General features: G+C 45.1%; 2 protein-coding genes and 1 pseudogene across 2 annotated transcripts; 1 reads left to right on the forward strand and 2 right to left on the reverse strand.

Moving 5' to 3' along the window:
• Positions 1-1,547: 1,547 nt before the first annotated feature.
• Positions 1,548-38,991, reverse strand: LRRC2 (leucine rich repeat containing 2). Its single transcript, XM_041763029.1, has 9 exons — positions 38,856-38,991; positions 26,693-26,836; positions 18,091-18,298; positions 15,806-15,962; positions 14,312-14,448; positions 10,304-10,449; positions 8,606-8,761; positions 6,139-6,275; positions 1,548-3,563 (listed from the first exon to the last, which is right to left on the reverse strand). Exons 2-9 carry the CDS (start codon positions 26,815-26,817, stop codon positions 3,514-3,516), a joined length of 1,116 nt encoding a protein of 371 aa, XP_041618963.1. The 5' UTR covers positions 26,818-26,836; positions 38,856-38,991; the 3' UTR covers positions 1,548-3,513.
• LOC121496403 lies at positions 23,738-23,834 on the reverse strand (annotated as a pseudogene).
• A 14,513-nt stretch (positions 38,992-53,504) lies between the features above and the next one.
• Positions 53,505-57,037, forward strand: TDGF1 (teratocarcinoma-derived growth factor 1). The gene is made up of 6 exons (XM_041762399.1): positions 53,505-53,524; positions 54,386-54,438; positions 54,525-54,650; positions 55,446-55,560; positions 55,642-55,751; positions 56,922-57,037. Exons 1-6 carry the CDS (start codon positions 53,505-53,507, stop codon positions 57,035-57,037), a joined length of 540 nt encoding a protein of 179 aa, XP_041618333.1.
• Positions 57,038-71,804: the final 14,767 nt, after the last annotated feature.

Consider the following 71,804-nt stretch of genomic DNA (forward strand, 5'->3'; position numbering starts at 1 on the left):
ATTTAGATCATTGGGACATTAAGGCAAGTGAAAGTTGAATGATTTGTGAGCTCCCTGAAGACTAACCTCAAGAACGTTAATTTTAGGAGCCTGGGTAGCTCAGTGGTTGAGCATATGCCTTCAGCTCAGGTCGTGATCCCTGAGTCCTGGGATCCAGTCCTGCACCGGGCTCTCCACAGGGTGCCTACTTCTCCCTCTACCTATGTCTCTGCCTCTCTCTCTCTGAGTCTCTCATGAATAAATACATAAAATCTTTAAAAAAAATAATTTTTTATAGATTTATTTATTCATGAGAGAGAGAGACAGAGACACAGGCAGAGGGAGAAGCAGGCTCCATGCAGGGAGCTCAATGTGGGACTTGATCCCAGGTCTCCAGGATCACACTCTGGGCCAAAGGCGGTGCTAAACCGCTGAGCCACCCGGGCTGCCCAAGAAATTTAATTTCAAGAAAGAATTGGAAAGTCCTTTAAGATGCCAAGAAATGTTATTACATTATTAAAGTTTCTCTGATAGCACATACTGCTACAGACAAGCTAGGCAAAGTGTTGTCGCTGTGAATCAGGAACAGACCAGCTCTAGGACAAAGGAAATGAGAATCACGTAAACTTACACCCACCACAACACAACACCTCAAAGTACACTTCTTTCCCACTCAGGAGTAGTGAGAGACTCAAGAGACATGTTGAGGAGGAAAGAAAGGGACACAGAGAAGGAAAGGCAGTAATTGATTTCTGGAGTTTATCGTTTGCCATCATCATTAAGTGACCCTAACCTGGTATTTGGCAAGCATGCCTAATGGTCATTCTAGAAAACTTGAGTCAAGAAATGTGTGTGGTCCTTGGTGGTAATTAAAATGCACTACTCGATGATTTTACCTAAGTGTCTTTGCCCCTTAATGTCCAACGTCTGAAAAATGGGTATAATAATAAGTTTTTGGAACCAGAACATTTTTATTCTTGGAATTACATTTTATTCTTTTATTCATATTGCTTTAATGCCCAATCATATATCTCTTTTTAAAAAAATTTTATTGGAGTTCAATTCGCCAACATATAGCATAACACCCAGTGCTCATCCACCAAGTGCCCCCCTCAGTGCCCATCACCCAGTCACCCCAACCCCCCACCCACCTCCCCTTCCACTACCCCTTGTTCATTTCCCAGAGTTAGGTGTCTCTCATGTTTTGTCACCCTCAGTGATATTTTCATTCATTTTCTCTCCTTTCCCTTTATTACCTTTCACTATTTTTTATATTCCCCAAATGAATGAGACCATATAACCAAACATATATCTCATTATGAAAATTCCTTTTCCAAATTATGAATCAGTTCATATGCAGCACATAAAATTTTCAAATCTCCATATTTCCACTAAGATGCACATTCTACATTATAATCTTGCTCCATTTTTACATTTATTTGAATGAACTAAATAGTATCTCTACAAACATCACATTCAAACACTATAATTGGTACGGAATATTATGTAACATGAGATAATTATGGTGCAATACTTTTCCTTTGTTTATATGTAACACCAACACAAGGTTTTTGCACAAAAGACTGGTTTTATTGAAACAAATTTTACATAAGTTATGGACAATTTGTGTGAAAGCCCCTACTTGCCCCCTTTTAAGATTTACTTCCAATTTGGCTGTATATAATATAGACATAGCATGAAATAAAAGGTCAAAATCATTCAAGTAGTACAACCAATAAATTTCAGTTCTATTTTTGAAGAGTTAAAAGAATACAATTGTTTGAGGTTCTAATGAAGTGATTTCTCGTTTTCCTACTCTTTTCATCTCTTAACCTACTTCTCTATTTTTAACTTGAGGCAATCCTCCGCTAAAGTATTACCATATGGTTTTAGAATGCTCTGCCTGTTTTGCATCTGTTGAGGATAAAACACTTGAAATTATGATTAAATCTATCAAGACAAAATATAGAGGGTGTCAATAGTGGCAGTTCTGGGGACAGACTATTCCTCAGATAAGAGAAGATAAAAATCACCCTTCATTTCTTTCCAAAAACCCAACTGGCTAGAATTGTGTGTCCAATATGGCAGCCACCTGTGGCAATCTAAATTAACTTTTTAAGATTTTATTTATTTATTCATGAGAGACACAAAGAGAGAGAGAGGCAGAGACACAGGCAGAGGGAGAAGCAGGCTCCATGCAGGGACCCCGTTGTGGGACTCAATCCTGGAACTCCAGACGCCCTGGGCCGAAGGCAGATGCTAAACTGCTGAGCCACCCAGGGATCCCCACTAAATTTAAATTTAATTAAAAATCCTTAATTAATTGAGAGTTCTTCAGTAACACCATTGTTCAGTAGTCAAAAAGCACATGTGTCTGGTGGTCACTACATTTGAACAGCACAGATACAGAACATTTCCATCACCACAGAAAATTCTATCGGAGGGTACTGAACTAGACCATGTAGGAGCCAATGCATATATGAATATATGCACTTTTTCCTTCTTAGTCACAAAAGCTACTTGTTAAAGCTTATCTTCAACTCATAATCCTGGTTTTTTTTTAGCCCAAAATAATGGTATAAAAATAGATATTTGTACAATTTCCCCAAATCATATGATGTAGTGTAAGTGTTAAAAGCCCTATCATGAATCCCAACTTTGCCAGTATAAAACAGTCTCATGACTCCCCCGTGGACCATAGCATTATGGCCATGGGCAGAGTTCTGTGGTACCTGCCAGGAAGCTTTGCTAGGGGTTCCTCATTAGTATGGACTAGTCATCCCTGCTACCCTGTATGGCCAAGGAGTCCCTGAGGGTACTGCCTCTGCTCCCTACTCTAAGGTGGGTCCCACGACCCCCAAGATGCCCACTCAGGACAGGAGGACCACCCATGCAGGCCACATAAGGCTTCCCAGGACCAGTCAGGCCCATGCTACCTCTGCAAGGGCTACCAGTGCACCACCTGCGTGTCCTGTGCCCAATGCATGGGCAGACAATCAGCATTTCTTTCTACCTTCAATACCCAAATTATACCTGAAGTCTCTCCCAAGACCCTACACTTACAAAATATAATTTAAACATATGAAAATAGCAGTTTGTATTAACCCAAGGACAGCTTTTCTCAGTAAAAGAAATATCTCATTAAAACTCTTTCAAAATAAAATCTCATTTGACTAGTCCAATATAAATGCTCTTTTTATAACCCCTTTATCCCTGGATTCCTAAAAACAGTGCAATCAGCTTCAGATTTTGGTCTTTGAGTTATAATTTTTTTAGAAAAACACATTTTCTAAAATATTAAATGTGCATTATTTAGATACAAGTGTTTGCAAATGAGCCTTTATATATAAACCAGCTTATCAATTCTCCAGTCAACAGAGGGAAGAATTCACAAATGTGAAATTTGAAAGTCATTTTTCCTAACTATGACTGTGGTTTCTAGACTTTGTCCTTAAGCACAAACCATTATTTCACGATACCAAGATTTACAGCTCCACAGCACAGGGAGATTATGTAGTCTTCTGATGGATGGTATCAAAGCTGAAGGCTAAAAGATACTTTGGTGGTATAACTGGGAACAGATTCTGTAACAAAAGAAACAAATATACTCAACCATTCCCCTTATTACAAAGTGTAGCTACATGTCATGGTTCGGGTTAACACACAAATCACTACCACTTCCTATGTTAAGTATGGAAATAAATGGATTTACCTATCCCCATTAAGTCAGCTTTCACAAACGTTTAGTCATGCTTTAGAAATATTTAGATCTAAGGTAGAATTATTAACTGTCATTCTTTTGCACTCTTTCTAACAAACTGACATGGGTACATCAGAATCTGGGAAACAGTATGATCCTAAAATAATAAAAATTGACAAAACAGAAATAGACGGCCAAAGACCTGAGACACCAGGTCAGATACCAAGAAGGGAAGATGGTTTATAAGCAAAGTTTGGACTATTCTTAAACCCAGCAAGATCTTAGGAAGTACCCCTTTACTCAGTCTTTCTCTTCCCACTGGTTACTGCCCATTCTCCCTACACAGACAAATTTTGTCAAAGGATGGTGTCTATACTAATGACTCTTTCTCAAGGTGAGGCACCTGGGAACTTGTTAGAACCGCACATTCTAGGCCCTACCCCAGAGCTGGTGAGGCAAAATCTCTGAGGGTAGGGCCTGCAGATAATTCTCAAGGTCACTAACACTTGAGGACCAGCAAAGGGTTTCACTTGCTCATTGTTCTTGAATCACATGAGGCTGGAAGTCCACATGACTCACTAATGCTACCTTTTTTTTTCCCCTACAGCTATGGACTTTGGTCAAAACCAACTGAATATTGGCGATATCATATGAACAATACAAATATATGAAGGATAGAATTATTATAATTATTTAGAAATAAGTGAACGAATTCAAAAGCTATCATCACTAAAGTTAACCTTACAAAGCAAATTATTCTATCCCTGACCAACAGATCCAAAGCTAAATACCTATTTTCTCTAATTCTTTCTTGCATTTTTAAATAGCTCTAAAATTGTAATTATGAATAAACTATAAAATACAACAATAAAGGTTTCACAAGAGGAAAACTATAAAACCCAAAGATAAACTTTGACAAAATAAGCAGTTCTGCCAATCGTTTCATGTTTCACATAAATTTCTCATTTATTTCATACTATTTAAGCATTCAAGATTGGGGATGGCCTAATGGATTGGGGGTAATTGTATAAAGATTTGCTTAACTCAGTTGAAAAAAAAAAAAGTTTTAATTTGCCCAATAAATAGTATTTTTCATTCATGTCATGAAATCCCCAAATATCTGAATGTGACCAATCATTCTTAGTCTGTGAGTGGGGAAGGATCAACCTTACAGGCATATTTTCTGAGGGTGACTGAGGTACTCATTTGCAAAGTCCTGGGGGCCAGGGCTACCTCTTCCCTAAATCTTCCTGCATGACATCTTTCTACAGGTCCATACCTCACTTACAAAAACAAAAAGAAAAAGAAACAAACAAACAAACAAAAGAACTGGAAAAGAAAAAACTCAGGCATCCATACCCAGGAAGGAGGTGGTAATTAGAACAAAAGGTGACTTAGGCCTTCCTCCAGTGTTTGTGTGCTTGTAGCAGAAGAAAGGACTACTAATCTTCTGGAACACTTTGGAAAGATCCCCTGGGGAAACTGCTTCCCACCCTTTCCAGGATCCTGTGACCTCTCCACGTTCCTCTGAATTATCACTACCCTGTGGGAAACCAAAGCTAAAGGGATCTAGGTACTAGACTGCCACCTTGTGTTTTCCCTTTTGCGGCTTTTATATAAGCGGCCCTTGATTTATGTAAGAAACAAATTTTTCTAAAGTTGAATTTAAATGGATTTTGTTTTTTGTTTTTTGTTTTTAAGATTTTATTTATTTATTCAGAGAGAGACACACAGAAAGAGAGAGGCAGAGACACAGGCAGAGGGGGAAGCAGGCTCCATGCAGGGAGCCCAATGCGGGACCTGATCCCGGGACTCCAGGATCACGCTAAACCACTGAGCCACTCAGGGATGCCTTAAACGGATTTTGAAATGGAATTTTATTTTCCCATTAACTGGGATACTCTTGTCAAGGTCATTTTGTTAAAAATTCACGTACAATTAGTAAGGCAACGTCTTAAGTGTGTTTCCTGGCCTCTCTGTCAAATAGTTGATAATGTATCAAGATTCAAGTACACTAGAAAAGTTGGATATTTTAAAGAAACTATATGTGTGTGTGTGTGTATAGATATACATATATGTATACATATATAATTTGATATTTTAAAGAAACTATATTAACTATGTATATATGGTACATGGAAAAATAACCAATTAACCTTTTGTCATTGTGACTTATGTCAATAAAAGTGTTGCATGAGTACATGGAATTCCTTATATCTATTTAAAAGAATTTTAATTTTTTTAAAAGATTTTTAAAATTTATTTATTTGAGAGAAAGAGAGAACAGGAAGAGGGACAAGCAGAAAGGGATAAGCAGACCCTGTGCTGAGCACAGAGCCCAAACACAGGGCTTAACTTTGGACCCTGAGATCATGACCTGAGCCAAAATCAAGAGTTGGACGCTAACCAACTGAGCCACCCAGGCGCCCCCAAAATAACTTTAAATATGATTAACGTACCTCTTTCTTTAAGATCTTCAAGATAGGCTTTCAAAACTTCTTTATCAAAGCATTGACGATCTCTTTCACTTTCCATCACTTCGACATCATCTTGACACTGGGTGTTATCAAGAGGATTGTCCATGAGGCTTACGAATCTATTCAAGAAAATACAAACAATATCACATTTTCGCCTGTGTATTTTTAACCACAGAATTCCTCTCATAAGAAGTCAACCTCCGTGGTACTGAATCCCAAGTTCTTACTTTTCCTTGCAGGTCACAGCAGACCACATAATATTACTAACATGAGCAGAACTGCCCTGTGGAATAATCCAAGAGGATTATGGCATCAGTCCTGCTCACTGCCCTGAGGGAATGAGAGCTTCTTAGCCATAGATGGACGACAGCGGGCAGGTGGCCATGAAGTGGACACTGACACTCACTCTCCATCAGACCCTTCCACGTTGGATCATGCCTACTATGTTTGGTATTACTCCCAATGAATGATATCAAACTCTAAGATGAAGTGGGGTTCAGTTACAAAGGATTCAGTCAGACAAAATCTCTGCACCTGAGAAAATGGAGACTCCTACCAAAAAAAAAAAAAAAAAAAAAGAAGCTCAAGAAGAAAAACTGAAATGACATTTGATCTCCTGTCTTCACAGTTTTGAAAGACATGTTGACAGGAAAGGCAGTGTAATTATTTCAATTCAAAATTGGAAATCCCTTGAATCTCTGGCTGCAAGTGTGGGTCCTGCTGGCTTGAGTGGTATCATTCTCATTGGTTTGTGGAAGCTCTCTATAAACACGGAAGATAAAGCCTACTTGTCTTATTTTAGTACGTATGTTTCCCAGTTCATTTTCTTTGTAGTTTTAATTAATGTATAAGTGCAAGGAAATCTACAATACATCTTTCTTAATATTCAAGACCTCTTTGATAGCCTTTGGGAACACGTTTTCATTTTCTTCACATAAGAGAGGTATTTTAGTAGCATTTTTCTAGATTTATTTTTTAGGTTTTTATATTTTTAGGTTTTTATATTTTTGGTTAATACAATTACTTGCATCATTCTTTCCATTATTCTTCTATAGACTATTTCAAAGAAACTGTTAAGACATAGAGGTCTTAATGTAAATGTATATCTAGTGTTTTCATTAAACTTTTATTAATTCGAAGAGCTTCCATCTGATTCTTCTAGATTTGCAAGTCCTACAGTTGTATCATTTGAGATGACTTTAGTTACCCGCACACAAGTCAGTTCTCCCCTAACCAGAAGTTCCCTTCCTGTCCTTGGTTGTGAACCTGCCACTCCTGCTGCTGAATGTGGAAGGGGTTGGGGGGGCGGGGCGGTATCCTGCTATCCCTCCCACCAGGGGGCCTTTTCTTATCTGGAAGACATTCCTGAGACAGCCATAGGGGGAAAACCCATTCTAATGGAAGGAGTGTGGTGGGTTAGTGGGAAGAAGATGTTATATCCCTGCTCATCTTGTGCTTACACAGGAATGAATTTAATCTCTCCTTTTGTAAGTTATTTTCTCTATATCTGTCTGCTATACATCTTATTGCCAGGAACAGAAGACAAGAAAGATATATGTCAATAGTGAGCATTTACCACTGAAAGAACTGGATATCCCAAGGAAATCACCCCTTGGGTGGTGGTTTTAGCAAACACCCGGTATTCAAGATGGGTCTCTGGACACAGGGATGAAGTGGCTCTCACTAGAACAGCTTCATGTAAGGATTTCTGGGGAGGCTTCATGCTGCTGGCTGTGGGTCAAAGTGGTCTCAGGGTAGAGGTAATGGGAGGATCCCAAAGCCTCAAATTCTGGCAGGACATGCTAGCAGGGAGCCAAGGGGACATGCCCTGGAGTCAGCTTCAGGGGAGTGTGAAGCTGGGGCTTTTCAAGTCCACTTCCAAGATAAGAAAGACTGTTGGATGTCTCATGCCAGATTAGAATCTGTATCACAGGGGCACCTGGGTGGCTCAGCAGTTGAGCATCTGCCTTTGGCTCAGGTCATGATCCCAGAGTCCTGGAATCGAGTCCCGCATCAGGCTCCGTTCAAGGAGCCTGCTTCTCCCTCTGCCTATGCCTCTGCCTCTCTCTGTGTCTCCCATGAATAAATAAATAAAATCTTTAAAAAAAGAAAAGAATCTATATTGTATTTGCATGGATGGTTTTTCTTAGTTTGGGGTGTTTTACAGGTTCCTTAATGGAAATCAAAGAAGGATAAGACAATGAGGGAGACATGGGCATGCATTTTGTTGCACTTCAAATAGCAGCAGCATTTGTCCAGAAACCCTCCAAGTTCTACCTCCCCATGTCAAAAATTTCAATATCCTGTAAGAAAGCATCAGAACTTCCATGAACAGGGATCAGATCCTCCAAGTACCAAAACCACATAATCCAGTTCCTGAGACGGCGGGTGCCCAGGCTGCAGGTGCTCTTTACCTTGCGTCTGAATGTCTCTACTGGGATCTACTCACTTTAAAGGTGTGGAAGAGTCACACAGTGCCGTTGGGAGCTCCACTAAATGGTCCCCACTGACGACTAATAAGGTGAGCTTCTTTAAGTTAAGCAAGGCATAAGGAAGATAGGTCAGCTTGTTCTTATACAAGAGAAAGGTCTGCAGTTCTTCTAGCCTAAAAAGAAGTCAAAGGGATCAGACCATAAGGATTAACTTCATAAAAAAGTGAATGGCAAATAAATTTAGGTATGAAATCCCTACATAGTTTATATATGCAACCCTTATGAGAATAAACTGACTTTAAAGTTTAAATAAAACCATGCCAGGTGACCTGATTTGGGGTTTTTTAAGTTTTCATGGACTTAATCACCAATGGAGGACAAATACAGCAGCAGGATAAGCAGATTGCACAAGAGACACTAGTCTGGGAGCGGCCGGACAACCAGTACACCTCTCCAAGCATCTGTCACATTCCTTGGGGGGCAGCAGGGCATGGGAAGGGAACTCTACTGGAGTTGGGCCTAGAATGAACAGATTTGAGCAACAGATTTCCTGGTGTATATCTTGAAAGCACAGTATTCTTCTCCCGTCTGATATTCTAACTTTAAAATGGAAAGAAACCTGCAGAATGAAAAGGAAATGAGCAAAATGAGCTCCAGATAGGTTTTACTTATTTTCCATTTTATTCTAACTCGATGAGCCTCCCCTAGTTTTTCCTTGCATTCATTTGCAAAATCTTGACGGATCTCACAAATATTTCACAAAGTCCCCCTTGTGTTTCAAACTAAAACAATTCCCACTTAGTCTCACAAAGCTGGAAAACACACACATCATAGGTACCAGGAGTAGAAAAAGGTCATATGAAGGACCAGCAGAACTAAGCCAGTTTTGGCTTATGTGTCACGACAGCTTACTTATCATGCTGTATCTTTATAAAGTCTGTAGATTCCAGGAGGCCAGATATTTTGTTTCATTCACCATTTTAAATTCCTGGCTTCTCATACAGGAGCCTGATATCATTGGTGGAATGAATGAATGAATAAATGAGTGAATGAATGGATCTTAACATGATTCAGTATAATTTTTTTTTTTTTTAAGTAAGCTCTATGCTCAACATGGGCTTCAAGTCACTACCCCACGATCAGGAGTTGCATGCTCTACCAATTGAGCCAACCAGGCGGCTCAGTATAATTATTTTTTAAACACAAAATACAAGGATACAATTGGAAAAACCTGACTACTCATATCAGTTTTGTTTGAAAGGTGATGTGTGATAAATCAATAAATGAAACCAGTAAAAATTATTCTCACTGATATTCTAAACATGGAGCAAAACATTCCTCTTCCATCTTTAACACATAGGTAGAAACATGGAGTGGTAGGTTTCTCTTCCAAATATAATACTATACTTTGTTATTTCTGTGGGGTAAAGGAAAGTTAATGATGTCATTCTGTTGAGGACTCAAGTAAATTAACAGTCACCAAGATAATGGAGATGTGTTCAAACGCACATACACACACGTATAACATGTAGGACGAAGACTGGAAACTATCTTATTATATAAAGAACAAAGCACATTTCCCAGAAACAATAAGCTCTTGGAAAATCCATTGATTTCAAAGACCATTCGCACGTTATGCATGTTAAAAATGTTAACGGTGTTTAAGGCGTTAGTAACTGATGCATACACCTCACCTTCAGGATGCGAGTAGCTACCTGTCTATATCTTGGGGCAGGTCATTCAGGCTATTATTGCTCATATCCAACCACTGCAAATTACACATCCTCAGGACACAGATTGGGACACTGGCAAACTTGTTTGCTGAGATATCTACGAACGTAACTTGCTTCAAGTTACTTAACTAGAAAGGAATAACAACATATTCTAATTACTTTTGTAAGACCGGGAATCTTCAACTAATAATTTTCAGGGAATATTTCATCCCACAGGCACTTCTAAGAATATATGCAACACAGATCAGTAGAGTATGTATTTTGGGAGCGCTGACGATGTGCTCCATGCTGGGGATGCTACAGTCAACAGCACACAACAGATGCCCTCCAGGAGTTCACACTTTTGAAAATAAGCAACACAATTCTATGTAGCAAGAACTAATGTGAAGAAGTTTTCAACCAGCAGTGCTTGGTAACACAGACCTAAGGGGCTAATGTGCCAATGTCACAGTAGGATAAGGGCCAGGGGTCAGAAAAGATTTCACAGAGAGTGGGGTTTTTGCACTGGGTCCTGCAGTTCCTGGACAGGTAGAAAGATAGGGAAGTGAATTCCAGATGGGGAACAGCATGTACAAAGTCACAGAAGACAAAAAGCGCAAGCCTTAAAAAAATAGAATGACTTAAAGACAGCCACAAGGAGTTCTGGCAAATCTTAAAAAGACTCACATTTGAACTCATAAAAGGACATGGCAAGTAATCAGAAATCTCTACTCTTTATGTCTACATGGTAACTGGATGTGAAGGGAAATACATGTTTTTTATTTTGAGCTCAAATCTATGACAACTGAATAAAGTAGGAAGAGTGTCCCATGTTTGGATTTGTTTTTGTAAGTCAGGTCGTGGTTATGACATACAGAAGGAGCTACCTTTTACTGACTTATTTTCAGAGTCCACAAATAGAATTTGGCCTGCCTCTCAGAATATATTTTCAAGACTGTTATGTAATATGCAATATGGAGCCAGTTGGACCAACAGAAGGAATGACTGAAATATAGAAAAGAAAGAAGCAATAAGCTTATGTCTCTTTTTACCTTAATATAATACCTCGTTCCATACTGCTGCATTTGCTTTAGTGGCACACAGGTCAAACTCACCCCCTTGAATGGGCACATTCTAATTTTACTCTTGTTTTGAATTTATAAAAATAAATGTGAAGACAGTAATGTGACAGCAAATAAGTCATCAAAAAAGATGTTTGGGGTGCCCATAACTCAGTCCAAAGTCTCTGACTGTGTTGCTGGGGTTCTCAGATCAGCTGAAAAATCAAGACTGAATTACCTAGTGTCTCTTATATTTCTTCTTTTTACAATAAATGTAGAAGGTACATTTTTCAGACTGTAAAAGAAAAAGTTCTTTACTTTTTTTAAAAAAAGATTTATTAGAGGAAGAGAGAGAGAGAGAGAGAGAGATCACAAGCAGAGGGAGCGGCGGGCAGAGGGAAAAGCAGGGAGCCTGACATGGGGGTTTGATCATGTCCAGGGATCATGACCTGAGCTAAAGGCAGACTCTTAACTGACTGAGCCACCCAAGCACCCCAACTTCTTTCCTTTAAATATCCTCAATATGTTAAGACTTTTGTGAAAATTAAAATAAGGAAAATCATAGTGGCATTAAACTAGCAAGGAGAGCAAGTGCCTAGATATAGTCACTCCTCACTAGCTACTTTCATCAAGGGCAAAATGAAATAAACTCTTTTGAAATGTAGTTATATTTGCTTGAAAATTCCAGTGCTGTCCAAATAAAAATCTGACATTCTGTCAGAGTAAATACAATACTCATTTACACAGAAGTTTCCTTATCTTTACCTTTGTCTCAAAATTCCTGGTAGTTCCCTCCATGAGCCATTCAGTCTACTTGCAGTCTGTTTGAATTTGATTTCTGAATTGCATCAATTGTTTGTGTGAGAAACATCCTCATAAAGACAGGAGCAACGATGTGAGTACATTGAACCCTACTGAACCATACAGTTAAAAATAGTCACAATGGTAAATGTAATATTATGTTTCTAACCATAAAAAAAAAATTTAGGGGCAGCTGGTTGGCTCAGTCAGGTGGCTCAGTGGTTAAGTGTCTGGTTTGGTTCAGGTCATGATCTCGGGGTCCTGGGATTGGGCCCCACATCGGGCTCCTTGCTCAGCAGAAAGTCTGCTTATCCCTCTTCCTCCTCCCTACTGCTCATGTTCTGTCTCTTTCTCTCTCTCAAACAAATAAATAAAATCTTTTAAAAAAATGTTTTTTTAATGCCAGCATTTGGATATGGCATCCAGGAAAACAGTGCTTTCCTGAGTCTGTAGAGACCAGAACCTGCAGTGCTATGTGCTTCCTTTGGATAAATACAAGGTTAAGATATGACCATGCAGCCCGAGACATGACCATGAAGCCCTTCTTCAGGCTGAGACGTGACCCGGCAGCCTGTCTTCAGCTACATAGTTTGTATGTATCTTGAATAAACCATAATTTGCACAGGTGGCTGAATTTGTGGCCACTGAGAACCATTCAGGCTTGAATTGGTGAAGATAGTAAAGAGTCAGTGAGCTATTAGAACAGAGCCAACTGGGGAAGTATAACAAGTACAGAGCATTTACAGAATCCCATTCAGAGCAAAGAGCCTAAAAATCTATATCCACAGTACACTTGTTCCCACAGATGTCAATATAGGTTAAGTGAATCAGCAGCACGTGGCCGTTTGCCAGGAAAAAAGAAAACAAATTGTGGCTGCTGAGTGCTGCTTTATATGCCATCTCATGTGGACTAACTGCAAACAGGCAAGACTGAATTTTGAGCAATGATAGAATTATCCTAAATTTGAATTATGGTGAATTGTACACTTATAATGGTTGGATTTGGGAGTATACAAGTTATATCTCAATAAAGGTAGGAGGAGAGAAAGGACAGAGAGGAAAGCCTAGGAGGCTGTTGTTCCAGGCCAGATGATGGACAGCACGGGCTTGGACTAGGGTGTTAGTGGCAAGATGCTGGGTGGTAGTCAGATACAGAACCTATTCTCAAGGGCATTTTCAACAGGACTTACTTACAGAGTGGATACAGGGCATGGGAACAAGAGAGGTCATGATGACTTGGCTTGCTTCCAGCCTGGATGACCGAGAAAAGACTGAGCCAGTTTCTAAACTGGGGAGGCCTGGAGAATGAGCGGTCTCATGCAGGGAGTCACGGCCCTGGGGGACACCCCTCACCTGGACCACTGTTGGGCATTTCCTGGGGCAACAGCAGAAGCAGCCACTTCCTCCCACCCAGGAATTTCCAGGCAAGGAGAGTAACACCCAATCTAGGGCTATAATCAGCAGCCAGGGCCTTGTCAGCACCACACTAGCAATACTGTCTCCAGTCTGTTCGTGACCAGCAGGATTAGGAGATGGCTATCTTCCTTCAGCATAAGAAGCCTGTTGAGTTTTATTTGCCAACAAACACTCTTCCCTCTCAGCTGCTCCATTTTATCAGAATGTGATTTGAATCATTTCTCCAATGAATACAGATTAAAAGTCACCAATGAATATTGTTTAAATTAATGGGCTTTCAAAAAATCCTATCTGTAAGATTACTTTGTTTACCTGCCAGTTTTTATGAATATATCAACTTTTAAAAAAAAAAAAAACTTTACCTATTTCCAATTGTTTCCAATTTATTGTGCCACTATGGATAAATAAGTCTGGATCTGCATTACAGACAAGAGGCATCATACACTGAATAGGAATTAAATAAAAATATCTCGTATGAAAACAGGATGTTTTGCCTAGTTTTGTTTGTTTTTGATAGCTTTTCTGAACTGAACTTACACTCAGCTCCTGGCCTAGTGTAAGAACATTATAAAAGATCTTCTAATTGCTGGTATAGGGCGATTAAAGTGTCAAGAAAATATAACATAATAAAGATGGATTTCACCTTGTAAAATATCTCCCCTGCATTATGGATCATCCCATGTCATAAACCAAATAGAAGTAAATCATAGTGCAAATATAATTGCTTTCTTACTTCAAAGGGGAGCTCGGTTAATTCTAGGTTTCCAGAACAGTCCAATCTCTCTAGATTTTCACAGTCCCCCAGTTCTGGAGGAATGCTCCTCAGATGGTTGAAACTCACATTGAGCTCTTTCAGGTTCTTCAAACAACCTGTCATCAGAACAAATGAACATCCGTGGGGGAAGATCCCTTAAGGTTTTTTAACAACAAACATGAAACAAAGATATAAAACATTTTTATAAATGATGATGGGGAAGGCATGAAACATAATTTTGTATTTGTTTTTTAAGCACCTTATTAAATGTCAACTTGTCTTTTAGCCTGAGCATGTCAGTCTTTGATCAGAGAATTTTTTGCTTACTCTCTGGTAAGCAAAATCCTTCATGGAACTACTGGCAACCCCCAGACCTTCGCCCCTAACACTCCAAGAGAAAGAGAAGCAGCAATGGTCATTGTAGTCTTCATTTTAAGGTACTGCAGCTGAACAGAAAAATGATGGAGAATTATGAAATGTTGATCAAAAGGACATAATAGGCAAAACTTATACAGGAATAAGTGGTTGTATTTTATGTTAACAGTGAACATGTCATTGCATGCTTAACTTCTAAAACTAAAAGAAAATATGGGTGCAAGCTGGTGTAGCCCCTCTGGAAAACAGTGTGGAGGTTTCTCAAGAAGTTAAAAATAGAGCTACCCTACAACCCAGCAATTGCACTACTGGGTATTTACTCCATGACACAGAGGTAGTGAAATAACGGACATCTGCACCCCCATGTTCATAGCAGCAACGTCCACAGTAGCTAAACCGTGGAAGGGGCCACAATGTCCTTCGACAGATGAGTGGATAAAGGAGATGTGGCATATATATGCAATGGGATATTACTCAGCCATCAGAAAGGGGAATACCTACCATTTACATTTGTGGATGGAACTGGAGGGTATTATGCTGAGTGAAATAAGTTAATCGGAGAAAGACAATCATCATATGGTTTCACTCATGTGAGGAATATAAGAAATAGTGAAAGGGGCTGTAAGGGAAGGGAGGGGAAACTGGGGAAAAATTAGAGAGGAAGACAAACCATGAGAGACTCCTAATTCTGGGAAACAAACAAAGGGTTGCAGAAGGGGTGGTGGGTGGAGGGATGGGGTAACTGGGTGACTGGCGCTAAGGAAGGCACGTGATGGAATGAGAACTGGGTGTTACACTATATGTTGGCAAATTGAAGTTAAATTTTTTAAAACAGAAAAGAAAAAGTTCTGGAACACGGCATTGCTCACTCATGGGACTTCTAGCTTCTGAGCCATTGGCAAATGTCTGTGCTGAGTTCTGCAGGTGGGATGGTGACATCACCGCCCTGAGCAAGGTGCAGCTCTGGGACCACAGGAAACACCCCGGCCCAGCAGCGACCTGGGCCAGGAGGGGAAGGAAGCGCCAGGCCACCACCTGTCCACCACCTGCCGGCTTGCCAGACGAGAGAACACGGGAGGCTCCCACCAGGGAACATACCAATTTCAGCTGGAAGTCGGGAGATTTGGTTTTTTGGCAGATCCAGAATTCTCATCGCTTGAAACAGCTCAATATAGGTAGGAATGTTTTGAATCAGGGTATTACTGATGTGCCATTCTTTCAGGTGTGTCTGCTCCTTCAAGGAATCGGGGAGCTCCTACAATAGAATGAATTACATCAGCCACAGCTGGTTCCCCAAGGTGTCGGAGCCCTAGCTGAGTGGTGGTGTGCACAAAGCCAAGTACAACTGGGCATTAACATAAAAGACAGGAGGCGAGAGGGCACAGGTAAGAGCAATAGACCTTACCTTAGCCAGCTCTACAGTCACTCCACGAAGCCACTTTCAGATTCTGCGATTGCCCTTGATTTCACAATAGCAGATTAGCCCAATTTCAAAACAGCTGTGAATTCACGATATTAAGATCAAATGCCCCAGTGCACACAACCAGGCTCACACCCACAGCCACGACATATATTTACAACGCACTATTTTTTTTTTTTACAACGCACTACTTTAACACTTTCTGAAAACAAAATCTGTCCATGCACTAGGTTTTAAAATCTGTGCTACATGTCCCTTCCCAGGTAGCTGCTTGATAGAGATCTAATATTTGCCGTGCCAAATTTCTCAATGTTTTTATGAGTCAGTCATATGAAAGCACCAGAAAGACAGCGAAGAGACCGGAATTCTGGGCCAGGCTCTGCCTTTTTCCAGGTACACCACCACCCTGCACCTTCATTTGTGAAGTGACAGAGGAACTGGGCGGAACCAAGGCCTCTCCCAGCTCGAGGGCTCTGGGATACAATTGTAAAGGTGCTGAGAAGTGCTTCTCAATGTAGGTTCTCCAGGTGGGCTGGGTAGCCCCTATGGGGTAAGTGCTTAGGGCAGGACCATGTTTGACGATGGCAGATGAGAATGACTTACCAGCAGTACTTAATTAGAAATCCAGAAGAGTACCCACTGATCTCAATGATAGGGATGCAGGAGAAATATGACTAGAGGTTGTACAGTAATCGTCTCTCCCTGTTTCAGAGGGCCGTGTGGCTAACAAGTCAGGGTCATAGAATATCGGCTCATTCAGAACCCACAACAGCCCACAGAGGGAGCCAAGGCAGGCATTAGCACCATTTTACTGGGGAGGAGATAAAATATATGAAAGTGAAGTAAACTACCCCCAGATCACATGGTCAATAAAGGTCTGCCCCACAATCACCCCTCAAAAATTCAGACTCCCAGCCCAGAGTCACTTCAGCCATAAGTTGAAGGGATAAAGAGATGGAGGGCAGGTTGCAGAGAACCCTGTCCCCCAGAAAGGGACCAGAGTCCCCATTTGCTTGCTCATGACATGCTCAGGTGCTGCTTCCACCACCAGAAAATGTCAGACGCTTCTCCAAGCAAAGCAGCGGGCCAGGGGCAGTAGGAGCAGGAGCCACCTGTAAACACCTGAGGCAAGAAATGGGGACATCTTTGTCCTGGCCTCAGAATCTCAGGAGGAAAAGTAGCTAAAGGGTTTGTCACCACCCACTGGGGGATGTTAGGTGAAAGGCTCGGTTCATTTTAAAAAGGGTGGGGGGAGCAGCCTGGCTGGCCTGGCGGTTTAGCGCCACCTTCACCACCTGATCCTGGAGAGCCAGGACGTTGGGCTCCCTGCATGGAGCCTGCTTCTCCCTCTGCCTGTGTCTCTGCCTCTCTTTCTCTGTCTCTCATGAATAAATAAATAAAATCTTTAAAAAAAAAAAAAAAGGTAAAGGATGATTTTAAACGTCTGGGGGAGAGACTGCAGAAATACCCATTTTAAAGGCTGTGCCAGGGATCCATGGGTGGCGCAGTGGTTTAGCGCCTGCCTTTGGCCCAGGGCGTGATCCTGAAGACCCAGGATCGAATCCCACATCAGGCTCCTGGTGCACGAAGCCTGCTTCTCCCTCTGCCTCTATGTCTCTGCCTCTCTCTCACTCTCTCTGTGACTATCATAAATAAATAAAAATTTAAAAAAATGTTAAAAAAATAAAATAAAATAAATAAAGGCTGTGCCATCCTGAGCTGTCCCAGCCCCTGCCTGCCAGCCTCGGAGGGATCCGAGGGGATCCCACTGCCCTTCTCAGGACACAGAGCCCAGCCCTGCTCTGCCAGGAACAAGGGGGACAAGAACCCGGTTCAGAGCAGGCAATTGGCTCCTCCCCATCCAAGGGAAAGCTCTCTAAAGGCAGCAGCACTCTTTGGGGCAAAGCCAAGGCCTAACAATGCCTTGAGCTCAGCACATCGGGCATCTCCTTGCCACACTCACCGTCCACTGCTCCCCCGAAAGTTCAAACACAAATGGACTGCTCTGTTTGTCTCTCTCCTTGGAAAGCGAGCTCTGCCTGGTGAGGGAGTTCCTTTCGATCTTTTCCAGAAGCCTCACGCTGGTGTCTACGAAGCCATTCTTGCAGTAGGCCGCCTGGGGTATGCCTTTCCTCCTGCACTCGGCCACGAAGTTCCACTCCTCCTTTATCCTAAAGGGGCAGCAGAAGCTGAAGTCACTCTCCTGGGGAACCGCCCTCACCTGCCAAGAGAAGCCGGCAGGCCACCTGGGCGCAGGCAGGCAGGTGTGATCCTGCCCCAAGCAGCTGATCTCAAGCACCACCCTCTCCCCCAACCCCAAACCTCAGCCCTCCTGGGAACGTAGGGGGCATCTTAAACCCTCAGAGTTGTGGGTTATCAGCAACGTTGACTAAAAAAGTAGAGAAGGTGAGTGGGATGGAATCCCTGCCTAAAATTTCTACCAGAGTTACCTATGCATTTAATTAATTACAATTCCCTTTGATATTATGTGCTTGCTAGCCCAGGTTGTTTTTTTTGTTTTGTTTTTTTAATGAAGGGCCACAGGAATATGCTACTCCTTCAAGGGCATCTGGTATGAAATATATAGGCAGCCCTAGTTTATAAAACACCTGACAGATCTTTACATCTCCACACAGATGAAAGTGAACTCCTAGGGGCACCCCGGTGGCTCAGCGGTTTAGCACCTGCCTTCAGCCCAGGGCGTGATCCCGGAAGCCCCGGATCGAGTCCCACGTCAGTCTCCCTGCATGGAGCCTGCTTCTCCCTCTGCCTGTGTCTCTGCCTCTCTCTTTCTCTCTCTCTCCCTCTCTCTCTCTCTCTGTCATGAGTAAATAAATAAAATCTTTAAAAAAAAAAAAAAGTGAACTCGTAGAAATCTTGTAGCAACACAAATCATTCCTGACCGCAGACACACAAATTCTGTCCTGTCCAGTGGAGGGACAATCTCCCCCACCTCTGAAGACAGTGTGTTCCGTTTGCAAGTTCATCAATTTTCCTGGTATCCAGATGTATCTGTCCTTGTGATTCTCCTTTGAGCTGGCCGTAACACCTCACTGCTTGTCCTCTTGATCATAATGAGAAAAACGGGATTTTTAATGCACATTTCTTTTATATCTGCAGCGGAGTCATAACTGCACTTTTTTTGAAAGCTAACCTTTAACACAAGTTGGGCGCCCTGTGAGAAGTTGGGCAGGGGTGCAGTGAGGTGGGGAGATAAAGCCCAGACCTCTTTCCCTCATCCCATGTTGGATTGGGACCATCAGGGCTCAGAGAATCGTGATCACCTTCTCCTTTATATAGCTTCAACTGCTTCCAGTCCTGCCTGGTTTTCGTGTCACCCCTGGGCACTCCGCATTAGTTCTCCACTTGATAAGATCATAATTGCCTGCTCCTCAGTAAATCTGATGTGCAAATCCTAAAGAATGAGTAAGCAGGGAAACCAGAGAGGCAAAGCTGCCCAGACAGTGTGCAGAAGACCTGACATCAGCAAGACACCCCTGATTCAGAGACAGGACCACACGTGTTGGAACATTCTAGTAGGTGCTTATAGACGGTCTTCCCACCAGTCAAAAGTTAGGAGTGTTAGCAAAGCTTGGTGGCAGGACTAGTGTGTGGTCAATGTCAGTAATTGCTCAGGAATGTGGGGGTGGGTGGCTGGGGACACAGCCTGACCCTGCCAGTCACCAATCCTCTAGATCCCAATGGATTTCAGAAAGATCACATGTGTACTGTATGATCCAGACATTCTACTCCTAGGTATTTCTATAAGAGAGAGGAAAGCATATATCCCAAAAAGTGGGCATATGTTCATATAAGCTTTATAGCCCAAAACTGAAAACAACCCAAATGCATCTTGGCATGTGAATGGATGAACACACTGTGGCTTATCCACACCACTACAACGAAATGAACTCTTGATACACATATGAATGGATCTCAGTGCCATTCGGCTGAATGAAAGAATCCAGAATAACGGGATCCCTGGGTGGCTTAGCAGTTAAGCTCCTGCCTTCAGCCCAGGGCATGGTTCTGGAGTCCTGGGATCAAGTCCCACATCGGGCTCCCTGCATGGAGCCTGCTTCTCCCTCTGCCATGTGTCTCTCATGAATAAATAAAATCTTAAAAAAAAAGAAAAGAAAGAATCCAGAATAACAAAAAGAAAAGATTCCATTTATATAAAATAATTAACAAACTCTAAACAATCTCTAATAAAAGCAAAATAATCTACAGCGACAGGAAGGAATGACTGCCTGGGCACCAGGGACAGGAGATGAAAGAAGAGAACCACCAAGAGTGAGGAAGACGCTTGTAAGGGGACAAATATAATCCTATCTTGATTGTGGAGATGATTTTATGGATGTATACGTGTATCAGACTTTTCAAATTGTATGCTTTAAATATGTGTATTTTCTTGGGTATCGGTTACTTTCCTCAGTAAAGCTTTTATAAGATGCATTTCATAATCCTTTTTTTTTTTTTTTGAGAGAGAGAGAGAGAGAAAGAGAGAGAGAGAGGCAGAGACACAGGCAGAGGGAGAAGCAGGCTCCATGCAGGGAGCCCGACGCCGGACTCCATCCTGGGTCTCCAGGATCAGGCCCTGGGCTAAAGGCAGCGCTAAACCACTGAGCCACCTGGGCTGCCCTCATAATCCTCATCTTAATCACATCCTGCATTCCTTCTCAGCCCCCTTGCCCCCCTCTCTTGCTCTTTCACGTGCACCTGGACAGACCTCAACTTAGCTGGCATCCACTTCTCCCCAGCTCTGCTGCACCTGCACCCACCCAGGACCTGAGCATGGAGGAAAACTCACCACCTTGCAAACTGACCTGGCTTTGAGTGGTGACCCCTGACCTCAGGGGCCCCTCACTGCTGCCCAGCAGCCCTACCACACTCCCAAGCTCATCCCTTTGCCCCAGGCCCTAGGTGACTCTTGCACATTTTCTCCCTTTCAGTCATACCTCCATCACCGGCTACCCCATCTGCCTCTGTCTCAGAGCTCCTAGCTCATGGAGGGAAGAAATGAAAGAGAACTGAACCCCTGGAACTCCTAGCGCCCCATCCACACCACCTGCTCACATGTGTTCCTGTTGACTCTGCCTACACTTTGGCTGGTCTGGAAGAACTGTCCCAGATCCTCCCAGTGGCCAGCCCTTACCCCCTCTAACGTTAAACCCAGCCTCTCACCCACTCAAGGATTTCCTGCCCGGTTCTCTCCTTCTCCCTGGAGGATATCCCTCTGGTGGATCGCTCCCATCAGCACATGTGCAGGATTATTTTTCCCAACTTAAAGAGCAACTCTGCCACTCACCCACACCTCCACCTCAACCCCCTCCTACTGCACCCCCACCCCCTGCAACCTCATGTCTTCCATCAAACCCACTTCTCTGCTTCACTTTAAGCCAACCCCATGAAAGAGCTGTGCTGGCTCACATCTACAATTCTCTGTTCCCACCCCCTTGTTCTCTGTTGACTCCCCTTCATTCAGCATTCCCCTTCTTTGGAAACTGGTCTCAAGGTCATCATGACCTCTGCTTTGCCAGATCCAGTGGTCAAATCCAGTCCTCACCTTCTCTGACCCATCTGCAGCATTTGGCAAAGCCCTTCCTCCCCCGTGAAGCCTGATTGCTATTTGGCTCCCTCTCTCTGCCCATTCCACTCCTACCACTCTAGTTGCTGGGCCGTCTCCCACTCAATTTCCCAACCTCCAATCTCCAAGGGCCCAACCCCCAGCCCTTGGGTCTCTGCCCGTCTCTATCTACACTCACTCTTCTGATATCTCCCAGTGCCGTGGCTTTAAATACATCTCTATGCTGGTGATGCCCAATTATAGTTCTCTAGCCAGGCCTGCCTCACTGAATCCAGCTTCCTCACCTCCCCCCTATCTCCACCTGAATATCTAAAAGGTGTTCCTAAATTAACATGTTCCAGGGGCACCTAGGTCAGTCAGTGGTTGAGTGTCTGCCTTTGGCTCAGGTTGTGATCCCAGGGTCCTGGAATCGAGTCCCACATTGGGCTCCCTGCAGGGAGCCTGCTTTTCTCCCTCTGCCTATGTCTCTGCCTCCCTCTGTGTCTCTCATGAATAAATAAATAAAATCTTTTTTAAAAAATTAACTTACTGCAGCCCAAACTCCTGATCTTCACCCCAAAACTTGCTTCTTCCCCATCTCTGTAAAAGGCTTCCAGATGCTCTGGCTAAAAACTCAGGCTCATTGTTGGCTCTAAGCTTTTTTCCTATCTCATATCAAATCCATCAGGAGATATGGTCAGTTCTGCAAGAATCTGGCCACTCTTCATTATCTTCCCTGCTTCCATTCTTGTCCAACTCACCATCCTCTGCTTGTGCCACTCTTGCCTCCTGATGGTCTAAACTCACCCAATAGTTAGAGTAGGCCAGTCACAATGGCAGTCACACCCTGTTCTTGGCTCCTCATTTCATACAGTAAAGCAATGTCCCACTGTGGCTATAAGGCCCTACAGGTCTGTGCTTTCTCCTGCCTGGCTGGCCACATCCACTAGTGCACTGTCACTTGCTTTTTCTGATACACTGACTGGCCTCCTTGCTCTCCCTTGAACACCCAGGCCAACCCCTGCCTCAGTATTTGCATTGCTCTTGTGTCTGCCTGGAACATTCATTCCTGAATTTCTGCAGGGCTGGCTCCCCAGGTCTGTATGCACACTTTTTGTTCTTCCAAAACTTGGGGTATCATTGGAGTTTCAAGCTTGCTATTAAGCTAGGAGAAAGAGGAGCATTTGAGAAAAGTATTTTGCTGCTGGCCCTGGCTAGTCCAGCTACCACCCTATCCAGGTCCTGCTCACAGTGAGCTGAGCTGGTGTCAGCACTAAGCAAGTAGGTAGGGCTTCAGGATCTGCATATGAAGTCTACATGTAATGTAGTAAAAGTGAGAAATTTAAAATACCAGCACATGGAGAGAGATGAATTTAATACTGGGAGAAAATGGCAGAATTGGCTTGGGATTGTTACTTTTCATTATTAGCTCTTCTGTATAATTTAAATACTTTAATAAGATGTGATTAAAAATAAATGTAAATAATTAGGGGCACCTGGGTGGCTCAGGTAGTTAAACATCCAACTCTTGATTTCAGTTCAGGTCATGATCTCAGGGTCCTGAGGTAAAGCCCTGCATTGGGCTCTGCACTTGGCGTGGAACCTGCTTAAGATTCTCCCACTCTTTCCTCTCCCTCTGCCCCTCCCTCTGCTCTCTTAAATAAATAAATAAATAAATAAATCTTTTAAAATAAATAAATATAGAAATGTACATTACTGCCTACAGATCTAGATCTGATTATAGCAGGGATGTGGGGTAGACCCTGGGTATAAGACATGCAGATTGAATCAGCAGAAGAAATTCCCCTCAAAATGTCAACAACCAACAGCATAGTCACTGCCAGGTCTTGTGTTCACCAACTACTTTTCAGGTTAGCATCTCTCCTACCCTCATTTCTTAGACCAAATCTGAAGGGATATCCTGCCGATGTAATGAAACGATGCCCATTAAGCCCTACAGAATATATCCTTCCTACATCACAAATTACGAGCTAATAGAAATGGCTCAAATATTTTGGTACAGCCAACATAAAATGGAGGAATAAAAGGATATTAAATATATCTCATTAAAAATTATAATATACTAAATCGTTTCAGGATTTCTTTTACACTTGATCTTAGCCAAAAGGCCAAGAAGCGATTTTGGATTTCTTTTTAAATGTTTTATGTCCCATTCCCTCCAAAACCTCATGAGAATATAAATGGTTTTTTGGTGAAAGCCAAGATGAGACTATACACTCTTTTTTAAATTCCATTCTCGTCCTGAGCGTAATTAAAATAAGTAAACTGTCTAGCATAATGTATAGAGTTGTCAAATCCCTATGTTGTACACCTGGAACTAATATAACATAGTATGTCAGCTGTACTTCAAAAAAGAAAGGGAAAAAAATATCAAGTCAGATAAACTGTCTTTGTCTTTATACTTTATCACCCATATAACTGAATAATCTTCCCCTTGAATCAATTTTAGTAGAACTTTAAATACAAGACACACATGTAAAACGATGCCATTAGCATTCCTCTAATTAAATCAGTAAATGCGCAAATAAAATACTCTTTCCTTAAGAAAGGAACCCACAGTCCTGGCCTGCATGGCAAAGAGCCTCACTGGATGAGAAATTCCTCACCCAGAGCATTACAGCGGCCGTTCTATTGCTCCCTCTCAGTGACTGAGTTTCATTCAGACAGAGTGCTATTCTGTATTGTACCTCTGCTTACAACTTTTTTTTTAAGATTTTATATATTTATTTGAGAGAGAGAGATCGAACGTGAGCAGGACAAAGGGGGGACGTGCAAAGGCAGAGGGAGAAGCAGACTCCCCCTACTGAGCAGGGACTCTGATGTGGGCTGGATCCCAGGACCCGGGGATCATGACCTGAGCCAAAGGCTAACTCAACTGACTGAGCCACCCATGTGCCCATCTGCTTACAACTTTTCAGTTTTGATGCATGCTTCATGGAACAACTGCAGTCTTACAAAATGAAGTACCATGAAGTGAGGTCACAGAGCAAGATAGAGGGTTTTGCCTATTTTTGTAAAATTGAATTAACTAGATAATTGCTTTTTCTGATAAGGCATTCATTAGTTTTTCAATATACCAATTTCCCCACAGGAAACAGATCTTGAGAAACTTAAGGTTAAACTTCAAATAGTATTAGTAATCACAGGGTAAATCATAGTATGGAAACTCAGAAACACCTGCAAAAAAGGTAAATTTACTACATTCATTTTTTGCAGGTCCTGGGAAGCTAATCAGCTTGCTCCTTGAATACCCACGTTCTTGCCTCCACCATCCCCACTTTCTCCTCACCTGCCCTGCCAATTTGATGGCTGTTTTTCTTATCTTGAGCTAGAAAAGCCTAACAAATCCCTAAGAAGTTGTCTGTCTTAGGGCAAGATATGACAGGGTGCAAGCCCAATGGCATGAAGCCCAATTCAGGTCTGACCCGGTATACAGGAGACGTGTGAAGCTGTCCACGAAGCCATTTAGCACCACGATGAAAGATAAACAGCCCAAGCCACAAAAACCACTCCACAGCATCTGAGAGAACAGTTTGTGGACTCCGGGTCTCTGCAGATGCCACCTCCTCCAGGAACCCTCTGGGGGTCACATCAGCTACAGACACTTTCCTAAAAACCCTCAGGGCTCGGGTCCCCATTCAGCAAGTTGCCTCACCCTAGAGTAACCCCAGATGCTAGGAGTGGGGAGAAAGTTGGAGCAGAGCTGAGAGCCACTTTGAGCTCACAGAGCCCAGGGACCTTGTGTAATTTGTGCTACCATAGATCATTCAGACCCATCACGGCAGATGTTGCCCAGTCCAAGGTTCCAATTCTTAAATTCAAGATTCACATCATGTTGGATGACCTCAGATTAGTGCAAGTGAAAAGAACGTCCCAACCATCTGTGATTACAGCATTGTGCAGGGGGAAAGAGCTTGGCCAAATTCTCCACTTACCAGCTGTGTCAACTCGGGCAAGTCACTTAGATCCCAACTTCCTTGTGTTCAATTTGGGAATAATGATAACCACCTGGAACAGCTGTGATGCTTTTACAGTAACAGCCTAATTATCAAGCATGATCAGAATAGGTATTGGTTGGATCCAAATAGTTCATTAAAATAGAGAACCAAGAATAGAGAGACACTCATACCTTACACATTTTGTTTTTAACTTAAAGCATAGAAAAATATCAACATTTGCCAACTTGGGATAGGGTCACGGACCTCCTCCAAGAATGGGTCTGCCAATCACAATCCCATTCTGCCTTTCTTTTATAAACTACGTTCTTTGCACATCACCCAAGAGCTCCAGCTTTGGTTCCTTCATAGAGAATAAAAAGTACAGACACACAAAGCCGCCGGAAAGCGCAACCTCTCCAGCTTGTCATACTTTTTCGGACTTATGCGGTGCTGAGCCAATTGGGTGGCTCATGGTTATCCTAAAGGTAGTTTTTCCCAAGCACTCAACTTCATGTCATATACAGGTAGCTCTCTTTTACTCATATCTCATGAGTTTACACAAGAGTAGTCAACATACATCATCTCAATCCAAGTCAAAATGGTATCAGTACAGTGAGTCTTAGCCAGCATTCAGCCCAATAGGTGAGGGTGGAAATGCATGACACAAAGTGGCCTTCAGCTGCCCCGGGGCAGTCGTCACATGACCTGCCCAGGTGTGGAGACCATCAGACAGCCTAGGGAGGCCAGCTGAGCAGCCCCCCACAAAGTGTACTGTAGAGGGTTTACTGTGCCATCGCTGTCTCTCCTGTGCCTAGTACCATGCCTGGAATGTATGTGGGCCCATACGACCCACATACATTGGGGGGTTATTGTTATAGGAATCAAACATTTGCTCTGGGCAACAGTGTGATGGCTCTGCAGTCCAGTGAGCAAGTGTCACCAAGAAATCCCAGAAGAAAGGCATCCCCCTCACAACATGACTGCAGCCTGCCTGGTCCTGATTCGCTAAAGAAGCCACAGGAAGTACAGAAAACACATACTTTTCCAATGCGCTTTTCTCGAGCCTTTCTTTCTCCTTCTTCTGCCAAGCTTTGTGCTTCTTGACACGCGTTTCCCACAAGGCTCTGACGACAGAAATGTCAAACACGACCACTTTGTGTCCCATTTTGGGAGCATGAAATTACCTATTCAAGAAACGTACATATGTCAGCTTTACACACAAACAGAAGAAAATCATTTTCAGCATGAACTTTATTATTTATAAGGTTTTATTTATTTATTTTAGAGAAGAAGAGTGAGCCAGCAGCGGTGGGGTGGAGAGCAGAAGGGGAGGGAGAGGGACAAGCTCCCCACTGATCGTGGAGCCCCACACGGGACTAGATCCCACAACTCTGAGATCACGACCTGGGATCATGACCTGAGCTAAAACCAAGAGTCAGACATCCTACCAACTGAGCCACCCAGGCACCCCGGTATTAGCATAAACTTTAAGATGACACATGAATGGGGGCACCTGGGTGACTCAGTGGTTGAGCATCTGCCTTGGGTTCACGTTGTGATCCTGGGGTCCTGGGATCAAGTCCCACATCAGGCTCCCTTCAGAGAGCCTCCTTCTCCCTCTGTCCATGTCTCTGCCTCACTCTGTGTCTCTCATGAATAAATAAATAAAATCTTAAAAAAAAAAAAAGAAAGAAAACATGAATGAACCTATTGTCTTAAGTAATGATACAATGCCCTGTTACTTCCAGGATGCCAGTTTGCTAACATTCTTAAAGCCTGATAGTACTCTGGGTAAGTCAAGTCCAACACCCACCCTGTGGCTCTCCTCTAGAAAGTCACACTTGTGTCGCTGCCTCTCTGCCAAATTGTGGGTTCCCAAAGCCCCCTGGGCCCTCCCCAAGCCTCATGGTTCCACATTCTATTGAATTCTCTGGCATCTAATCTTCCCAATAGGCTGTAACATACTCAAGGGTAAGATTGTGAGTCAACCAGAACATACACACACACACACACACACACACACACATACACATTCTCCTGGTGACCTCAGGCTACACACCAGCCACCATTACGTGACAAAACCAATCCTTGCACCTCGCCGTGAGCATTTCCCACTGGGGACTGACCATATAACACAGCATGGGGATGGGTCCTGTGAGGTTCCCCTCCAACATGAAACCTCACAAGCTGCTGATCTCTGCTTATGGGGACTTCCAAGTGCAAGGAAAGTCAAAGTCAGGTACATCTTGGCCCTTCACGGGAGTGAGACTCAGCACAGTGCCTGGCACACAGAGGGTCCTCCATAAATATTTGTGGAAAGAATATATGAAAACTGAGTAAAAGGTTTGCATCCTGATTATTCCACTCTCAGACTGCTCAATGAGCTCTCTCTCTCTCTCTCTCTCTCTCTCTCTCGTTTTTATGTTCCCATTTTGTTTTTACTATTTGCTCTAAGTGATTCATTTGCTCACTGCAAAAAAAAAAAATTATCAGGACTTAAAAGTACATTTTAATGTCCATTCCACTAACCTACACTGATCTCCCTTATCTAAAAATAACTTCCTAGTTATCATTTTAAATTTCCCCTACTTAACAGCATTGAAATCTGGCTCCATCCATTTCCTGATTCATGTGCACACGCACGCACACACATACACACACAGCATGTCAGTTGGCAAATAGTAGGGTTGTTGAATATTCTCTTCTCTGGTTCCAGACGTTTCTAAATGGCAGCCAGTGGGGATACAAAACCAAATATTTAATCTTCTGATTCAGCTGTGCACTCTCCATGAATGGCTTGCCAGTCTGAGCGGAAGAGCCAGCTTATGTTTGTGCAGGGGAATGCTGGAGAGCCACAATTTTCATCTAAAGAGCTGAAAATGCTGGTCCCAATTTACTTCTGTCTTTCCTTTAACTTCTGACATGTGAGACTGTCTTTTGTCTCTCTTAAAATTCTTTTACCTAAAGGAGATTTCTAACAAAGGTGAAAGTGGTGCACCTTTTCTGTGGACCTGTGTTTTCATTCTCTAGAGTAAATACACTGGAGGATCCTATGATAACTCTGTGTCTAACCTTTTCAGGAACTGCTGGACTGTTCCCCCAAAGCAGCCGCATCATTTTACTGCCCCAGCAGCCATGCATGAGGGTCTCCGTTGTGTCTACATCCTCTCCACACTCGTTCTTCCATCATGGCCATCCGGCTAGTTGAGCAGTGGTCTCTAGTGGTTTTCATTTGCATTTCCCTGACAACTAATGATGTCGATTGAACATATTTTTATGTGCTTATTGACCAATTTAATGCCTTCTTGGTAGAAATGTCTATTCAGATCCTTTGCCAAATTTTAAACTGGGCCATTTGTCTTTTTATTGTTGACTTGTAACAGTCTTTATATATTCTAAACACAGGTCTTTCATCAGATACAGTATTTGAAAAATTTTCTCGATTCCACCCTTTTACCTTTATTCTAAGTATATGGCTATATTTGATGTGAGATTTTGTAGACAGACCCCCCCATTTTTTAGTAGACTCCACACCCAGTACAGGGCTTGAACTTACAACCCTGAGATCAATAGTCACATGCTCCACTGACTGATCGAGCCAGGCCCCCCTGAAGACAGAATCTTGTTGGATTATCTATTCCCCACATTCCAACAGTGTCTTTTAATTGTTGTGTTTGAGTAACTTACATTTAGTATAATTATTGATTCTTTGCCTTTAGGTCTGAATTCATTTATTACCCATTTTCTGCTTGACCCTTGCTTTTTTTTTCCCCCTCTTTACACTTTCCAGCCTTCCTTTGTGTTTATCCGAACATTTCTTTTAGTATCCCATTTATTTTCTCTATTGTGTTTTGGACTATGTTTCTCTGTGTAATCTTTTCTTCTTCATGGTGGCCCTAGGGAGGATAAGCTCCCAGCTTCACTTCTCACAGTCCATCAGAGACACTATTTTACCACTTGAAGAGAGGCATGGAAATCTTATTACCACCGAGGTCTCCCACTGGGCTCTCATCTTGGTGCTGCCGTACTCTCCCATGCACTGAATCTGTCACTGTTCTATCTTTGGCTTCCAATCATGAAATTTATTTTAAAGAACTCACGAGGAGGGCACTAGCCCATCACGTCTGCCCTGATATGTACCACATCTGTGGCTCCTCCCTCATTCCTGGTGGCTACCTCTGGTAGCACCTCTCTTCTGCCTAAACAACTTCCCTTAACTGTCCCCTGGGACAGAGGACATCTACTGCCAGATGTTCTGTTCTCCTTCATCTGAATATCTTCTTTTCACCTTCACTCCCGAAGAGTACTTTCGCAGGATAGAGAATCCCGAGATAATTCTTTTCACTCAGCACTTTTCACTCAACACCATGCCTGTTTCCCATAAGAAGTGTGCAGTTGTTGCAACCATAAGTCTTGTCGAGGTGACACATCATGGTTCACTCACGACTTTTCGAGACTTTTTCCTCGTCTTTGGTTTTCTTCAGTTTAATCATGATGAATCTGGGCATGGATTTCTTGGGATTTATCCCCTGTGGGATTTGCCTGGCTCCTCTGGTCAGAAGGTTTTATCTTTTGTCAAATTTGGGGATTTTCAGCCATTCTTTCTCTAGCTATTTCTTCTGCACTGCCCTCTTCCTCCCCTCCTTCTGGGAATCGGACAAGACAAATATTAGCCCTTTCAATAACGTTTCATAGATTCTTGAGGCTGTTTGGTTTTTTTAGAAGTCTCTTTTCCTCTCTGTTTTCAGATTGATAATATCCAGCAAACCATCTTCAAATGTCCCACCTGGATGACTCAGTGGTTGAGCATCTGCCTTTGGCTTAGGTCATGATCCCAGGGTCTTGGGATCAAGTCCTGCATTGGGCTCCTTGCAGGGAGCCTGCTTCTCCCTCTGCCTGTGTCTCTGCCTCTCTCTGTGTGTGTCTCATGAATAAATTTTTTTAAATATATTTTTAAAAAGTCCCATATCTCCCCTATATTAATTCTATTATGTGTATGTGTCTATCCAGGGAGTGTTTTATTTCAATGATCGTCTATTTTACTTCTAAAATTTCCATTTGCTTCTTTATATCTTCCATTTCTTTGCTGATATTTTCCATCTTTCCATTCATGCCCACAGCAGAAGGAGAGTACCCCAGAAAGGAAAAACTTGGAAGGACTTCAGACCTTGTTTTAGAAGTTGTGCTTCTGCCCAGCAGATAGCAGGGAAGTCCTCTGGTTTGGGCAAGCTGGTCTGGCTGGGGTGGAAGACAACCTAACCAGCCCCCAGTGGTGTGGACATGCAGTGGGGGATCCAGAGCACAGGGGCTCCAAGATGTCTGTTTTCTAGATGGAGAGAACTGCAGAAAGGTTCTTGCTAGCCAGGGCAGTCAGGGTGCAAGGGACCACGTTCTGGGCCTGGGGCTGGGGCAGGCTCCAGGAGATGTGCCCCCAGCTGGCCCCCTCCTGCCCACACTGGAAAAGGCAGGAAACCTCCTCCTACCACAGCATCCCTCCAGGGCCTTCCCCTGAGAAAGTCTAACATGGTGTTCACTTTAAAGGACAAATACTTAAAGGAACGATGCTGTGTGTCACACAGTACATACGCCCGCCCGAAGTCTACTTCCAGAACCAAGCTGAGAGGCAATACACTGATGACTGACACAGTAGGTGATGAATGTGGATCAGTTCAGACTCACATTCCCTCCCTCCCACCTTCTGGGGCTGGAATTTCCTTCCTCCTCTGAGGGTTCCTTGCAGTTCAGCTGCCCAAGTGCGCCCCCCAGTGGCCATCTTGGATGGAGGCCATGGTCCACCCTGGCCTTCAGTTCTAACAGCAGAAGGCATGCTGATTAGGGTGGGCTGCACAGCTGCAGCTCAGGAAGGAGCCCAGGAGCTCTAAACAACCTTATGGTTGTTCTCTGAGCTCTTTCCTCTTCTTGTTTGCCTCGATTCTTCTAGATTCCTGGGGCTCCCTTTTACAGTCCTCTGGCCAGAGACCTATGGTTTCAGTCCATCTGCTTTGCTGTGCACCTGCTTTGGGGCGCCAAGTAGCAGGTGCTCCTGGAGAGGGAAAAAGCAATGAGAGTTTTCTCCACCTTCTGGGGCCTGCAATTCCTGTGATCCAAAAGGAAAGACTTCTTTCTCAAAATATTGGGGGCTGAGGCCCTCCACTATCAACCTCACTCCAGGCCCCGGCCCCTTCCTACTATCACAGAATCCTTTGTGGGCTGAGGCGTGACAGAATGAAGAAAAGAAAAACAAGGATTTGAATCCATTCTCTGAGCATTAGGGGGGGGGGGTCCCCTTTTCCACTCCTGCAGCAACATTAGGTACCCTTGTGCCCAATTCTGACTTCCAGGCTGCCTTGAGTCCAGGCTGCATAACACTGGAGGGGAAAATGGGAAACATACCACAGGCTCTCTGTACTCGGAATTCTGATATTTTTCCCCTCCTCTCTTGCAACCAGTTACTTTTCTGAGTCTTGATATTCCTGCTCTGTGTATTCCTTTTGGGTTTGAGAACTGCATTTAATAGGAGAGACATGGTGGAGGATGCCTAACGCTGTCTCACTCAGAACCAGAAACCACTGCATTTAATTTGTCTTTTACCACTTTCCTTACTCTGTCATTTTGAGTTCAGGAGCACCTAAGCTGCAAAGGTCTTAAGGTTTTGGCTTTTGACAAAAAATAAATTAAATTAAATAAGATAAAATAAAATAAAATTGCATCAAAGCATGCCAAGCACAGCCTGAAAACAAGAGAGTACAGTCCCCAGCCTGTAATGGAGAAAAATGAGAAAGAGAGAATCAGGCAAACTTAAACGCTTTGAGGCGATCTCTCCACATAATCCAAGTCTACACATAGAAGCAAAGCAAAAAGCCAAAGTAAAGTGAGCTTTCCCAGCAGCGTGGACAGCCCAGCCAGCCAAGGGTACTTAAAACTGGAAGGATTGCTCTATGTTCATGGTGTGTGTGCTCTAGATCAACCAGCATGGCTCAGCCTTTGTTGAGTGACTGAGCAACAAATGCTTGTGGAGTAGTCAGATCCGTCCATTAACTGTGCATTAAGCAAACACACACAGACCATTGCTCATTAGTTTCTGTGCATTCATTTGGAAATATAATTCAAGTTTGCATCTTAGAGGAATGGTCTCTTCTGGATGTTTTGGGTTTTATTTTTAAATACCTGCAAATCAATATTAGTGTCAGTGTTTTGGTGGGAAAGAGCATATCCTATCTGCCATCTAACCATGTTCCCCGTTTCCCCTGCATCTTGCAAAGCAGAGAAGGAAGTTCTTTTCTTCAATTAAAAGCATTTTAAAAAAGAGAGAAGGGGTTTTGAATGGGCTGGAATTTAAATCAAGATCTTGCCCATGAGATGTTCGGTTTGCAAATGTATATAACAAAACGTAGAGGCTTTAAGAACAGTGAGAGATGACCACGTTTGCTAGAGATCTGCATACACTGTCCAGAAATCCTGGGAAGCTAAGAAATAACCAATCCTGGGATCCCTGGATGGCTCAGTAATTTAGTGCTTGCCTTTGGCCCAGGGCATGGTCCTGGAGTCCCCAGATCGAGTCCCACATCAGGCTCCCTGCATGGACCTACTTCTCCCTCTGCCTGTGTCTCTGCCTCTCTCTCTCTCTCTCTCTCTCCCCCCTTCTCTAGCATGAATAAATAAATAAAATCCTTTTTAAAAAAAATAATTAATAAATAAATAAATAACCAGTCCGTGAATGCCAGGTCCAGCTCAGCCCCTGGTGTCCTGTACAGGACAGTGCTGAATCTAGGCCTCCAGAGACAACTGGGCAGGTTCAGCATCAACCCTGGAGACAGTAGCTCTATGGGTGGGTGTCAGATCAGAGAAGTGGTTTTATAATAGGAGCCAATGAGTCATTCTAGAGCAGCAGGAGACTCTCCATCCAGAAGCAGAGAGGAGGGAGACGTCTGGGATGCAGAGAGGAGGGAAGCAGGGAGAAAGGAAATGTCAGAGACACATGCAAGTGCCAGTCACTCAGCAGGTTGGGGGAAGAGAGATGGTCCCCTGACAAATTTACAAAGCTAATCTCTTCTTTGTAGCATGAGCTCCAGCCAACACAACCTTTCAGGCAAATACTAAAATGTAATTTCCTAAGCATTAGGTTTCTCCAGAACTATAGAAATAGCACCATGATATACTATACCAAAGCAGCAAAGAGAAAAAAATTCACCTCTACAGGATGCAGTGTGAGAGAACATCAATTCAAATGAAGCAATAACCTCCGAGAGAAAACACAACATCCAAGTAGACTCTCCTGAGGCACCATAAAAAATGCAGAGCGTCAGCCTGAGCCCTCAATGGACTTTACAGCAAAGGTTCATGGATCCAAGGGGACATCAGATTCCAATTCCCTGCTGGAGATCTGGCTTTATGGTTACAGCAGAATCACAAGAACACAGATCCCTACATTTGGGCTGCATGGTCTCAGCCACAGAGCATCTTCCAGAGAAGAAGACACAAGGGACTAGAGGAGAGGACAGGATGACAATGACATCACTTATGGCAATAGAGAGGACATTGGGGCAGAGTGCCATCGGCTCATTTTTCTCCAGCGCTTGGTGTTCTGGGTCCTGAGTGAACACATCACAATCAGAGACTCTCAAAAGTTGGATTCATAGTGGAAAAGAAAATTTCTCCCGGAAAAAACTTCTGCTTTACTGCAGGGGTCAGCAAACATTTTCAGTAAAAGAGCAAGATAGTAAATATTGTAGGCTTCACAGGCCAACTGACAAAATGGAAGATATTACGTAGGTACTTACATAACAAAAGAGAAAGCTCTTGGCCTGCTCCTCCCTGCTGGCTTGCCCTGGGCCTGCCAAAGCCATGAGCATGCTCCCATGCTTCGTGCTCAGTTGCCACTTGCTAGAGACATTCTCAGGACAAGAGCGACTGGCTCAAGAGGGAAAGGCCTGGCAGGCCAGCACACAGAGGGACTGGGAATGGGGACCTGCTGTAGTCAGTTTCACTCTCTATCCCAGTAACACCCAGATGCTGGTGGTTCCTTCTGTCCTCCTGTCAGCTCAAGGTGGGTAGCTGGCTAGTGGCTATGTGGACTTGCTAAATCACCAACTCCTCAGCAGAGATTCCACTGCTTGGTGCCTGGCCACTGTCAACAGCAGAGTCTCCAACATGTAGAGAGCAACTAGCATGGGCCTTGGGCAGCAGCAAGATACAGCTGGCCAAGTAGATAGGCACTGAGAGTGGAGGGGAATAAAGGGAGAGGGGGTACTCCAGCTTGGGCTCCATGGCTCAGAGTGCAAGCCCCCTCCAGTGGTGCCCATGTGCCATACAAAAACATGTGCCAGTCTTGTTTGTGCATCTCAGCTTTAGTGAACAATAAAATAGATTTTGTTTTGTGGATATGATGGCTTTAACTTGTACCCACAAGTTCCTTGACATTCTTTCCTGTAAAAGGCTAGAGCTTAATTCCTCCCCCCTTGAGCATGGATTGGATTCAGTGACTCACTTGTAATGAATAAAATGTGGTAAAAGTGATGGCGTGCAACTTCTGAGATGAAGTCCCACCAGGCACTCCTCTATCTATTTCTTGGGTCATGCACTCCAGGGGAAGTCAGCCACTGTGTCATGAGGATGCTCAAGTGGCCCTATAGAGAAGCTTCATATGGAGAGAAACAGAGGTCTCCTGTCAGTAGCCATGTAAGTGGAAGCTGTCTAAAGGCAAATCCTCCAGCCCCAGTTGAGCCTTCAGATGGTAGCAGCCCCAGAAGACATCTCAGATGCAACTTCACAACAGGCCCTGAGCCTGGACTACTCAGCTAAGGCATTCTCAAACCTCAGACACTGTGACATAATATGTTTGTTGTGTTAAGCTGTAAGTAAGTGTTGGAGTGGTTTGTTATGCGACAATAAATCATTAATACAGTGGACAGTAAAATAAGAGCCACTTAAAAGAATCAGTCTCAATTTATAGAGAAATCTGGTATCTATATCCTGCTGCCTCCTTGATATATCCACTTGGATGTCCCATGCATAGCTCAAAGAAACACAATTCCTTCCAAAGTCCCTCACTTAGAATCTAACCATTCCTGGCTGCCTTAATTCCTCATCTTGACTCCATCATTACCTGGAGGTCACTCTTTTATGCCTTCTGCTTCCTCAGCCCTAGCTGCCATATGGTCACAAACACATACACGAGCACACACATTCATTCACACATCCAATGTATCACCCAGGTCTTAGAAGGCTTGCATTCCTCACTACCAGTTAGTGTCACAGCCGGCCTCGTCATGCAGAAGCCTCACAGCTGATGTCCCAACTTCCCACTCACCTGCGTCCAATCCATTTGTTACACAACAGTGAGCATCATTTCCCGACAAGAATGAGATCATGCTGCTGCCTGGCTGAAGTGCTCCAGAGACTTCCCTTTGGGATGAGGGGAAGATTCCAGCTTCTCACAGGGCCCAGTGAGATTCTGGCATGATCCACCATCAAACCCTTTCCTCCTCAGTGTGTCACTCATCCCACATTTCTTCCTACTTCAGGTCCTGAACACACTGCCTAGACCCTCTTCCCCCATCTGCCTGGCTTCCTCACACCCCATGCCCCCTGAACTCAGCTTCAGTGTTCTCTCTTCAGCATGGACTTCGTGGCCTCTTTATCTAGGGTAGATCCTCCGGTTATTTTCTCTCTCAAACTGTTGCTCGTTTGCTTTACAGCACACAATACAAGTTGAACTATTTGCTCCTTGGTTTAATTAAACTTTGACGGTGGGTTGCACTGAGAAGGGCCATGGTTTACCGACAGCAGCAGCCACCCGAGAAGCCCCAGACATGGACTCAGAGTCAGCCACTGACCCTGAGCAGTCACCAGTGACAGACGGTGACAGACGATAGCCCTGGAGGGGATGTGGCCAGGCTCCTGCTTCTGGACCTCAACACAGAAACCCTGCATATTGAGCCAGTTTATGTGGTGTGTATCTCTGTTCTTTGATTCCTGGGAACCCCAAATAACTGACATTATGGACACTCATCAAATGTAGAAGGATGAATGTCCCTGCCCCTGAGCTCTCCATCTGGAGAGGAGAACAGAAGCTCACAGAGATATATTTCAGTGCTGCGTGCAGATTTGATAATGGGAGCTGAACAAACATTGTACTGTCAGAAGAGGAACTCCCTCAAGTATGTGTGGGGAGTGGGGCTCGGGGCCATCCCACAGGGATCCTGAGGAAGGGGAGAGGGAGTCTCGGTGCAAATTTGCTTGAATAATTGTTCACCCGCCCTCCACAACCCAGGTACATTAGAATCACTTTACAGAGCCATCCACTGTCTGAGCCAGAGGGCATGACTAGAAAAACATGTCCCCTGGCACCAGAACACTCGTTCCCACTCAGAAGACGTATGCCAGGGTTCCAAGAGGGAGGGGACATTCTACTCACCTAGTCCTCTCCCTTCTGGTCAAACAGCAGACTGGGCAGAGAGAGGTCAAGAGGTTGGGAACAGGCCTCACATCTCTGAAAGTCTAAGGTACAGAGGATCTGAGGGAGGAGACCCAACAAAGCCCACAATACAGGTGCCCAGCCATCTGGGCGCTCCCTCCGCCAGGGAGGCAGAGGGACAGAGGCAAGGGGGGAGCTGTCTAGGCAGGGGACACAAGTGTATGCACAGTGTGAGGGACAGAGCTGAGGTTGGGGGGAGTGGTCACCTGAACATCCATGGGGAGACTGGCCTAGGCCTGTTGCCCCCACCAGCTCTTCAGAGCCCCCAGGGCCACTCTTTCCTCTGGGCAGACCAGCTCCAGAACCTCCACAGCATTCTTCCCCACATATCCGCCACTTGAATAAGACATCTATTGTCGGCCTTGCTGGAACTAAGGGGGTGACTATGACCATAGGGATTCCTGGGGACACCAATGCTCGAAGGGGACAAGAACATAGCCAACAAGGGGCTTTTGTGACAAACAAATCCCATTCGATCCTCACATAAGGCCACTGCTTGGACCCCAGAGTTGGAACCCAGAGTGAGTGTTCTGATAGAAACAGCAGGGTTGCTGAAGGCTAAATACTCAAGGGAGGTCAGTAGAGTCACGATATTTCAGCCCAATTCTGAATTAAATTACATTTTCTGTCACAAGGTCAGAGTTTCCCTGCGAATATCCATTATTTTCACAGTAAATATGTTAAACCAGAAAATCCAGGCAGGGAGGTGGAATCTCCGGACAGGATTAAAAGGAAGGACCCTGTCAGAACCAACCTGCTGGAGGCTAGAGTCCTGCCTCCTCCACTTAGAGCTGCACGTCCCTGAGATGGTCACCTAACCTCTCTGCACCCCAGTGTACTTATCCGAACACGGGTGTGACAGCAGTACCCTGCTCATAGGACTGGGGACAGGATCAGGTGTGATCATTTGTGTCAAGTGCTTAAGACAGTACCTGGCACCTGGTAAAACTCCAAAAATGTCAGTTATTAAAAAGAAAGAAGAAAAGAAATGAAGACAGACATGGTCACCAATGAAATGCAAGATAAGAACAAGAGGTTCATGAACACCCGAGGATTCTTCTGCACCTGGAATGGTTAGGAGAAGTTCTCTGCGAGATCGCCGCAGTCCCTGAGTAACTGGAGAGAATTTGGTAGTCACCAGCACAGCTAAGCTACTTACAAATCCAGATGATTCTCCCCTGGGTTTCCGATCACTTTCCCACCCTCAGCCTCTCCCCAAGAGGATAAGACAGTCTCAGGAGGAAAGACTCCCCCCCCCCCCCCCCCCGATATCAATCATCCCTTTCAGGGCACCCAAGACACAAACAAAGTTGATTTATCTCCCCTAGACAACACTTTGGACCAGAAAGCTCTGAGCTCAGCCTTGGGCACCAGGGCAGTTTACTGGGAAAAATCCACTAAGCAGGAGCAGGAACCTTGGACACCCCCTGCCACAGCAGCAGCCTCTCGGGCTGCTGTGCCCCTGCCACATTTTCTCCTTCTCCACTCAATTCCAGTTCTTGCCCTAAAATGCAGATAAATGCATAATCTGTGTTCCACTGGGAATGTTTACCCCTGTCCTGCCAGGCACGGTGGGACAGATGTAAACAAGGAGGTACTGCCCCCCTCACCCTCCCCAGCAGGTGCCACAAGCCCCCTTGCTCCCATTCCTTTCACAATCCCCCCGATCTCCAGAGCAGGTGCTCACTTGCCCCTGCCACGTCCCCACCCCCACGACGGCCACCTACCCGTGACTGCGTGACCGTGCTGCCGCCCCAGCCCCTGCCCGCTGCCTGCCTAGTGGAATCCGGGCTGCAGAGCCTGTTGACGCCGCGGCCGCCACACACTGGAGCCTCCTGGCCTGTGCACTAACGGGCTATATTTGTCAGTGGATAATATGATCTGTAGGACATGTGCTGATAAACGGTCTATCTATTCAATGTGACTCAGCCCGGCATGAGACAAAACGCATTTCAAAGGGGAGGGCTTGGCACAGGGCAAATGACAGGCTGGCCAATGTGAGCCCTATAACCCGGGATTACAGATGGCACAGCCTTTTCCACGGGCCGTCCTGAAGTGTGTTGAGTAAAACAGGCCAGAAAGGGGAAAGGGCTTGTGCTCTTCGCACTGTGAGCTAAGAACCAAACAAAAAGCAGGATCAGAAGGCCATACGACCCAGCGAATGTCAAAGTGTTTTCAGTGTTTGAAGCAATGGTTATCACAGGTCTGGGTTTCACCTTGTTTTTCTTTTAAATTTCCTAAAACATGTGAATTTAGGTTCTCTTTAATGATTTTATTAATTGTGCAAAGATGCTTTGTTGAAATCCAAAACTGTGACAATTTGATAATTAATCAGGAATGGCTCCTACCTCACTGCATCTCCCAGCCCCACTTCCCTCACCCCTGCCTGTTCCAAGAGGTCCTTACAACCACCCCCACTTCTGGGCAACAGACTCCTCATAACCCTTCATCCTAAACAGAAGACCCCCTTTGTCTACTATAGACATAATAACTCTAATTACAAAATAGTTGGATTTTGAAGGGACTATTTTCTATTTGTTGACATTTATAATTAAGTTATCATTTTATTAATGCAATCCCTGTTAAAATACCAACAGCATTTTTCACACAGCTAGAACAAACAATCCTAAAATTTACAGGGAACCAAAAGACCACAAACGGCCAAAACAATTTTGAAAAAGAAAAACAAAGTTGGAGGTATCATAATTCCAGACTTCAAGCTGTATTACGAAACTGTAATCATCAAAATATTATGGCACTGGCACAAAACCAGACACATAGATCAATAGAACAGAATAGAGAACCCAGAAATAAACCCATAATTGTATAGTAAACCTTCAACAAAGCAGGAAAGAATATGCAATGGAAAAAAGACAGTCTCTTCAACAAATGGTGTTGGGAAAACTGGACAGCTTCATGCAAAAGAATGAAACTGGACCGCTTTCTCACACCATACACAAAAATAAACTCAAAATGGATTAAAGACCTAAATGTGAGACCTGAAACCATAAAGATCCCAGAAGAGAACACAGGCAGTAATATCTCTGGCATCAGCCATAGCAATGTTTTTCTAGATGTCTCCTGAGGCAAGGGAAACAAAAGCAAAAACAAACTACTGAGGTCACATCAAAATAAAAAGCTTCTACACAGTGAAGGAAATGATCAAAAGACTAAAAGGCAACCCATAGAATTGGAGAAGATATTTACAAATGACATATCTGATAAAGGGTTAGTATCCAAAATATATAAAGAACTGACACAATTTAACATCCAAAAAACAACCCAATTAAAAACAGGCAGAAGATATGAACAGACATTTTTCCAAAGAAGACATCCAGATTGGCCAACAGACATATGAAAAGATGCCTGACGCCACTTATCATCGGGAAAATGTAAATCAAAGTACAATTAGACATCACCTCACACCTGTCAGAATGGTTAAAATCGGGATCCCTGGGTGGCTCAGCGGTTTAGCGCCTGCCTTCGGCCCAGGGCGTGATCCTGGAGTCCCTGGATCGAATCCCACGATGGGCTCCCTGCATGGAGCCTGCTTCTCCCTCTGCCTGTCTCTCTCTCTCTCTTTCTCTCTGTGTCTCTCATGAATAAATAAATAAAATATTTTAAAAAAAAAAGAATGGCTAAAATCAAAAACACAAAGAAATAACAACCACTGGCGAGAATGAGAAGAAAAAGAAACCCTTGTGCACTGTTGATGGGAGTGCAAAATGGTGCAGCCACTCTGGAAAACAGTATGGAGTTTCCTCAGAAAGTTAAAAATAGGACTACCCTACAGTCCAGTAATCACACTACTGGGTATTTACCAAAAAAGACAAAACCACCGATTTGAAGGGTAATGTGCATCCCTATGTTCATAGCAGCATTATTTACAATAGCCAAGATGTGGAAGCGGGCCAAGGGTCCATTTTATCCAGCCATAAAAAAAGGCTGAAATCTTGTCATTTGCAATGACATGGTTGGAGCTAAGCAAAATAAGTCAGCCAAATACTATATGATTTCACTCATATGTGGAATTTAAGAAATAAGACAAACAAGCAAAGGAAAAAAGAGAGAGACAAACCAAGACTCTTACCTACAGAGAATAAACTGCTGGTTATCAAGGGAAAATGGGGAAGGGGTGAAATAATTGATGGGGATTAAGGAGCACACTTGCCCGGGATGAGCCCTGGGTAATGTGTAGAAGTGCTGAATCACTGTATCGTACACCTGAAACTAACATAACATCGCATGTTACCTATATTAGAGTTAAAATTTTGTTAATAAAGTTTTTTATTTTAATAGGTAAAAAAATTTTTTTTAATTACTGTTTTACTTTTTTTAAAAAGGTTTATTTATTTATATGACAGAGAGAGAGCACAAGCAAGGGGAGTGGCAGGCAGATGGAGAGGGAGAAGCAGGCCCCTCACAGCGCAGGGGGCAGATGTGGGGCTCCATGCGGCGCTCCATCAAGGACCCCGGGATCATGACCTGAGCTGAAGGCAGGCGCTTAATGGACTGAGCCACCCAGGCGCCACAATAAATTATCATTTTAAATTACACACCAGATTGATGGAACTAAAATAAAGCTCTGGAACAATATTAAATCAGACCTTTAAAGTGTTAGATGTGTTTTTTATTACTTAGAACTTGAATAGTATTTTTCTCTTTTGATAAATGTAACTTTCCTAGTCAGTAATTGTCGCATTTGGTTTTTGTTTTGTTTTGTTTATGGTGTTCTGAACCAAAGAATATAAATTGAAAAGGTAGTTTCAGGTCAAATGCTGCTTAAATACTTTTTCAATTTATAAGAGGGCTAGCTATTCAAAAGCTCAATCGTATTAAAGTTGAAAAATATTTTCCCCCACAAATACATTCAAATACCATGGGCTTCCTTTACGATGCCAGGGTTAGAGAAGCAGGCCATTGTTCAGCCCAGGCTCCTGAGCCTACAATGTGCACCCAAACAGGACTGAGAAATTTAGCAAATAAAAATTCTTTCAGTTACATTTGAATTTCAGATAAACCACAAGTAATTTTTTAATAAAAGTATGTTTCCAATATTGCATGAGTCATACTTAAAAATTATTTGTGGTTTATCTGAAGTTTAAATATTCCTGGGTGTCCTGTATTTTATCTGGCAACCCTCCACCGTAACCACCTAGGATCTTACGAAACTGCAAAGTCTGACGCAGGAGGCCACAGAGGGACCCATAGTCGGTCTCCCTAATAAGCTCTAGGTGACAGGGAAGCTGCTGGTCCGGGGAGCACCAGAGCACAAGGAGCCCTAAGGCCCTGGAATTAGCACACTCTGGGGGCAGGGGTACCCAGGACTGGCCCGCTGTGGGCGTGGCCTGCGTCTGTGTGGGTGTGACCTTGTGGGCGTGGCCTGCTTGTGTGGGGCGTGGCCTGCTTGTGTGGGGGCGTGGCCTGCGTGGACCCCTCTCCCCCCAGGAGGTCCTGACTCAAGTCTGCAGTGAGGTCCAGTGATCCATAATTCAGCATGTTCAGTACAGTCGCTTCTGATTGACAGGCAGGGAAATGAATCAGGAAGTACTTTAAAATACATAATGTACTTTTATTAATACAAGGAATTGTTTTTATTGTGTTAAACTCACTGTGTGCAGATGCTCCATCTCTTGGCTGTATCAGGGAAGAAATTCCAGGGGCGTCTGGCTGGCTGGCTGGGTCAGTACAACGTGTGACTCTTGATTTCCCGGTTGTAAGTTTGAGCCTGCCTTGGGTGTAGAGATTACTTAAAAATAAAATCTTAAGAAGAAAGAAGGAAATAAAGAACTAACTTAGTGTTCGAGCGCCCAAGGGGCAGCAGGTAGGACTGTGCCCTGTAGTCTTCACCTCACCATCCAGGGCCCCCTTAAGGTCTCAACCCTTACAAAATCTTAATATCACCAACCCCATGGGGTGCCTGGGTGGGTCAGTCCATTAAGCACCTGTTGTGGGCTTAGGTCATAATCCTGGGGTCCTGGGATTGAGCCCCACATCAAGCCCAGGGTGGACCTTCCTGCTCAGGGGGGAGCCTGTTTCTCCCTCTCCTTCTGCCCCTCCCTCCTACTCGTGCTCTATCTTTCAAATAAGTAAAATCTTTAAAATATGTATATATATATATTACCGACCCCAGCTGCTTGCCCAAAGCTGGACGCTTTTTTATGCACTTTAGCTCCCAATGACCTTAGAGCCTCTCACCAATTGTAGACCGCAGCTTCAGTGTCTCCACGGGGAGGCCCACATGTCTGCCTCATTATCCAAGGGGAGGTCCCCCACACAAGCATGTGCAGCCATCCACAGGGAGACCAAGTGCTCTCCTCACAGCCATTCTGAGCCTAGGATGCCTGTGGGAACACTGAGTCACATGCACTGCAAAGCCTTCTTCCAAGTAAATCCCTGGTGTCACACGCCTGTTGTCCCCATTTCGTGACATAATGATAGAAGAGTGAAAAACCCAAAATGTTATAAACTGATTCATCCTACTGCAGTGACCGTGACCAAATGCCTCCCATTGAAAACTGAGTATGTGGTGAGGGCCCCTGCCTTACCACTTCATGGGTGTCACTAAAAGGCCCCAGCACAGCCTGGGCTGGGGAGGGCTGCTCCGCCCCCGTATTGCAGTAACTTACACTAACTACATGATCAAATGATACTGTTTGGAATACATTGGGTTAAATTAAAATATATTATGACAGTTAATTTTACCCAATTCTCTGTACCTTGCTAATGCCACTAGCCAGAAAATTGAAACTCACACATGAGACTGGCATGGCTTTTCCACTGGGCTGCGCTCCCCGAGGAACGAAGCCTAGACTTGGGTGACCCCAGTGGACAATCCTGAGGGCTGCTCCCCTCACCACCAGGATGCCCACAGAGAGGGCTAAGACCCCGGGATCAGAACGTGGCACCTTCTCAAAGACTTTCATGTAGTTAGTTTTTCTCTGGGGGGAGGCCAAACCTCTTCCCAAATATAGTTATTCAACTGAAAGAGGCCAGAACGCAGATCTGTGCCAGGTCTGCCACTGTGAGCAGAGTCATCTGTACCCTGGAGGCGGACAACACATCCCTGTGGTCCCCTGTGGCAGTGCGGACAGGATGCTGGCCAGCGCCCCCTGGAGGACAACTTTGTGGATGACTCGGCTCTACTAGGAAAGCCAGGGATGCTTTGGTCATTCCCACTCAGCCAAACTGTAATTATCAAGAATACCAATCTTAAAATTCCCATTGGCAGCTCTTCGTATGTGCTGGTACAATTGGAGATGGGGCTATTTTTCTTTAATTTTTTAAAAGATTTTATTTATTTATTTATGACAGAGAGAGAGAGAGAGAGAGGCAGAGACACAGGCAGAGGGAGAAGCAGGCTCCATGCCGGGAGCCCGACGTGGGACTCTATCCCAGGTCTCCAGGATCACGTCCTGGGCTGAAGGAGGTGCTAAACCGCGGAGGTTTCAGGGCTGCCCTTTTCTTTTTCTTTTCTTTTTTTTTTTTTTTTTAATTTCGGTACTATCCTTAAGATTAAAATGAAACACACACAAAGTCAAAACACAACAAAACAAAGCAAAAAACCAACACACACACACACACACCACGAATCATTGCTCACACTTTTGGGGGCCACACAATAAGCCAGGCACAGCGCTAGGTGATTTATGACATATCCAACCTTGGAAAATCCCAGAAACAAAACAGGAGATAAAATGTACCACTGTCCTTAACTAGCAGAAACGACACTCATCATTTTCTGTTATCTCATCTCACGCTGGCCACAACACCAACAGAGACGCATTACTCCATGCGTTTCACTGACGAGGCTATGAGGTCCAAGGATTCTCTGTTCTCACCCTTGACCTTCCTGAGATACGGTGCTGGGTCCAGAAGCCTGGCTATGCTTACTTTATACATGGATCTCTTTTTTTCTAAGCCCTTAGGAAACTAGAAACTGCACAGTGTGCTCAAAGCGGGTCACTACTCGCTCCTGCACCCCCTGCCCCCCTTAGAGCCTGCAGGTCCCCCCGGCCCACCCTCTGCCACATCGCCACCCACTTCTCCAGCCCCACGGCTGAACATCACTCAAGGACTGCGTGTTTCCTGGCTGCTCTATCTTCAACAAATGCAACAGTCGCTCCCAGCTTCTGTGCCAGCATTATGTCACTCTGATGCCAGAGATCTGCCCAAACCCTCAGACCTGCTCAAGGCATTCTCCTGCTGGATTCTTAATAGTGCTTCTCTAGGACCTGCCCCCCTGCAGGCCTGTAGGTCTCACAGGCCACTGGCGTCACCACTGCCTCCCCCATCACACCTCTCCAGCTCAACCACACCCCATCCTGTTCCCTCCTTCAGCTGGACCCAGCCATCCTTTTGTGCCTTAACTCTGCAAGTACCTGTCCCTGTCTCTGACTCCTCCGTCTCCGAAAAAGTGACCCCTTACTCCTTTTGTCACCGCAGCATCAGCAGCACAGACCTGCTAACACTGATGAAATGCACTGACTGTTCCTTTATTTATTTTATTTTTTTTAAGATTTTATTTATTTATTCATAGACACAGAGAGAGAGAGAGGCAGAGGGAGAAGCAGGCTCCATGCAGGGAGCCTGATGTGGGACTCGATCTTGGGTCTCCAGGATCACACCCCAGGCTGCAGGTGGTGCTAAACCGCTGCGCCACGGGGGCTGACCCTTGACTGTTCTTATAAATCTTGGCAGTCATCCTGATGTAGGAAAACAAGGCAGAAGAAACATTATTAAATTTCCTTACTACCTACAACCCATTGACAAGTCCTTGAAACAGGCAGAGTGAATTTCATCTAGGGACTCAACTACCTCGATATTGATACCTTACTAAGGGTAAACCGTAATCTTAACCCAATCCCCAGGATCCTGTATGTCTACTTTAACATATAAAAATTCCTTTAGGGCATCCTGGGTGGCTCAGCAGTTTAGCGCCACCTTTAGCCCAGGGTGTGATCCTAGAATCCCAGGATCAAGTCCCACATCAGGCTCCCTGCATGGAGCCTGCTTCTCCCTCTGCCTGTGCCTCTGCCTCTCTGTCTTTCTCTGTGTCTCTCATGAATAAATAAATAAAATCTTTTTTAAAATTCCTTTAGATCGGATGCCTGAGTGGCTCAGCGGTTAAGAGTCTGCCTTCGGCTCAGGGCATGATCCTGGAGACCTGGGATTGAGTCCTACATCGAACTCCCTGCATGGAGCCTGCTTCTCCCTCTGCCTGAGTCTCTGCCTCTCTCTCTTTCTATCTGTGTGTGTGTGTGTGTGTGTGTGTGTGTGTGTGTCTCATTAATAAATAAAGTCCTTTAAAAAATTCTTTTAGAAATTTCATTTATCTCTAACCCCCCACCCCAAGATACGTGTTGGCAATCATCCCCCAAGCATATGGCTCACCAATATACATACATCTGAAGAGTCTCATGACTAGGGTGTTATTAGACAGTAATAAGTTACCTTTTCCCAACAACAGCTAGCGCCCTCAAAGTCCTAGGAACTTTACTTCCAAAATTCCTTCGAGACTTACACCATCCCTACCCGCCTCCCAACTTGAAAGTATATAATGGGCCACTTCTCATGACCCCAGTGCAGCTCTTTCTGCCCACAGGTCCTGTCCCTGGGATTTAATAAAACCACCTTTTGCACCAAAGACATCTCAGTAATTCCTTCTTGGTTGTTGGCTTCGAGCCCTAATGTCTTCTTAAATCAATCCACCTAGCCTGTTACCTGGCACATGGTAGGAGTAACCAATGAACGAATGTCTGAGTGTTGGTTGACCTGCCTCAGGAGGGAGAGAGATATATAGAAAGACAGTGACATTTGTCAAATGCCTCAATGTGCCAGATTTAGTAGGTATTTATCTAATAGAGATAAGATATAAGATATCTTATAAAATATAAGAAGCCCATAGTAGAGCATCTCTGTGGGGCAGGTGTTCATATTCCCATTTTAGGAGGATAATGCAGGATGAGGAGGCTGAGGCTTAGTAATCCCTTTAAAGCAGGTTCAATGTGCCCAGGAGTATGCACTCACCTTCTCCCTTCCGCCAGCCTTCAACATATCTGTTGAGAAACTCCAAGAAGGATGTCCTTGGGTGTTGGCATCAGTGTGGCCTGGAACATGAATACAAACAGCACCCATAAATAATACTTCATAAACAACGTCCGTGTCAGTGATGAATCTTAATCAAACTACACCAGAGCCTGTGTAGAGCTCTGAAGAAAATCCACTCCGGAAAGCCCGAGTAGTTTATCTGGAGATGAAATAAGACAATGGATTTCAGACCTGATGGTTTTCATGAGTAGATAAAGAGAAAGGTAAATACATACTCAGAAATCGAGATGGAAAAAGATGTATTTTTCCCCCTATTATTAAAATCTTGAATTTACTGTAGCCTTGCTCTAGTCCAAAGGATCCAGTTCTGGATGAGCTAGTCTGCTCAGGGTCCTGTGCTGTCTTTCTGATTAATTGCCCTTGTGGTCTTTTACTGTCAGATTTGTCATCAATGTGTCTGTTCAAGTACTGTCTCCATCCATTTGGGCTGCAATAATAAAGTACTGTAGATGGGGTGGCTTATAAACAACAGAAATTTATTTCCCACAGCTCTGGGAGAGGGCAAGTCCAAGATCAAGTTGCCAGCATGGTTGAATGAAGGCCCTCTTCCAAGTGGCAGACTTCTCATTGTTGACCTTGTATCCAATACCCTTGTGAAACTGACTTCTTATGTAAGTGTGCCAGGGCTGCCATAGCAAATACCCCAGACCTACTGTCTTTTATTTTTTTAAAGATTTTATTTATTTATTCATGAGAGACACAGAAGGAGAGAGAGGCAGAGACACAGGCAGAGGGAGAAGCAGGCTCCATGCCGGGCTGCCCTAGACCTAGTGTCTTAAACAATAGATGTTTCTTTTCTCTCTGTCTGGAGACTTGAAATCCAAGATCAAGGGGTCAGCAGGTTTGATTTTCTGAGGCCTCTCTTCTTGGCTTCCAGGTGGGTATCTTCTCCCTGGGTCCTCACACAGTCTTCCCTCTGTAGCATGCACACATCTCTGTCCTAATCTCCTCTGCTTTTAAGGACATCCATTATCTTCAATTAGGGCCCATCCACATGAGCTCATTAACTACCTCATCAAAGGCCCTATCTCCAACAGTCATTTCTGAGGCTCTAGGGGTTAGGACTTCAACACATAAATTTTGGGACAACCCAATTAAGCTCAGAACACCTCTCAAGTCCCAGAGTTTATCTCTAGAGTCTTTTGGATCGTCTAACGTGTAGAATAACGTTATTGGTAAATAATGTATTTGTGGGGCCACCCGGGTGGCTCAGCGGTTTAGCACTGCCTTCAGCCCAGGGCCTGATCCTGGAGACCTGGGATAGAATCCCACGTCGGGCTCCCTGCATGGAGCCTACTTCTCCCTCTACCTGTGACTCTGCCTCTTTCTCTCTCTGTGTCTCTCATGAGTAAATAAATAAAATCTTTAAAAATAATAATAATAATGTGTTTGTGTGTGTGTGTGTGTGTGTCCTACAAGAAGGACCAGAGGCTAGCCCATACAGAATGAGGCAACAGCATGAGACATTAAAAACAAAAACAAAACCCCTCACAACACATGAGCAAATGATTCCTGGTGAAATGGCGTTGTAGAGCAGTAATGTAAGAATGATCTTTCCAATAAGGTGGTGCTGAGTCTTTGTGTAGATTCAATGCAAGGGACAGCACATAGCAATGAATAAAAAGCAAACTTCTACAAACAACATGGATGGCTCTCACCAGCATAACGTTGAACAGAAAGAAGCAGACATACACACACACTTAGCATTATATAAAGTTCCAAACCATGGAGAAACCAATCTTCGGGATTAGAAATGAGAAAAGCAGTTAGCTTTGGAGGAGTGGAGGTGGACTTCGGGCGCTCTAGTAATATTCTTATTCTTGACCTGGATAGTGGTGACGTGGTACTTTGGAATAATTTATTAACCTACAACCCTTGTATTTGTACATTTTTATAAGTGTATGATATACTTCAAAAAATAGTTCAAAAGTGTTTGCATTCACTCACTGGGTTAACACAACATCCTCTATTATCACAGTGGCCATGGGTCCGAAGTGCAGCCAGGCTCGGCTGTCTCCAGAGTGGGGCGCACTTCAAAGTGCCCCGGGGCCCTTTGCATTCAGGAAGCCTCACTCTAATTGATTTCTGATATTACTTGGGATTTGCATTTCAGCCTCGGACTCCCAGTTGAGCTTAATCCATTTCAAAACCATTAAGAGCTGTGAAGAATGCCCGGATGCAATCACGTACAAAATCCACTTAAGAAGGACTTTTAAATGAGATTCTCCAGGTCTTGTGAAACCAGCTCTCTGCTGGAGCCATGACGTGGTCAGTGGGGCCTCAGGAAGTGACTGCTCCCACCCCATCAGCAGTTTTTTGATAAAGTAAAATGGCACTTGGCATACATTTCTGGGCTTGTCTCACGGCAGGGGGTAGGGGGTGGAGGGTGGTTAGGGAGCAGGAGCCCAATCTTGGAGATCTCTGTCTCCCCCACTGTGTTCAGCACAGAGTAGCCAGTCAGTAAATATTTGTTGACTTGGATTAGAAGAATAGTTTTGGGGGGGAAAGAATTCTAACCCATAGCCATGTCCAAAAGTCTCAATCAATCAGACTTTTCCAGTGAGTGCATCAAGATTATCTTCTCTTCTATAAGGCGAACTCTCCAGAATAAGTTGCCCAGCATCAGCGAGGTCTGGAGCGCTTGGGATTTCTTCTTCTTTCCTTGGTTGTTGGGGGGGAAGGGGCATTCTTTGTTCTATTTCTCAGCTCTGGAAAGCAGGCTGATTTCCCGTGGTGCCTCTCAAAGACCTTGCCCTCTCCCCACCTCTCCCCCCACCCCCCATTTAAGAAACAGAGGCTAAGACAACATTTCCGTCAGCCAGGGATGGGGCAGGTGGAATAAGATTAGCACAGACAGACGCTGCCCAGGAGGCTGGGGAAGCTGGAATTCTGGTAGACCAGGTTTCTGGACCTCTTAGTCTGGGGGAGAAGGCGCAGGGGGGAAGGGTCAGTGAAAGACAGGAAAACAAGCAGTTTACAATACAGTGTTGATAAGATAAGGTGAACTCCCGGAGCGGGTGCGGGACGGGGCTCTGGGCTAACCAGAAGCCGGGGAAGTGGCCGGAAGGCTTCCCAGAGCAGATGGCCAAGAAGCCAGTTCAAGTTCCCTCAAAGAACTACCTGCCAGCTCACAGAGAAAGGAAGACAACATCCAAAACAGCCAGAAAAACAATGTAAATCCAAATAATGAGATATTATCCTCATATACAGAATTAGTAAAAAAAAAAAAAAAAATTATGATGCTTTTTGCAGCCAGCTTGTTAGGAAAGGGATGTGGTGGTGGAGGGAACCGAAGTAGGGGGCGCTTAGAGACTGGTGTAGCCTTCTTGGAAAATGATCTGGATACTATGGAATATTCCTCAGCCATTAGAAACGAGGAATACCCACCATTTGCTTCGAAGGGTATTATGCTGAGTGAAATAAGTCATCGGAGAAGGACAAACATTATATGGTCTCATTCATTTGGGGAATATAAAAAATAGTGAAAGGGAATAAAGGGGAAAGAAGAGAAAATGAGTGGGAAATATCAGAGAGGGAGACAGAACGTGAGAGACTCCTAACTCTGGGAAACGAACTAGGGGTGGGGGAAGGGGAGGCGGGCGGGGGGTGGGGGTGACTGGGTGGTGGGCACTGAGGGGGGCACTTGGTAGGATGAGCATTGGGTATTATGCTATATGTTGGCAAATTGAACTCCACTAAAAGAAAGAAGAAGAAAAAAAGAAAAGAAAAAAAGAAAAGAAAAGAAAAGAAAGAAAAGAGAAAATTATTTGGGAGTGTCCATCCTTCAACCACACAATTCCAGTGCTAGGAATTTGCTGGAAAAGCTTTCTCCCGCTCAGCAATAAGCCTGTTTGGCTTTCTTATCATTTTGTGCCCCCTGGAGTCCCACTTGCCATTTCCCTCAAGACTGTCTTTGCACTCACCACTTGGCTAACTGTGTGGCACGGTAGGCTTCGCCTCCAGCCTGTCTCAGCTTTGGGCATGCTCTTCTCAACCTCATCATTTCCAGCTTTTCATGGGACTCTTGAACTTAGAGGCCGCCCTAGGGTTATTAATTGGCCTAATTTCAACATCATTGTCTCTCGGGAACAGGGGGGTCAGAGGAGAGGGAAAAGACAGGGGAACCACTGGCCAACGTGGGATTGCCACAAACCTTCAATTTGTACTTTAAAAAAAATAAAAATAAAAGGCAGTGTCTGCGGAGCACAAGGGGAAAAAAGCACGATAACAGGAGGCATGCCTGAACTGTGCTTTCTTTACACTCTGCTTCTTTGCAGTTCCTGGGGTTGGGTGGTTAGCCTTCTCCTATACTTCGCCCTCCCCCACCCCACATCCAGCTTCCAAAGCTTCTAGCTAAGCTCCCCAGTCTCCACGAAACTCAGCATGCCTTTTGAAGCATTTAGCAAGTCAAAAGGCCACACAAGGAGCTGGAGCTCAGAAGGCTGGCTGCTGCTATAGTACCTGGGCTGCACCCCACCATTGCTCTGATGGGCCCTACTCCCCAGTAAAAATTATTTTAAATCTAATTCCCCTCCAAGATGCAGGCGTGGAAGCAAATAAGGGCTCCTCCCAGCACCTGTGGCCGGTGGCGCACACGCAAGGGACACGGACGCTGCCCATTCCTTCTGCCACGGCGTGAACTTGATGGACAGAGAGAGAGAGATGGGTGAAAATAGCCCAGAAAAGCCTCATACCGGGGTGCCCGGTAACATTCGGTAAACACCAGGCTTTTCCTTTAGAAATTAGAATTAAGGGATCCCTGGGTGGCGCAGCGGTTTGGTGCCTGCCTTTGGCCCAGGGCGCGATCCTGGAGACCCGGGATAGAATCCCACATCGGGCTCCCGGTGCATGGAGCCTGCTTTTTCCTCTGCCTGTGTCTCTGCCTCTCTCTGTCTCTCTCTCTCTCTGTGACTATCATAAATAAATAAAAATTTTAAAAAAAATTTAGAAATTAGAATTAAGGGACACCCGGGTGGCTCAGTGGTTGAGTGTCTGGCTTTGGCTCAGATCATGATCCCGAGGTGCTGGGATCGAGCCCCACATCAGGCTCCCCATGGGGAGCCTGCTTCTCCCTCTGCCTATGTGTCTGCCTCTTACCCTCCCTGTCTCTCATGAATAAATAAATAAAATCTTCAAAAAAAAAAGAGAAATTACAATTAAATGTTATTTCTTAGTACTCATGACTTGGCATGAATTACATCATCTGGAGCACACAGACGTTAGGGAGGAGGATGGACTCTGGCTCAGGATCACACCTCTCCAGCCGCAGCCTCCAGGGCTCCCAGGAACCACCAAATAACCACATGTAGGGGTAACACAGAACCCAGAATCGGGGGTTAATTCCGGTGTCATGGGGAGCCAGGGGGAGACTCCACATGCAATTCGGGCCTCTTGGAATTTACTTACACTCATTCACGGGGGTGGGAGTGTGGGGTCAGGATCCCCCAGGGCCCCGGCAACCCTGAACTTCCCCCCATCCCCAGGGCTCCCTAGTCTTGTTCCTCCCACCAGGGGAGACACACTCTACTCGGTCACCTGAGGACAGACACCCAGGGCCAGCCAAGCACCGGGCTCTACACGCCTATTTTGGGGGGAAAAAAAACAATGATGAAAGCAAATTTCAAGTAGAACTTAGCCATAAAATACCAAACTCCTTGACCATGGTGTTGAGGACTTCTGGGTGAAAGCAATTGCTTTCTCCCACTCCTCCAATCTGGAATCACCAATTAGACAGAACAATTGAGTTGCCTTTTTTTTTTTTTTTTTAAGAGTAAATCTGATTTTTTTTTTTTAAGCGGCAACTAACGATAGAGACTTAAGGCTAGTTAATCAGTTTAACAAGACCACGCCTTTTCCATCTCACTTTGTCCCAGGGCCTGGCCGCCCCTCACCTCAGCCCAGGAGAGGCCGTGCCTGGTGATGGGCGTGGGTCTCCGCCTCCGCGCCCACCTGCCGGCCCTCCCTGCCTCCCTCGTGGTTGCTGAGGAAGGAAGGAGCTGGCTGGGCTCGCTCCCCGGCTAAGGTCAAAGCATTCCTTAGGACCCAGCTCGGTGATGAGCCCCCCGTCTCTCGGGACACCCTGCTCCTGCTCCTCCTAAGACCTTCTGGGGAAAGCATCCTTCTCTGAGATACTCTTCTTGCTAAATCCCCATTTTTCATTTCATGAAATTCATGTTTTCCTTTGGGTATTTTAGCAACGACCATGAATGCAAGCCATGCTGACATTCTTTCCCCCTGACTCGTTAGAAGCTCTGGACCTCAGAAAGATGGAGCGCTTCTCTTGCAGGTAGGAACCCACCTTGACTATGAGCTTCTGATTACCAGAGCCTGCCAGCTTCGGAAATCGTGTTCTACTCCCTGTCGTTTGGCACAAACCTTAAAAGGGCTGCCGACAGCGATGCTGTTTCTCCCGAAAGACCTGGAACTTCACGCTTGGGGTTCCATCCAGCTTTGCCATTGGCTTTTAACATTTATGGTCGGGTGGATGGCACAGCCTGGGAGATGACTAGCATTTTCCTCTCTTGGGTAAGAAAAGATCAATATTAACAATCAAATTTAAAAATCTGCTGCTAAAAAATAAATAAATAAATAAAAATAAAAATCTGCTGCTGAGAAGTTTAAAGGCATAGATTCAGTATTTGCCAAACCGTGAGGAATAACGGGGTGATTGGTTTTATCCCGAAAATCTCTTCAATGACTGGTTTAAATGAAATAGTTTATAAAATGTGATTCATTGATTACACAGGATGTCATGCAATCATTTTATTTATTTTATTTTATTTTTTTGTCATGCAATCATTTTAACATTCTCCCATGAAGAACTAAGTACAGAAGAATACCTGTTCTGTGAAATCCAAACTAAAAGATGTACGCCGACTTAAGATTATGTGTCGAGGAGGACAGAACCTCAGAAGTCTTGATACATATAGAAAAGAACTGGCTTTTAGGTGTTTTTTATTCTCATCATTTTTCTTGATGTTGCTACATGAACTAGCCATGGAAAAGGAAGAAAAGAGAAAGCCTGGTGGGACTATATAATTCCTCCCCAGTCTTGTCCTTGAGATGGGAAGACCTAGGTGTTAACTGTTAACTCAAAAGGTTTTATTTGCCTTGTTTTGCTAATGGATGTCTGATTTCATCTTCCCAGGGTGATTTTGATTATGACCATTTCCAAAGCGTTTGAACTGGAATTAGTTGCTGGTGAGAGACCTTTTGTTATTTCGATCAGCAGCAATTTTCACAGGGCCTGAAATCCTAAAACCCACTGGTTGATTTTTGTCATTAAGGGTTGGGCCACCGTGAACTTTCGAGGAAAGAGCCGCCCTTAAGAGATGGCAGTGTCTGGTCCCGGGAGGAGCCTGCATTTCATCACCGGGCTTCCCACTTTGTGCCCTCCATAGGGATCCAGGACAGTAAGACCACCTGCCTTAGGTCCACAGCATGCTATCGCCGTCCTGGTCCTTTGTGCTTCCTATCTTTCTGACGCTCTTTTCCCCAAGTGGCAACCTGATTCTGGAGCTGGGTGGATGGTTGGACTGGTCTTGGCTCTGGAGGCCAGATCGGCAGCATGTACTTCACCTCCCTGGGATGCACGCAGTTTTTCTACTGATTCAACTGCACTTGGGGGCTCTGGGAACCACCCCTGGCCTGAGCATGAGAAAGCTTTCTGAGGGCGCCTGGGTGGCTCAGTTGGTTAAGCGTCTGCCTTCAGGTCAGGATCTCAGGGTCCTGGGATCAAGGCCCAAATTGGGCACCCCACTTGGTGGTGAGCCTGCTTCTCCCTTTCCCCACTCTCTGCTCATCCTCTCTTTCAAATAAATAAACAAACAAACAAATAAAAAGCTTTCTCTGCTCAGAGGCTCAGGTAGCAAAGCCACTCTAAAAAGCAAGAGTGTAGGCACCTGAGTGGCTCTGCAGTTGAGCATCTGCCTTCGACCAGGTCGTGATCCCGGGATCCTGGGATCGAGTCCCATATCAGGCTCCCTGCAGAGAGCCTGCTTCTCCCTCTGCCTGTGTCTCTGCCTCTCTCTGTGTGCCTCTCATGAATAAATAAATCTTTAAAAAAAAAAAAAAAGCAAGATTTAAACATCCCTAAGCACTGGGGAGCCCAAGTCCTTAGCACTGTATTAACCTTCACTTCCAGGGTTTAGCTTTTCAGTACCCACCTGCACCCTGCCCTCCCTCAGCCACCTCTTCTTATATTCCAGGTAAGGAGTTAAACAAAACTTGCTGTCTGAATGGGGGAACCTGCATGCTGGGATCCTTCTGTGCCTGCCCCCCCTCCTTCTATGGTCGCAACTGTGAGCACGATTCTCGGAAAGAGTAAGCCATCAAAGGGGGTGGGCAGAGAGAAATAGGGCAGGAGTTAAAAACCATATGCATCACTTTATCCGTTCTTTCCAGGAACTGTGAGTCTGTGCCCCATGACACCTGGCTGCCCAAGAGATGTTCCATGTGTAAATGCTGGCGCGGCCGGCTACACTGCTTTCGGCAGACATTTCTACCAGGGTGTGGTAAGTAGACAGTCCCATCTTCTGTCCTTTCAAGTTATAGTTAGTTGCCTGTGGCCCCTTGGCAAAGGGGAGTCTCTCCTCTGAGTCATGGCTTGCTGGGTCCTGGCAGCCCAAGTGCTGCTTATAAAAGCATTGAGGGCTCCAGATGGGGTGGTCACATCAGTGTCCCTCAGATTAACTGCCTCAGAAATGTCACCTTCCAGGTGGAGAGTTATGTCAGGTTCATCTGACATTTTATAGTGTGTGAGCTTCTACTAAGGGAAAGAAACAAGACAAAGCTTGGCCTCATAAACACCAAGAGGGTGCTGTTGGGCTTTCCTTTTCTTTGGGCAGGGAGACCCAGACCAGCTCCAGAATGACGACTCCCAACTCTGGGCCCTTAAATTCCACCAGAGGCTCCACCCACCTCCCTCACGCCTCAGGAACCTCATCATGGATCCTCAAGGAGGCCCACGTGGACCCCTCTGTGAATGGTCTCAACCTTGTTACCTTGTGAATTTTTATTGATTTGAGGAAAACAGTAACAAGAAGAACAGGGACCCAGAGGAGAGGGTTCTTGCCCTGCCCCGACCCTGAATCAGATTTCTGGGCCCACCCAGGTTCAGAGGCCTCTCAGAGTCTAACATCCCTGTGGATGTTAGAAATTGCACATGGTTAGGGCAGAAACTAAATGAAAGCAAATGCTTCACTTGAGTATAAGAGGGGAGCCCTGACCTGGACAGGGATGGTGGCTTTTCCACTCCCCTCCTGGATGCCAGGCCCAGGATAGGTGTTTGGTTAAGTGTGAATGGGAAGACTGCATGGGCAGAGACCATATTTTCTTCCTGGGTCTTGGGACCCCAAGTGGGCTGTCTCCTCATCAATACCTAACCAAGTCCTGCTGCACCCCTGCCATCAAAGGTGTTGCCGGCTAGGGTGAATTTCCAGGTGTGAAAGCACGTGTCCAGGGAAAATCCAAGTTAACAGTAGGTCCACGACAACTTTGGCTGAAAAAGTTTTTCTCCAGGGGAGTCTGAAGTCCATATAATCCATACACTTGGCCCCATAAGCATACTGTACTCATCAAATGTTGAGTCCCAACTGATTTTTTGGCTGGTATAGATATGCCACATGAGCAGGATAAACTGCTGGAGGGATGTCCTTTAATGACCCAGTGTCCCTACCTTTCAGATGGCCACGTGATGGATGAGCACTTCCTGGTTTCCAGGACTCCAGAATTAACACTGTCTTCGGGCACCACTTTTTTGCTAGCTGGCATCTGCCTTGCTCTACAAAGTTACTGTTAGTGGACACTTGCATATGCAATATTTGTTATGCAAATTTCATAACCTGTAAAGGCTGTCACTCCAGTGTCTTAACTAGAGATGATCATTTGGTCATTGCCTTGAAATAGTGAATAGATTATCATCATGGTCCCTAATGTTACCTTAAGGTACCAACTACTTTCTTCTGCTCTGCCCTCCAAAAAACGTCAGCCATAGGGGCAGCTGGGTGGCTCAGTCGGTTAAGCATCTGCCTTTGGCCTGGGTCATGATCTCAGGGTCCTGAGATTGAGACCCACATTAGGCTCCCTACTCAGTGGGGTGTCTGCCTCTCCTCCAACTCTCTCTCTCAAATAAATAAATAAAATCTATTTTTTAAAAAGTCAGCCATATCTACACTATGACCAAGATCTGTTTCTTAATACATGTATCTCTACCACACGTTTCTTACTATTTTCCTTAAACAGTTGAATTCTATCTTCAAATTATTAAAGGTTACTCCTAATATGGACCTGAGTTTAAAGTTTTGAGTAGAGTTGATCAAAATCAATTAAGACCTTATCTTTAAAAGGAAAAGAAAGGAAGCCTCTGTAAAGAGAGCAGGCAAGAGAGCAGGAAGCAGATGTTGAAGTATTAGAAGTGCGTGTGTATACCAGGGAGACAGGGTAGAAAAGAGGAAGCAAATGGGAGAGAGATTGGGAAAAATAAAATGAACTACTTGGTTGATGATTAGATGAGCCCAAGGAGCAAGTTAAAAAAGCTAAGTTGAAAGGCAAGTTCCTATCGTTCATAGAAAGCTGTAGAAGACAAGGACACTGCTTTTTTCTCAATGCATTGTAGAGAGAACAAAGTTTTCCTTGGGAAAAAAATCTCTCTAAATTTCCCCAACAAGAGAGCTTAATAGGTTATGTTTTCTCCATACCTTACAAGTATGTTGACTGTTGCAAAAGAGAAAATGTTCACAATAGATTTACTTGTAAACCACGTGATAAAACTATGTATTGTAAAACCCACTTTAAAACTACTTTGTGTATGTGAGTATGCCCAGTAAAAATGGGGAATATATTGACTGAAATGTGACCTGTGGTTATTTCTGGGCTGCGCTGTGACAAGTGCTTTGTGGCAGTAGGTTTTTTCCCCTCTGTACTTTTGTGTTTTCCACAGGGAGGGGGTGTGGGATGCTATGACTACCTCAGGCTAGAATCTGAAATAACTGAGAGAGCCGAGAGCTCAGACCCAGTGTTGTTTCTGGCTTTGGTGCCTGTTCTCTGCTGTCAAGGACAACATTTGTTTCCATTATTTAGGTACTACTTGGTCCCCAATTCTTGTTTCTCCAAATTAATGCCCTACAGATGCGAAATTCCAAAGGAATGGAAGTTTTCTGCACTATCCAGTGGCTGGAAGGTAAAATGAGATCAGCAGGATGTAGGTGCACCTCAAAGAGCTCAGGGCATGGGGGTGGACTGCCTGGTGTGGAAGGCAGGTTTAACCACTTGTGGGGCAGGGGAGCCCCCATTTCCCAGTCTGAACTGGAACCGGAGTTAGTTTCCTACACCAGTGTTTTAGAACCACATAAACTAAAATAGAGCAGTGGTACAAAAATTCTCAACAAATGTCACAATTCTTCTCTTTCTACCTGCTTTTTTACCAGTGTTATTTGCCCAGAAATGAAAATTAAAAAAAAAAAAACACTTCAGAATATTGAAAAAGGCATCTCATTTGCATGCAAATAACCTGTAACCACACTGTAGGTGAGGCTGGGACAGTGTTTTCCAAACTTGGGCATTCCAATGCCACCTCGATTCGGGTCACATCAGCTATACTTAATTTTTTTAATATCAACTCATTTTTTTATTGTGGTAAAATACACATAATATAAAAGTTAGCATTTCGACCATTTTTAACTACAAAGTTCCATGGCATGGCATTCAGTACGTCCACATTGCTGGGCAACCATCCCCACCATCCATCTTCCAGAACTTTTTCATCTTCCCAATTGAAAGTTTACTCATTAAAGTTAACTCCCTGGGGCACCTGCATGGCTCAGTCAGTTAAGTGTCTGCCTTTGGCTCTGGTCATGATCTCAGGGTCCTGAGATTGAGTCCTGCATTGGACTCCCTGTTCAACGGGGAGCCTGTTTCTCCCTCTCCCTCTATACCCCTGCTTATTCTCTCTCTATGTCAAACAAATAAAATCTTTAAAAAATAAAATAGGGCAGCCCGGGTGGCTCAGCGGTTTAGCACTGCCTTTGGCCCAGGGTATGATCCTGAAGACCCAGGATCGAGTCCCACATTAGGCTCCCTGCGTGGAGCCTGCTTCTCCCTCTCCCTGTGTCTCTGCCTCTCTCTGTGTGTGTCTCTCATGAATAAATAAATAAAATAGTTTTTAAAAATACAAAATAAAACAAATAAAAAAATAAAATAAAGAGCAACTCCCCATCCCCCACCCCTGGGTGTTAAATCTATTTTTTGTGTCCATGAATTTGACAATTCCAGAGACCTTCTGTAACTGGACCTATACAGTATATAGCCTTTTGTGACTGGCATATTTTGCTTGGCACAATGTCTCCCAGGTTCATCTATGCTGGGGCATGTGTCAGAACTTCATTCCATTTTAAGGCGGAACAATATTCCATGGTATGTATGTACAGGTGTTACCCGTCCAACCATTGACGGACATTTGGGTTGTTTCCCCCATTTTAGCGATTGTGAATAATGTGCTGTGAACATTGGTGTATAGATAACCTGTTCCAGTCCCTGCTTTCAGTTCCTTTGTGTATCCACTCACAGGTGGAATTGCTGTATCATATGGCAATTCTACACTTGCATTTTGTGAAGAACCACCATCCTGTTTTTCATAGCGGCCTCACCCTTTCGCATCCCCACCAGTGAGCCCACAGTGAGGGTGCCAGTCCTTGTCCTAAAACAACCAAAAACAAAACAAGAAAAAAAAAAAAGAGGAGGAATTCAGAAACTGACTCCCCCACGTGTTTCCTGCAAGCAGACCTCCCATCCTGAGTACACCCACAGCGAGGGTGCCAGTCCTCGTCCCTCACTGGGCTGTGAAAGGGGCAGCAGGAACACAGCCACTCCAGGCCTGCAGGGGCTCTCCAGATGCCTTCAGGCAGGAGGAACACCAGTGCAGGGCACCTCACTGTGTGGTCTTAGAGCTATTTTTTTTTAAAGTGTCACTTGAAAAAATTTCTAAAACTAACAAAATCATTTGGCCCTATGTTGTCTGTACCACAATTGGAGGAGTATTCAGCTGTACCAATTTTATAAACAAGACATGTATTCCTTTGATTTAAAAAGGTGGGCGGGGAGGCACCTGGGTGGCATAGAAGGTTAAGCGTCAGACTCTTGGTTTTAGCCCAAATAGTGATCTCAGGGTTATGAGGTGGAGCCTCACCATGTGGAATCTGAGTTTCTCTCACCTTCTCCCTCTGCCCCTCCTCCCCACTCTCTCTCTAAAATAAATCTTTTTTAAAAATATTTTTTTAAGGCATGAAAGAAGACTAGCCCTGTTTATTATTGTTTCTCTCCTGTTGGAGAGAAAGGGAAGGCCCTGGGGAGGGAGCACTAGAGCCAAGGCCGCGCCGAGTAGCTTAATGACAAGGGGAGGCACACCAGCTCTCTGCTAAAGAAACAAGCCAAGGCAGCCTTGATGAGCATCCAAGGACCAGGTGGAGGAAAAAGGAACAACCTCTGAGAAGGCTGAAAGGTAGAGGAAGCTTCCAGGAGGGCACCAGCATAACAGAGAAGTCAGGAGGAAACTGATTTGAACCTTGATTTAATCAGTAGAGGCAGCCCATGATACACAATAGGAAAGCATCCTGGACCCCGCTGATCATCCCAGGACTGACAAGCTCATGGGCCAGTCAAGGAGCACAGTGAGGACATAGTCCACATGTCCTAAACGCTGGCATAGAGGCGCCTGGGGGGCTCAGTCAGACAAGTATTGAGCTCTGCATCACAGGGCTCCCTCCCTGCTCAGCGAGGAGCCTGTTTCTCTCTCTGCCTCTACCGCCAGCTTGTGCTCTCTCTCTTAAATAAATAAATAAAAATCTAAAAAAAAAAAAAAAAGCTGGCATAGATTTTGATAGGTCTTAAGAAGTGGTCATGAACTTTCAAAATGTAGTACCCACACACACACCCTGGCAGACGGGTTGGCCCTTTATCATTCAGGCATTTTGCATCAGGAAAGAGAAAAATGATCTGGGGCTCCTCCACCCCCTCCCAATTCCCCTGTCTTTCCCACCCCCACCCCCAGCCCCATAGGACAGAGTAGGCCATGAGCTGAACCCCTGCCCCAACAGGCCTCTCAGAGATTTCATAACACTCCGTCAGGCTGATTGGTTTTCATGTCTATCCCCTGCACTGGTCCAAGAGCATCCTCAGCACCCAGTGTGCCAACCGCTGGGGACCTAGAGCTGCTCCACAGAGCTGTGCGGGGAGGAAGGAAATGACTGAAGAGAAGGAGGGAGAGAAGAGGAAGAAGAGGAAGGCAAGCAGGGAGCCCTTATTTTTTCCTTTCTCGTTAACAGCTACCCTTTATAAGACAATTAGCACTTTTTGAGACCATCTCCTACATCCCATCTTGGAGAGAAAATGACAGAAATGAAAAACAAGGCAAAGCACCATTTGGCCAATGGCATCCTCAGCATGGCCTGGTGCTGCTTCTAGCTCTGGTCTCCTCCAGGAGTCTCTGAGCTTCTTTGTAGAGTTGGTCAGCTTTGTCTGCTAGGTCAACCCTCGTCTGAAAAAAAAAAATGGAGAAATGAGAGCAGAAGAGGGATCTCACATTCTTCTTCTCTTAAGTGATATAGCACTTCTAAGTGACTCGTTATTTCTCAAGCTTGAGTGTATGATGTAAATTCTCTGCACAGATTATCCCCCACTCCATACAGGGAGCCCTCCATAGAGGAGACCAAGACAAGCAATTGAAAGTGAGAAATTATCTAATCCCAAATCATTCGGGTTTCTTATTTAATTGGAAAGAGAAAGGAAGAAGAAAGAAAGAAAGAAAGAAAGAAAGAAAGAAAGAAAGAAAGAAAGAAAGAAAGAAAAAAGAAAGAAAGATTTTTTAATTTTTTTTAAAGATTTTATTTATTTATTCATGAGAGACACAGAGAGAGAGACAGAGACAGAGACACAGGCAGAGGGAGAAGCAGGCTCCACGCAGGGAGCCTGATGTGGGACTCGATCCCAGGACTCCAGTATCACACCCTGGGCTGAAGGTGGTGCTAAACCGCTGAGCCACCTGGGCTGCCCACGACTTTTTTTTTTTAAGATTTTATTTATTTATTCATTCATGAGAGACACAGGGAAAGAGACAGAAAAAATAGACAAAGGAAGAAGCAGATTTCCTGTGGGGAGCCCAATGAGGGACGCAATTCCAGGACCCCAGGATCACACCCTGAGCCAAAGGCAGATGCTCAATCACTGAACCACCCAGGCATAGAAAGAAAGAAAGAAAGAAAGAAAGAAAGAAAGAAAGAAAGAAAGAAAGAAAGAAAGAAAGAAAAGAAAGAAGAAAGAAAGAAAAAGAAAGAAAGGGAGAGAGAGAAAGAAAGACAGGGACTATAGACTAGATAAATCAGCATGGAATCAATGTCAATCAGAAAATCTGACAATCAATTTCATAGGGTTTTATCTTCAAAAAAAAGTCAGACTGACTTTCCGGATTTACCAGACTAGCCAAGCAAAACAAAACCGATGTTATGAAAAGAAACCCCACATCTCCTTTGGTATTGCTAAAAAACAAGACGCCAGATAGAAGGTGTTTCCCCCTCCAAAGGGGGTCCTAGGGACCACAAGTTGTCCAACAGCATCAGTTAGAAATGTCCAGAGCCCCATAGGACACAAGATGGCCTCAATAAGGTCTTCTGCCTGAGACCCTTCCCTTCACTCCCCTCTCACAGTTGTTGACAGCAAACACCACCCAGCCTCAGACTGGGAGCCAACTGAGTCTGCCCAGGCCTGGCCTCCCCAAGGGCTTCTATCACCCCAAGTCCAAGACATCTCCCTCTCTGGGCAAGGGAAGGAGGAGGGGAGTCCACAAACGGGAATGGTGACCAATAGCTTTGCAACTCCACGAGCCCCCAAAGCCCCAAATAGGAAGCCACTGGTGACGTGCCCTCCTCCCATACTTTCCTGCCTGGTCCCTGTCTTTCCCTCCAGCCTGGGAAACACGTGGAAGCCCATCGTTTTCTGGGCCCAGGTCACTCGGAGCAGCTCTTAGGAGGCAGTTGTGAATTCAGCTGTGGATTATGTGGCTTCTTAGGAGGAAGCTACAGCTGCCTGGTGCCCACAGTCTGCAGAACCAGCAGCCACACCTAGCGGGCAAATTGGACCCATGTGACCCTCCTCCCACCCATGGCCTCGTTCCCAGTCCCCAGCCTCCTTCGTTGAAACTGCCCGGTGGGCAGAGCTGATTGATGCCCTTTAAAATGGATGTGGCTCTTCCCCTGGTTTCTGCTAGTCACTGGGGTGGGTGATCTCACTAGTGGTCCTAACCACCCACTTAGAAATGGCCATAAATAGATCAATATATATTACACACACACACACACACACACACACACACACACACTCATTCATACAGGCCCCGGAGATCATGTATCATCTCAGGCAATTTTTACCGAAGGGCTCGTTTCCCCTTTGGACCTGGAGGAAAGAAAGCAAGTGAGGCCTTGCCCTGTCGCACAGGGAGACACCCATCCTTCTGGGGTCCGGCCTCTTCTGGGAAAAGGAGTGGAAAGAAAGAAGGGTCTTTAAAGAGATGGAGGAGAGCAGGGAACCGCAGACACACCTTCTTGGGCTGCCAAGAGCTGGCCCGCCCAAATGTTGGTCTTTTTCCCAGCACAGTGGGTTTGGACTTGGACATCTAAAAGCAAATCTCCGCCCCACCCTGTGCTAGCAAGCAGCTTAAAGGGCCTGTGCTTGTTGCTCGAAGGCAGAATGAGGGCACTGGCGGGGATGGAAGTGGTGCTTTGAAAGGAGGTGTGGGGGGAAGGTCCAACCACTGAGCTTCCCAGTAATCCCCAGCCTCTTCCGAGGCGCCCCTTCCAGCCACTTTCAGCTGCCTTGCCACTGCCGTGCCTGCATTGAACACCACTGGCCAAATCACAGGGCAGCATAGACTTCGTGCCCTGGTTCTAAAGCAATGGTTCGGAAAAGAGGCAGATTAGGTTCTCCTAATAATTGGATTATTTTTTTTAATATTTTATTTATTTACTCATGAGACAGAGAGAGAGAGAGAGAGAGAGAGACAGGCAGAGGGAGAAGCAGGCTCCATGCAGGGAACCTGACGTGGGACTTGATCCTGGGTCTCCAGGATCACGCCCTGGGCTGAAGGTGGCGCTAAACTGCTGAGCCACCGGGGCTGCCCTAATAATTGGATTATTAAGAGAGTCTATTTTCTCCTTTTTTTCCCTTCCCTTTACTTATTTGTTTATTCATTTATCCATTCATTCTTTCTTTCTTCTTTTTTTTTTTAAGATTTATTTCTTTATTCATGAGAGAGGCAGAGACATAGGCAGAGGGAGAAGCAGGCTCCTCCCCAAGGAAGCCCGATGGGGGACTAGATCCCTGGATCCCAGGGTCATGCCCTGAGCCAAAGGCAGACACTCAACCATTGAGCCACCCAGGCGTCCCACTCATTCATTCATTCTTTTGCAGTTGTTTTGGCAAAAACATATCAGAGGTGGACACAAAGCAGTAGCATTGAGTGATCTGAGTTCAACCCCTCTTGGCAGCTCATCCAGTGCCCAGAGCCCTTCAGCTCCACCGCAGGACATCTGGTGTGGCCGGAGATGGCCGGTCTGACCCAGGACGCCGACTTGACAGATATTTGGACTAAAAGCCAAAAAATGATTTCCCTATTTTAGGTATATTTCGCTTTTTCTTGCTCTTGCCAAAGAATCACTTTTGCACCTGGCCCAAGCCAGCAGCCACAGCAGGGAGGGGGGTTTGTTTCCCTGCCCTGCCCCCAGGTGGGAGTGGACACCGGCCGACTCCCGGCTCCTGTCAACCAGGCTGGCCCCAGGGACAAGGAGTGTCCTCTCCATGCAGCTGGAGGCAGAGGGAGCAGCCGGCTGTCTGGGAGTGTGCTCCCTGACTCCAGCCTTTCCTCCCCTGAACTTGGCACGCTGGCTGTGAGCTGCCCATTTGGACGCATGTGGAGGTCCCCTTGGGAGGACCCTTCCTCATCATTTGGGGCCCCATTGAGATGTTTTCTTCTCAGAGACCCCTGACTGCACTAAGGTCACTCATCTGAGACATTTTCCATCCCAGGGTCTTGCCTTTGTCCTAGTGGGTCAACTGCAGGAAATCATCTCAGTCTGAGGTTGTTTGTGTCCCTCCACTGGGACTTAAGGTTTTCATGAGGGCTGAGGTCCTGTATCTTGTGTGTTGTGTCCGGAAATATGCCTAGCACCTCGTAGGGGTTGGCAAATTTCTGTTAAAAGAGTAAGTGGGGGCACCTGGGTGACTCAGTTAAGCGTCGCCTTCTGCTCAGGTCATGATCTCAGGGGCCTCGGATAGAGCTCCACATCGGGCTCCCTGCTCAATGTGGAGTCTGCTGCTCCCTCTCCCTCTGCTCCTCCCCCTGCTGTGCTCTCTCTCTCTCAAATACATAAATAAATAAAATCTTTAAAAAAAGGTTAAGTGAATGAGCCCTGCCTTACATTGCTATATTTAAAGATTCTGTGTTCACGGATCTTTACTTCTTCAATCAGGCTTCCAGCTGTTTATTCAGCTACACAATAAAACAGTGTTAGAGCTGCTGACCCCACTGGAGCCCCGGGCAAGCTGAAGCAGGGAGGCAGGTAGCGTAAAGTCACACACGGAGTCACCACATTACATCTCTGCTGTCATTACAATACAGCAATGATTGAGCATCCACCAAGTCCTGCTGGCCTCAGGAGAGGCCCAGACCAGGCATAAAGTGAGGAGTCAGGAAGTCCACTCTCTGCAAACGAGGGGGAGCCTAGCCTCAGGGACTCCATTCTGTCCCTGCTTCTGAACTGAACGGCTCAGCGTCCTACCTGTGCTGCTGCTTTCACCTGCAAAAGGACAATAAAAAAAGACTCTGCCAGGCAGGACATGCACAAGAAGAAACAGGTGGAACGAACGTACCTGGCATTGCAGTGGTTCTTTGGTAAATCACCTGGCCTACCTTTATCTTCACTGCACAGAAAAATCAGTCTTTAAGAGTCAAAGGCCATGAATAAAATTTGTGAGCTCACTAATAGAGAGTCAGGCTATGGCCTGTGTAAGATGAGAAACTGGACTCAGCATTCGGAGTCAGGAGTGGAACAGTGCACAGCATGAACTGCAGGCTCTGTAATGCCCAGGACTGGGCCTCCCACCGCAAGAAGCACGGAAGTGGGAGGAAGCCCAGAGAAGTCAGAAGAAGGGTTCGTGTCCCCTCAGTCCCTCCCTGGCCATGAGAACTGGGGTTCATGTTATTGTCACTGTGCCCTTTGCGGATTTAAGGAAGCTATGGCCTCTATTCAGAAAGAAATGCATGTATCAATGTCCATACGAGGACTTCACAGATCCCCTGAAGCCTGTTCTTAAACCGGATTAAGAACCCTCCCCGAGGGGCACCTGGGTGGCTCAGTGGTTGAGCATCTGTCTTTGGCTCAGGTCATGATCCCGGGGTCCTGGGATCAAGTCCCACATCAGGCTCCCCTTGGGGATCCTGCTTCTCCCTCTATCTGTCTCTGCTTCTCTGTCTCTCATGAATAAAAAAAATAAAATCTTTAAAAAAAATAAAAAAAGAAGAACTCTTCCTGAAACCACAGTGTACGCAACTAGAGATGACCTTGAAACTCTTCATTTCACTGGAGAACGGAAGGAGTTTCCAAGGCCACAAGACCTGACAGAGGTACAGCCAGAGCCTAACTCGGGAGAACTCTCCCATCTGTCCAGTCCTCACCCCTACTCACCCCCAACACCAACCCAGATCACCCCATAATACCATGGGAGGCTTCAACCTCAACAGGAGAAGGTCAGGCCCCGGGAAGTGCAGGCAGGAGGCTACTGGCCTGGGTCCTGACCAAAGGGTGGGGGCCCTTCTGTCCCACTGCTGGATTCACGCGCTGCCCGGCAGATCACCAGCTGTCCTCCAGACTCAGGGCGTCAGGGTGCTATGCCCTACACCCACGTTCTCACCCACCCACCCCACCTGTCCCTTCAGCCCGACCCCTCCTCCTGGAAGCCAGCCGCGGGGCTGGGCGGAGAGCTGCCCGGGGGCCACCGACGTGCTTGGCCAGACGTGACAGGGCTCAGCAGCCTCATGCTTAGTGTCTGTAAAGACCCCAGAGAGTCCTCGCTTAAAATAATCTTCCCATGGCGCTGCTGGAGAATCTTCCCCGTTCTCATTTTTCTTCACCGAATGGCCGGGAGGGCCGGTGAGACTGCGGTGCGATCCAGGGCAGCTCGCTCACTGGCATCCCCTCCCCGGCAAGCAGGAACAGCTTATCCGAAGGTGGCAATGGAACATGGATCAGATTCATCAAAGGTCAGGCCAGAGAGACGCAAAGCCCAGGCCCTGGCGGTTTCGCAACTCTTATCTTTTGCAAAGCACGGTTTTAAGTGAGGTCGCTGAAGATGAATCCCCAGGGGGACAGGCTTCCAATTCCCTACAGATTCTTGCATCACAGAGTGGTCCCCCGCCCCTGGCCACAGAAGGCCCCCAGAAGGAGGCTTCCGTCAGTTTGCAGAGGACGTGTCTCAGAGGAGCTCCAGGTCCCGGCTCTGTGTCAGTGGGGTCTGAGGTGGGCAGGGGCCTCGAGAACCAGACCCTTGAGTCAACAACTCTGTTGGTCACATGCTGCCTCTGCCCAGGCTGCACTGCCCTCGGGAGCCTGCTCACCAACACATCTCCTCCTTCACTTACCACCCCCAGTTAGGGAGGAGCATCAGTTTCTGGGGGGACTTCCCATGCTTGTCTTCTGTCTCTCATCATATTTATTGCACTTACCACTTTTCCTTATCCTCGTTGTACTCATTGAAGTACATCCTGCAGTTGAAAGCACTTTGTAAACTAAAAAGTCCCCTACAAAATCAGAATTAAATTTTTAGCTTTGCAAGACCACCATCAGGACTCAGGACTCATGACTTCTCTATTACTTGAAGAGAAGCCTGGAAGAAAGGAGTCGGGGGAAGGAATTGCTGAGAGAAGATGGAGGAGATGAAGAATACTCCACGGTTTCCTATGTCACCACCCATGGGTCCTGGTGAAGGTGCCAGAGAGGGCAAAGTAAGGGACGACACAGCCTGTGTCCACTACTAACACAGCCTCCAGACATCCCTAGATTTGGCCCGGATGTATGCAGACCTCTTTGCTTATGGTAACTGCATTTTACAAATGAATGAACAAAGGAAGGAAGAAAGAGAGAAAGAGAGGAAGAAAGAGAGAGAGGAAGAAAGAAGGAAAGAAAGAGAGGAAGGGAGAGATTGAAAACGAATGAACAAAAGAAAGAAATATAGAAAGAAGAAAGAGAGGAAGAGAAAGAAAAAAAGAGAAAGAGGAAAGGAAAAGAAAAAAGAAAGGTCTTCAAGTAGCAGCATCTTCAAGGGATAATAGGCTGGAATTATTTGTGGTCAGGCCTGTCTTCAAAATGTCTCATGCGAAGGTCCCTATACCTCTGTCTCACACCTTCTAACCATCTCTGCTTAATGGCATGGCCTCTGGGCTGCATGCTCATGAGGGTTTCTTGTCTCCTGCTCAGGCCCTGGCCACATTATAACTGAAGCTCAGCACTTGTTCTGTGTTGCACAGCTAATGGAGCAGAGCTGTGGGAATCCTACACAATTAACTGGACTCCAGAACCCATAGTCCTAGACTCCGAGCCTTCATTTTCTATTGATCAAGCCCAACACCCCCATGCTGTTTGATCATTTATTTGGTCATTTGTTTTTATAATTGACCACACTGGAGAAAAGAAGAAGAAGAAGAAGAAGAAGAAGAAGAAGAAGAAGAAGAAGAAGAAGAAGAAGAAGAAGAAGGAGGAGGAGGAGGAGGAGGAGGAGGAGGAGGAGGAGGAGGAGGAGGAGGAGGAGAAGGAGGAGGAGAAGGAGGAGGAGGAGGAGGAGGAAAAGGGAAAGGGGCAGGGGAAGAAGGGGAAGGGGAAGGGGAAGGAGGGGAAGGAGAAGGAAGACCACATTGGCCATACTCCTCCCTATGAAAATGAGACCCAGGAATGTTGACATATCTTATCAAATGTGGCTCCAATCACATCACGTTAATTGTATGTTATATGGATATTCACAATCTGTATCTTATGTGCCTGACACATGGGCCAATTTCTTTTTTTTTTTTAAGATTTTATTTATTTTTTCTGAGACAGAGAGAGAGAAAGAGAGAGCATGAGCAGCGGGAAGGGCAGAGGGACAGGGAGAAACAGGCTCCCTGCTCAGCAGGGAGCCTGACACAGGGCTGATCCCAGGACCCCGGGATCATGACCTGAGCTAAAGGCAGATACTTAATGGACTGAGCCACCCAGGCGTCCCTTGCTTGACACTCCTTCTGGCTGTGAAGTGATGGGGTGACTAATAGGTCATGGATAAAGCACTGTGAGCTCTTGGAGGGAATGGCACTCATCCTAGGGAGCATTAGGAAGAAAGATCATCAAACAAAACCAAACAGCAAGTGAGGCATTCTACAAAATACAGGCCTAGTATCTTAAAAAATGTCAGGGTCATGAAAGACCAAAAACAAAACAAACAAAAGATTGAGGGAATATTCTAGATTAACAAAGACTCAAGAGACAAAAACGAGTGAATATCATGTGTGATTTGAGACTGGATCTCATGGGAGGAAATTGCTATAAATTGCATTGAGAAAAATTGGAAAACATTTGTATATTGGATAATAATTGTTACATTTCCTAATTTTGACCACTAGATGGTGATTATGTAAGTGTCTTTATTCTCAGGAAAGACTAAAATACAAAATTTTTAGAAGTAAAAGGGCATCATGTTTGCAACTTACTTTCCAACAACTCAGAAAGGAGATAATAGTAGAGAGATGATGATGATAGCTAGCTAGATAGATGAGAGAGAGACGGAGACTGAGAGAGAAGTAGGAAATGCTATAGCAAATGTAGCAAAAAATGAACATTTGGTCCATCTTGGTGAAGGATATGGGAATCCTCCGACTGTTCTTTTATTTCAAAACAAAAAAGTTTTAGAAAGAAAGCAAGACATGACAACTGAAAAAGAAGATACTAAGTAAAATATATACAGGGTGGGAATATAAAATGGTACCACTGCTCTGGAAAATCATTTGGCAGTTTCCTGCAAACCGACACTTAGCTATGACCCAACGATCAAATTCTTGGGCATTTATCCCAGAGAAATGAAAAGTTGCATTCACAAAGAATGCCTATACACAGGTGTTCACCGAAGCTTTATTTGTTATAGCCCAAAGCTGGAAACAACCAAACATCCTTCAGTAGGTAGGTCGTGAAACAAACTGATGCATTCACGCCACGGAATACTACTCAGCAACGCGAAGAAGCAAACTCTGGATATACACCAGTCACCAGTTTGATGGATCGCAAGGAAAATATGCTGAATGCGGAAAGCCAATTTCAGAAGGTTACATGCTGTACGATTCCATTTATATGATGTTCGTGAAATGACAAAGTCATAGAGATGGGGAACAAATTAGTGGTTGATAGAGGTTGTAGCAGGTAGAGGGAGGGGAATCTTGAAACGGAATAGGTCTGTATCCTGACACTCACATGCACACCTGTGAGGAAATTGCATAGAGACACACCCGCACGTGTACACGCACGCGCACATGGACACATGCACACACACAAATGCACAGCAGGTGAGTGAAACCTAAAGAAGCTCCATGGAGGGATTCCCGGGTGGCTCAGCGGTTTAATGCCTGCCTTCTGCCCAGGGCATGGTCCCGGAGTCCCAGGATCGAGTCCCACATGGGGCTTCTTGCATGGACCCTGCTTCTCCCTCTGCCGGTGTCTCTGCCTCTCTCTTTGTGTCTCTCATGAATAAATAAAATCTTAAAAAAAAAAAAAAAGAAGAAGCTCCATGGATGGCACCCTAGCCGGCTGCCTAGTTTGGCTATTGTGCTGTAGTCAGTTATGCAAGGTGCTAACTCTGGCAGAAACTGGGTGAAGGGTACACAGGACCAGCCTGTACATTTCTTTGCAACTTTCTGTGAACTTATACTTGTTCCAAAACTAAAAATTCAAACCAAAATAACCAGCGAGCCCCAGACAGAACAAGTGCCAGTTTCCTTGCCGACATAGCTGTGACCTCTGCTCCCAAGAGGAGTTGTCCCATGCGCAGTCTGGCCTGAGTGTTGTCTTCTCGTCCCATTTAATCTGACAACCCCTGAAGCTTTTCATGAAGTCTCAACCCCCTTCCTCATGTAACTTATCACCAGGGAACAGATGATGTAAGCATGAGGGCAAAGACCCACAGAAATTGGGTCACCTCTAAGGGCTGGAGTTCACATTGGATAGAGCTTTGAAGTCAAACTGCTTGGGCTCAAACCCTAATTTGTCACTCACTATCAATGAGGCCTTAGATAGGGTGCTTACCCCTTAGTGTGTCGAGTTTCTCATCAATGAAATGGGGATGACGATAGTACCGTATCAGAGGTGTACATGATCCATCATGGTGGGTTGTATATATGAAGCTTGGAACAGCACCAGACTCCTAGAAAGGGTTGATCAATGTTAGTTATTAGTGATACGAATGAAAACAATAGCTTACTATTATCATATCTGTCTAAAGGTTTGATCATG

Source organism: Vulpes lagopus, chromosome 7, assembly GCF_018345385.1.
Source record: "Vulpes lagopus strain Blue_001 chromosome 7, ASM1834538v1, whole genome shotgun sequence".
Lineage (NCBI taxonomy): Eukaryota > Metazoa > Chordata > Mammalia > Carnivora > Canidae > Vulpes > Vulpes lagopus.

Bases quoted from the DNA above. Each gene is read 5' to 3' on its own strand.
- TDGF1 (XM_041762399.1), top strand. From the start codon at position 53,505: ATGGAGCGCTTCTCTTGCAG. The intron at 55,561-55,641 runs GTAAGCCATCAA...CGTTCTTTCCAG, and splicing joins GAGCACGATTCTCGGAAAGA to GAACTGTGAGTCTGTGCCCC. The intron at 55,752-56,921 runs GTAAGTAGACAG...CCTACCTTTCAG, and splicing joins GACATTTCTACCAGGGTGTG to ATGGCCACGTGATGGATGAG.
- LRRC2 (XM_041763029.1), bottom strand. From the start codon at position 26,817: ATGGGACACAAAGTGGTCGTGTTTGACATTTCTGTCGTCAGAGCCTTG. The intron at 15,963-18,090 runs GTGAGTGTGGCA...ATTCTATTGTAG, and splicing joins TTTCGGGGGAGCAGTGGACG to GAGCTCCCCGATTCCTTGAA. The intron at 14,449-15,805 runs GTATGTTCCCTG...TTCTGATGACAG, and splicing joins CCGACTTCCAGCTGAAATTG to GTTGTTTGAAGAACCTGAAA.